This window comes from Phoca vitulina, unplaced genomic scaffold, assembly GCF_004348235.1.
Source record: "Phoca vitulina isolate PV1807 unplaced genomic scaffold, GSC_HSeal_1.0 scaffold45, whole genome shotgun sequence".
In the NCBI taxonomy this organism is placed as follows: domain Eukaryota; kingdom Metazoa; phylum Chordata; class Mammalia; order Carnivora; family Phocidae; genus Phoca; species Phoca vitulina.
The window spans coordinates 10,922,602-10,983,549 of record NW_022589748.1 but is presented as its reverse complement, the minus strand read 5'-3'; the positions used below and the strand labels follow the sequence as shown (position 1 = coordinate 10,983,549).

Genomic DNA, 60,948 nt, shown 5'->3' with positions numbered 1-60,948 from the left:
AGCATCTGCCTTCTGGGGGTGCCCGGGTAGCTCAGTCAGTTAAGCGTCTGCCTTCGGCTCAGGTCATGATCTCAGGGTCCTGGAATTGAGCACCACATCAGGCTCCCTGCTCAGCGGGGAGCCTGCTTCTCCCTCTCCCTCTGCCTGCCGCTCCCCCTGCTTGTGCTCTCTCTCTGTGTGTCAAATAAAAAAAAAAAAAAAAAAAAAATGTCTTCCCTCAGCCCCAGGCAAGAACCCCGGGGCCTGGGATCTGGCCCTGCAATGGACCCCCTGCCCGGCGGGGAGCCTGCTTCTCCCTTAAAAAAAAAAAAAAAAAAAAGAAAGAAAAAGAAAAAAAGATTTTATTTATTTCTTTAACAGAGAGAGAGAGAGAGCACAAGCAGGGGGAGTGGCAGGGAGAGGGAGAAGCAGGCTCCCAGCCAAGCAGAGAGCCCGACACAGGGCTCGATCCCAGGACCCTGGGATCATGACCTGAGCCAAAGGCATATGCTTAACGACTGGGCCACCCAGGAACCCCCCCGAGAATTGGGGTTTTAAGCCCCACATGGGGACAGAGGTCAAACTGAGGTCCCAGGAACAGCACAGAACTGAAACTGAGCGCCCTGCACAAAGCTAGGAGCTGAGAATGGGCTGTCTGTTCTGGGCGCAGGAGACAGAGAAAAAAAAATCCATCCACAGGCCCTGGGATGCAGTATGGAAGCAAGCCACCCAACAGGGAGTGCATGGGAAAAGTCACTGCAGGTGAACCCAAGGTTCACCAAAGTATGGGCTCGGATTCCAACCAAACCTCTGGTACGAACACCTGCTCTGAGATACTCACTCATGAATAAAATGGTAAGAAACCTGTGTTGCCTCTAAGACTGTGGCAAGCTGGCCCCCAGGGATGGCAGTGGGGCCCCGGGGACTCCTGTAGGCAGGAGAAACACAAAGAGGTCAAAAAACCTTCCACGATGACACCACCACGGGAAAATCCAACCCGTTGTACAGATAATAGTAACCACACCATGCCCCCTCCCTAATGCTGTTTTATAATTGGGACTACTGAGGGTCATTGAGCTTAAGCAAGTTACCTAAGGTCAGTTAGCAATCGAAGTATTTGATTTCTCTGTGACTCAGTCTTCTCAGCTGTAAAATGAGAATAATTTTAGCGTCCCTCCCTCGTAGGATTGTTGCAAAGATAAAATGAGATGCTACCTGTAAAGCACTTATTAGAACGATGCCAGGCACATAATAATAGTGTTAATACAGAGAAAGTTAAGTTTTAAACATTCAGAGATAAAGAAGGAATAGAGGCTCTAAAAAACGAGACATTATGAAGACAGAACTGGTGCATTAAGAAAAGGAATTCTGGAGGGGCGCCTAGGTGGTTCAGTCGGTTAAGTGACTCTTGATTTCAGGTCAGCTCACGATCTCAGGGTCGTGAGATGGAGCCGGGCATTGGGCTCCGTGCTCAGCGGGGAGTCTGCTTGTCCCTCTGCCCTGAACCCCCCGCCCCGGCTCGTGCTTTCTCAAATAAATAAATAAAATATTTTAAAAAAAAGAAGAAGTAGTAGTTTATCAGAGAGTAGGCACACTGGCTAGGACTGCAGCCAGATTTCTGGGTTCACATCTAGCGCTGCGAAGCGCCAGTCATGTGACCTTAGACATGTCACTTGCCTCTCTGACATTCAGTTTCCCATCTACAAAACTGCAACCAGAAAGGGAGAGTGTCAAGACTGAGTATAGGCTCTGGAATTAGACTGTCTGAGTTCGAGTGCTGACCCCAGCTAGGTGAGCCTTGGGCATGTTCCTCAGCTTCTCTGCCTCAGACTCTCACCTCTGAAATAGGGTTGGTTATGAAAATAAAATGAGCTAATATACATAAACCTATAAATATATATATGTATGTATGTATATATACTATATACGTAAAATAGACATAAATACTTAAGATACAATTCTGGCACCTAAGTGCTCGATGACCTTGTGAGATTATTGTAGAGATGAAATGGGTTGACGGGCGTGGGAACAGAGGAGATGCTCGGTAAAGGCCAGTGATGACCGCGCATTCCTGGCCGGCTTCCTCTTCCCTGGGCCCCCACGGCCGCTGAAGCAACGATCACTGAACAACTGGACGGTGGCCATGGCAGGCAAGTGAGGGAGACAGGGGCAGGCCAAGCCACTGGAGGGAAAAGGCCCCTCCTTTGTACCCAGGATTCAGCTCTCCCTCCTCTGCCGGATTCGAGAGGGGGATGGAGAACACGCATCCTCACCTTCCCTTCCCCTCCCATACAAGGGCATTTACATCAAAGGATCGGAAGAAGTCATTGAGTTTATTGGGGGAGTGCAAGGGAGCCAAAGTTTCATTGGTACACGTACACACACACACACACACACACACATCCGAGGCAACGTCGCTCCAGAGGTTGATGCTGTCTGCTCAGGGTCCCAGATTTCAGAACCAGGTATGGATCTCAGGGGCCTAAGGAGGCCCAGGCTATGGAGAAGAAATGGTGATGGGAAGGTTCCAGAAGCCCGCCCCCCCCTTCCCCGAACACCAGGTCTTGGGAACCCTTTCCTCTCTCCCTCCCTGAGAATCACTTCCACCCCTACTCATCTCCTTCTTTCTCCCCCTTCCTTAGAAGGCAGTTCCCGGCTCACCTGAAGGGAATCATCTAGTGCTCCAGGTGCCCATGTGGCCTCCTCTTCCCCACGCTGGCTCTGGCCCATTGGGATTATCCATGTCCATGTTCTCATAGGAGTCTGCATCTGATTAGCACCAGGAAGGGTAAGATACAGCTAGGCCCAGAAGTAGGCTGGGAGGGGGTGAGACTCAGAGGACAACAGGGGACAGAAGCAGAAGCACCCACCTTCCTCATGGTTGGGACCAGGCTGGGCCCGGATGGAGCGGAGCTGGGGGGCTGCGTACAGGATCCCTCTCATATCCTCGTACGACTGGGAGCCTGCTTGGGCAGGAGAGTTGGAGGCCTAGAGCCACCCTGGACTTGGGGAAGGGAAGTGCAGCCTAAGACACAGAGGGAATGGGACGGGCAGAGGAAGGTGGAGGGCTTGACCCATGCTGTACTAGGAAGGAGAGATTAGGGTCGGTGTCAGATTCAAGACCCTTGTTAAGGGTTTGGTCAGATGTGGGTTAGCTTATGATCACTGTCAAGAACAGAACTGGCAGAAGCCAAAGTCAAAGTCAGAGCCGTGAGGAGGCTGTAGAGACAACTAGGGCCAAAGCTGCGGTTTGTAGGGGGGCTGGCGTGAGGTAGAGGTCAAAATCCAGGCTGGAATCACAGGGGGATCAGAGTTGATGTTCCTAGTTAGGGATGGGGTAAATCCTGGGATCAGGATTGGGGTTGAGGTTAGTGTTAGGAATCGATCCAAGGCCAGAATTACACCTGGGGTCAGAGTCAAGGTCAAGGTTGAGGTTGAGCCTGGAGTCAGAGGTGAGAGCCAGGTCAACCCAATCGGCCCATGGCAGGATGGTTCCTAGCATTTCTCACCAAGAGAGGCTGCTTCCCTGCTGGGGTCCCAGGCTGACCCATGGGGGCTCAGGAAGTCTAGAGAAGAGAAAGGAAGTTATTCCTCCTGGCCTCCAGCTCACACATACACTCCCCCCACCCCACAGCCCACATTAATGTGACGGTCCTCACACATACCTACTGCCCTGGTGACTGGCTGGGCCAGCTCTTCATCCTCATTCTCGTAAGACTCGGCTGCTGCAGGAAAACAGACAACTCCAGGGGCCATTCCTGCCCTGTAGGGGCTCCACGGCCGTCTGGGTCCTGCCAAGCCTCTGAGGCCCCACAAGGACCCCAAATTACCGCTGGAGAAGGAGTCTTCATCCTCAGGACCCAAGGCCCCATTCTCAGGGTTCTCATAGCCGCTGCCATCTGGTGGAGAAGGAGGGGGTCCAGCGAGGGCCCACAGCCCAGCGCTGAGAAGGTGGGGGAGCCGCGGGGGGCGCAGTCTTACCCTGGGAGAGTTGGTCCTGCCCAAGGTTGGAGTCATTCTCGTAGAACTCGGAGTCCTCCTCACTGTCTGGCTCCTCATAGGCCTCCCCTTCTTCTTCTGGGCCTGGGTTTCGGGATGTGAGTGGGAACCGAGTCACAGCCCCCTTCCTCCAGGCCCCAGTCCAGTATTCCAGCCGCAGACCGCTCCAACACCCCTCACGTGAGGAACCCCCCTCCAGCCCCACAATCAATCACCTGCCGGCGGCGGGCTCCGGGACCCCGCGGCTCCGGGCTCCGGGACGTCGCTGCGCGGGCTTCCGTAAGACTGCACGGCGGCCCCCAGGCCTGCAGCCCACCTCAGGGCGCGTCCTGGCGGGAGGAGCGTTGTAGCGGGACAGAAGAGATGGGGGCGGTCAAGGCTAAGGGTCTGCGAGGCTGGCCAGGGGACGGGAAGCTCCCGGCTCCAAAGGGGCCTTCGCCGCTGGGCGCCCCCAACCCTCGCCCTGAGCCGAAGGGGCGGGATCTACACCTGGGGGCGTGGCCTCGGTCTCGGGGGCGGTGCGGCTCTCGGAACGGGACTTCAGGTCCCGCGCCCTGGGGGCGGGGCCATGAACTCTGGGGGCGGGCTCTGGTGCTAGGGGCGGGGCTCGGATCTGGGCGGGACTCCGCGCCCCGGGGCGGGCTCTTTTTTCTGAAGGCGGAGTTCCGAGCTCGGGGAGGCTGGGCGCTCCGGGGATTGGAGTGACGAGGAAAAGGGGTGGGGCTCTAGCTCGGAGTCCGAGACCTGGCGGTGCCTCCTACCCGTGCCAGAGGAGGGCGTGGGAAGGGAGAGCACGTTCCCATACTGATTCTGGGCCCCGCTTCCCGGGGGGGGGCGTGACTTTGAAGAACCTGGCGGAGGAAGGGGGGGTAGCACTGTGAGACCTGGCCCTCAGAGGATAAAACGTAGTCACGTGTATTTAGCTCCTCTGTTCTGCCGCAGCCTACGGAGGGGGTCTGGGGTCACTCCAAGGAGTCTTCACAAGGGGAGGTAGCTTTGGAGCTGGGCTTTGAAGCTGGGGCAGTATTTCAACGGTAGAGGTGGGAAATGACACGCTGAGCCGAGGAAACAGTAAGTGCAAAGCTTTGAGCAAAAGTGCAGGGATGGGAGACTGCGGGGGCTCTCGCGTCATTACCTTCTGGTGGGATCGGTCATTCGCTTTCTTTTCCTCCTGAGGATCAGGGCTGGTGAGAGTTAAGGGGCGTGATCAGAGGAGGCAGGGTGAAGATTGGCGGGGCACTGGGGAGGTCACTTGGGTCAATGGAGGGGAAGGGACTTCAAAGTCCCAGGGGCCCGGTAAGTTTGGAGGGCGGTTAGAGGAGTGGGGAGCAGGACTGGAGGTCCGTGGGGGAGGTATGGGAGGAGAGAAAGGTGGTTGTCAGACTGGCCAGTGTGGGCCATCCTGGGGAAGATGGGATAGGTTGGGCAGATGGGCTGGGGGACATGACTCACCTCTTCGAAGATGAAGAAAACTCACCAGGGAACCCAGGCAGAAGATCAGATAAAGTAATGGCACAACAGGGACTTTCCAGCCACCAGTCTCTAGCAGCCAATACCTTACTGCTGGGGAGAAGCAGCTATGAGACAGGGACCCCAGGCTGGCGTGTTGCTTCCCAGCCTCAAGACCTCAAAGGGCCATAAGTCTGGGGAACATGGACAAGACACAGATCTTCAGAATCACAAGCTACAAGGAGGGCTGGCCTCCCTTCCTCTGAGGTTAGAGACTGCGCCCCAGAGCCTGATCTGGGCCTGGGGCAGTATCTATGCAACAAACCATGACTACAGTCAGATTCTATGTTAGGATTCAGGGGAGCATGATGATAAGCTTCCTGCTGCAATTAAGGACAGTCATGTTCAAAAGTGAAGGTCAGAGTCAAGTTCACAAGGTGAACTTAGAGGTGGGAAGCAGCAGTGTACTGGAGTGAAGTGTGGAGTGAAATTTGAGGTTGAGGTTGAGAACTGTGGTTAGGGTAGCAGGGGACGATTGTATTAAGGGAGACAGAAGGGGCAGAGCACTGTGACCAGTTTGATGCATGGATGGGTGAGGAAAAGGAAGGATATCCAGGTTCCTGGCTTCGGCCCGTGGGCAGGTCCTTCACTGACACAGAGACACCCAAAAGACTACGCTTGGGGAAGATGTTGAGTTTGATTTTGTATATTTTGAGCCTGCGGGGGCATCAAATGACAGGAAATGGCTGGGGGTGAGGTGTACGGAGCCTGGAATTGAGTCACTAAGGCATGCTGGCCTAAGGAGCCATGAGAGTAAAGGAGGTCAAACAGGAAGAGAGTGTGGACAAGGACAAGAGAAAGTGCTGATGAGATAAGACGAGGCCTCAGAGCTCCAACAGTGAGGAGTGGGGGAGGAAGACCCTTCCAAAGCGGATGGGAAGGAGCAACCAGTGGTAGGAGAAGACCCAGAAAAGTAGTGATTTGGAAACAAGGGAGGACAGAGGGAGAGTCAGTGGTCAGTATAGAAGCTGGGATTCAGGATGAGTCTGGTACTAGCTCTCAGTTTGGGGGAGCCAAGGTTGACTGGCTCCCAATTCTTCCCAGTAGCCCCCACACAGATGCCCCACAATTGGGAGAAACTCTACCTGACTGGGCAATGACCTTCAGCTGCATCTGGATGGTCATGTTGCCGTGGTAACAACGATAGATGCCAGCATCTCGAACTGTGGCCTGGGACAGCAACAGAACAGCCCCTCCCCTGAGGGTGCCCAGGACCCACATCTCTCTGCCTGGGTCATCCTCCCTCAGGTTTAAGCTCAGCAAGGAGATGTTATGCTTCTTAGGGCGCACGTGGGTCCAGGAGATGGGGCCTCTGGCCACGGAGGCAGGGGGCACCTCACAGGGCAGCCAGAATGTGGAGCCAGGGGCCACGGTGAGGTCTGGGGCAAGGAGAGCCAAGGCTAGGAAAGTGTAATCCTTGGGTCTCCTCCCTGCAAACCCTCCAGTTCCCAATCACCATCCCCCATCCCTGGAACCCCCACTTCCTGGCATCTCCCCAACACCTTACCTTGGTTGAGGCTCTGGTTCAGACTGCCCCTGGGTGGGGCACATTCAGGGTCTATCTCCCAGATCTCAGGGTGGTCTTTGGCCCACACATACAGCTGGGAGCTTGTGGGGTAACCAGAAGAGGGCTTGGGGCCCTGTGAGGACCTGTTCCCCAGCCCACAGCCTGAGTCATTTAGGGCCGAAGCATTCCACCGGAACAGCTCCCCTAGGAAGAGACCCAGAACCAGATACAGACACGTCCAGGAGAGGCAGAGAGATACAGAGACCCAGAAAAGCAGAGACAGAGACAAAGACCCAGAGAGAGAGACAGAGAGAGAGAAAAATGACAACTCAGAGAGAGAAGAGAGTGAAAGATAGCTCAGTGCTGAAGTCATGAAGCCACCAGAGTTCTGAGGAGCCACCTAGAACTAGCTGCGTGCTTGTCCCTCAGCCCCTCGAGCCCCTTCCTCCAAATCCGTTTTAGCGGCCGGATGTCCTCCCTCTTCTCGTCCACCCCTCCCTGCCCCGGCCCAGACCTCACCACTGCCTTCCACGCTGACTGTCCAGCCAGACTGCCACGCCTGCTCAGAAGGGGGCCCCAGCTGGCACAGGTAGAAGCCCCCCATCTGGTCAGAGACGTTGAAGACGAACAGCTGGACGCCCAGGGACCCCTTCTGGATGCCCAGGCCTTGGGACCTGTGGCCCAGCTCTGACTGAGACCCCTGAAACCAGGCCTGCTGCTCAGGAGGACCATCTGAGGGACGTTTGAGGCATGGCAGCTCAGCTTTGCCTCCCTCTGAGGAGAGAGAGAGAGGGAGAGGAACTCTTCGCCCCCTTCATTCCTCACACTGGGTTATTACCCAACGACCCCACCAGCTGGGAGTGGATGAGCTCTCAGAGTCCTTCCAACCCCTCCCTGAATTTTACAAATAACAAAATGAAGGCCCAGAGAGGGTAAGTGACTTGCCCAAGAGCACCCAGCCAGACCCAGGTTTTCCAGCCCCAACTCTTTCCATCTGCACCCTCTGGACGTACCTTTAGCCTCCACCAGCAGTGTTTTTTGGGGCCTGACTCCCTCGGGTGTGAGGAAGAGGAGGAAGAAGAGAAGGAGAGGAGGTGGCATGGCGGCCAGACTCCCCGGGGCACCCAGCTTGGCCGCGCAGGGGATGCTGGGGCAGGCGGGGGCCTGGGGGGCACTGAACCATGAGCGTCTGTGGGGGCGGGCAGGCGGGTAGGCAGTCCCCCCAGGGAGGAAGGGGTGGTCATGCCTCCAGTCCCCTTCTCCGTGCACCCCTCCAGACCCACAAAACTTGTCTCCTCCCTGCCACACTTTTATTTTCATCCCGACACTTAGCACCGTGTGAAATGACCTTGTTTGTGTGTCTGCTTGTTCACTTTCTGTTCCTCCCACTGGAATGGAAGCCTCTTGAGGCAGAGCCTCGGTCTCGTTCAACACCGCACGCACCGTGCTCTGGGACAGTGCTTGGGGCATCTGGGGCGCCCAATAAATATTTGTTGAATTGAGTGGCTCCAATTTTAAGGGCTCCATCCTTCTCCCCCTCCCTCCTTCAACCCAAGGCTCTAAACCCATTTCTCTTCGCGCACACGCCCCATTCACTCACTCGACCCACATTCCTTGGGCCTTCTTCCCACTCTATACAACCAGCCCATCCCACATCCTTTGAGATCTGGCCGACTTGACTTTGAATCCTCTATGTCCACCCCTTGGCTAAATGGCTTCGTCTTTTTCGGCTTTTGTTTCTTTCTCTGTAAACTGGGGATAATAATAGTGCTTTCAAAATCTCGTTTGTGAAGATTAAACAGGGCAGTATACATATGGCACTTTTAGCCCAGGGCCCAGCACGTAGTAGGCCCTCAGTTAATGAGAGACAGCATCAGCCAACGGCCGAGAGCGCAAGCCAGGTTGCCCCTGAAGTGCGTGTGCAGCAGTCCCGAGAAATGACTGGGGACCAATGCCCCTTCGTGTCCCACTTCTTCCCCAGGAATCCCCTGCTTCAGTTATGGAAGGAACCCATTTAGAAATGGGGACACTGAGGCCCCCAAAGGGCAAGGTGTTGCCTGAGGTCACACAGTGAGCTGGTGACTAATAAGCAGTAGAACTCAGGGGTCCCGACTCTGAAATCTGTGCTTCTGCCCCTCCCCTCTCCGCAGTCTCTCCCCCCCCTTCCTCCTCCTCTAGCTCTCTCTCTCTCTCTCTCTCTCTGCATGTGTGGGTGTATCTCTGTCTTTCCCTCTGTAGTCACTCAGGGAAAGGGTCCAGGGACCCAGGAGACCTGCCCTCTCAGTTGCCAGTTCCCAGGCCCGGGCTCGCTGGGCTGCAGCTTCCTGTTTGCTTTAGGCAAACCCCAGGGGACCCTCCAGCTGTCAGGGCCCCCACTTCCCTTTGGTCGGTTTGGGGTGGCTCGGAGGGGGGGCGTGGGTCATTGGGGAATGCAAAGGGTGAGGTGGCAGGACCCCGTTTGCCTTTCATTCAACAAAATCCCTCCAATCACCTTCGTTAGCTTTCCATCGGTCTCACAGGTGGTTTCCTGACTAGCGCACATCAGTCCCCTGCTCAGAACGCTGTGGTGGCTTTTTTTCTACCTCAAATTTTCTCTACCTTTTTTGCTGCCCTGGCCCTCCTCCAAACAAAGCCTTCACACTTGTGCTCTTCCTCCTGGATCCCTCCTCAGCTCTTCGCTCCCCTGGCTCCTTTTCATCCCCCAGGCCTCCATTCATTTTTATTTATTTATTTTTTTTAAAGATTTTATTTATTTATTTGACAGAGAGAGAGCGAGAGCAGGAACACAAGCAGGGGGAGTGGGAGAGGGAGAAGCCGGCTTCCCGCCGAGCAGGGAGCCCGATGTGGGACTCGATCCCAGGACTCTGGGATCATGACCTGAGCCGAAGGCAGACGCTTAACGATTGAGCCACCCAGGCGCCCCCAGGCCTCCATTCAAATGTTACTTCCTCAGAGAGGCCTTTCCTGACACCCCCCCCATTTTGATTTCACACCCCTGTTTTATTTCCTTCCCAGCATTTGCCCAGTTCCCAAATATGCTTGTTTCTTTGTTAATCTTTCATCTACTTCCTGCCCCAGAACGTTCGCCGGCTCTTCCACAACAGGAATCTTTCCGGTCTAGTTCCCCGGTATCTAGTAGGTGCTCAATAAATATTTGTTGTATCAAGTGTGAAAGTTCATAAAGGGAAACCAGGCCAGAAGGGGGAGCTCTCACGCTGAACCACTACCTCAATTATAGGAAGCCGGGTCAATTACCCAACAGAAGACCCCTCCACAGGAAAGAGTCATCAGTTACAGGCCCCAACAGGAAAAGATGTACATTTGTACATTGCATCTCCTACAAGAAATCGACCACCCCTGCAACTCAGCCAATGAAAAACCATCATCACCCTGAACTCCTGCTTTTCTCCAATGGGCTTTCTTCCAAACAACCCCTCCCAACTTCCTCCTTCTCCCTAAAATAACATTCCTCTCCTTTGTTGGTTGGGCTAGCCTATAGTCTTTGCTGTAGCTTGCTTGTCCTGAATTGCTATTCCCCAGTCAACCCAGTTATTGCTGGTAAAGTACCTTTTATTTTTAAGGTCCACAAAAGGAAGGAAATTCGGAAGAGCAAAAGAAAACTTTCTCTTCACTTCCCTCTCATGCACTCAGTCGCCAAGGCTAGTCCAGTTTTCATCTGAAATATTTCTAGAATCAACTTCCTCCTCTTTTTGGACTCTTCCCTTCCCAACCAGAACCACTTCAACAGCCTCTTTTCTGGGCTGTCTTCTCTTTTGCTTTCTGCCTACACTTTACACAGAAAGAATTTCCTAGGTAATAGTCATGTGCTTCTCATGCTCAACAGCCTTCAAAGGCTCCCAGGGTCTCAGGATAAACTCCAAGCCTGAGAGTTGACTAGAGCCTTATAGTCATTATTTCACCTCCTTCTCCAGAAACTGCCTCACACACAGAAAATCTTAGGGCAGTAAGCTACTGAGGGCAGTAAACTGCTGGGGATTTATAAGCAGGAGTTAACCTGGCCAGATTTTTTTTTTTTTTAAGTTTATTTGTTTTAGTGATCTCTACACCCAAGGTGGGGCTGGAACTCAGGACCCCAAGATGAGGAGTCACATGCTCTTCCAACTGAGCCAGCCAGGTGCCCCAGAAACTATCATACTGTTTCAGAGTGGCTATACCATTTACATTTACCATCAGGAATATAAGAGAAATCCAGTTTTTCCCACACTCCGACCAGCACTTGGTATTATCACTGCCATTCTGGTAGGTGTGCTTTGTGCAGTGGTATCTCCTTGTGGTTTTAATTTGCATTTCCCTAATGGCTGATGATGGTGAACATCTTTTCGTGCACATATTTGTCATCTGTGACATCAGTGCATTGTCTATTCCTGTCCTTTGCCCATTTCCAAATCGGATTGAACTAGAAGATTTTAAGCTGACATATGATCTGTTTCGCAAATATCACTCTAGTTGCTTTGAGAATTAACTAAAGGAGCCAAAAGGGGCCACAGGGGAACAGTTAGGAGATGTTGTAGAAGTTCAGGAGAGAGATGGTGTTACTGCTGCAGAAAAAGAAAAAGGGACACCTTCTGGAATATTCAGTCCTTTGCAGGTAGAGCGTACAGGACTTAAAGACTGCTGGAATGTACTTCACAGAGGGAGAAACGGGTTTGGGAGAACGGGAATCCAGATTCTGGATTTAAGTTTGAGCTGCACGTCACCGTCCAAGGGAAGATGTCAGGTCGCCTGTTGGAAAGTTCACAGATAATGAGACCTCGATTTAGGGCAGTGGCCCAGGGAGGAGAGGAGGGATTTGCGAGGCCCAGGGAGGGGGAGGGGGGATTAGCAGCAAACCCTGACTGGTTGAATATCAAGGTGGGGGTGGGGACGCAGAAGTTTCTGACTTCTCCACCGGACTACGCGGGACTCCTGCGCCCAGAAAAGTGAAGCCGACCCAGCCCTGCCCCGAGGGACGCTCCACCAGGGCGGAGGTGCAGGCAGGCCCGGCCACAATTCGCTGTAATGTGAGCCAGGCCCCGGCGGGAGGGGGCCAGGGGACCACGGAGGAGCTAGCTGCGGGCCTCGGAAGAGACCGCGAGAGCTTCGCCCCCTTTAGGCTGAGGCCGACAGGCGTCCCGGAGGAGGTGTAACTTGAGCAGACCTTCCAAGGTCACGCGGAAACGCCAGAAGGCCTTTGATGAAAGAACTTCTTCAGGGTTTGAAGGACAGGCGCCCTTCTCGAACAGCGCTGCCCAGGAAAGAAGGCGGGGAGGGGCGGGGCGTGGGCCCGCGGCCGGGCTCGGACTCGGACTCGGACTCGGAAATCTTCGGCCCGGGCTCGGCAATCAGTCCCCAACTCCGGCCGGGGCCTCGAGCCCGGGGCCGGTCCGGAAACAGCCGAGCGGATCCGGAAACAGCCGAGGGGACCCGGAAGGGGTGAGCGCCGTCACCAGGGAGTGCTGGAACCCGCCGTTTGCGCGGAGGCGATGGCGGCAGCTGCGCCGGCGGCCGCGGGCGAGGATGGCCGGCGACGGCGGCCGGAGGCCGGTACGTGAAGGCGCGTCCATGCACGCGAGGGGCGGCAGAGCCGGAGGCGGGGCCGAGCTCGGAGCCGGCGGATGGGGGGGGTGGTGAGGGGGAGACTGGAGAAAGGGGCGGGGCCATGCCGTCTGGAGAGAGGGGGCGGGGCCTGCGGCCACCGGGGGAGGGGGCGTGGTCCGGCGGTCGAGGGGTAGGGCCCGTGGCAGGTGAGAGGTGGTCCAGTGAGGGAAGGGGCGGGACCATTGGAAGGGAGGGTCTAGTCTGGGAAAAGATGGGGGAAGGCGGGGCTCCAGGCCGCACGTGGCCTAGCGAGGTGAGAAGGAGGCGGGGCCAGGTGAGCGGGGCGGGGCCAGGTGAAGGTACGAGGATCGTGGCTGCTGTACTAGGTTGCAGGACTTGTAGATTTGATGGTCTCGGGTACAGGGGGCCCGGGAGTGATGGGAAAAGAGGTTGATCCCCGTCCCCCACAGCCCTGGACCCCCAGCCCCAGGAAGGGGCGAAGGGTGAGGCCGAGTCAGAGGAGCTCGGCCAGCTGCGGGCTGAGCTGGCAGGCGCCCTGGCAGAAATGGAGACCATGAAGGCCGTGGCGGAGGTGAGCGAGAGCACGAAGGCCGAGGCCGTGGCTGCAGTGCAGCGGCAGTGCCAAGAGGAGGTGGCTTCGCTGCAGGCCATCCTGAAAGGTGAGGCAGAGACTCTTCCCAGACTCCCCGGCGGCCCCATAAGAGGGAAGTGCATGACAAGCAAGGGGTCGGGGGGCACAGATAGGCTGTGCGCTAGGTTAGCAGGGCCCCTAGCTCAGGGTCCAGAGGAAGGGGTGCCCTTTTCTGATTTGCATAGAGGTGCTTCCCGTGCTCGAAGCAGCTCTGTGAGTTCCAGCTAAGTTTAGCTCCGAGCTTCGACCTGTTCCCTTGCCCGGTGTCATTTCTTGTCCCTCACTGATGACTGGTCAACCCTGAAAGATGAGTAACTTTTCAGTTCCTGGAACCAGCCTCATGTAAGCCTCAATCTCCGTGAGTCTAACCCTCTGGTTTCCTTCCTTCCCCAAGCACCCCGACATTGGCACTGCCCCATACATGTTCAGATCTCCCTTCCATCCTCGGTCCTTGAGATGCACCAGCTCCCCGCCGCCCAGATCTCCCAGGCTCTGCTCTTATTTCCCCCTTCTCCAGTCAGAGGCCAGAGTCTCTGAAGTAGCTTCCAGCCCTGTCCTAACCCTCTGCTTCCGTGGCCCCTGCTAGAGTGACAACTCCCCTGGACTGTGCCCCAGGCTTCTCGCAGGTCTGGCCCTGTAGCCTGGCCTTGACATTGGCTTCCAGAGTGAACGTCCTAAAATTCCCATCTCACTGTGTCATTTCCTTTTCTAACAACCACTGCTGGCTCCAGATTTGTCTGGGGCTGTATTTCCCACATTTCAGGCATCCACACACCACCTGTGCACCCTGGTTTTCTCCTCGTACAATTTACTCTGTTATCTACTTAGTATTTGTTATTTAAATAGACCCAATTTGGGGGGGAGGAGCGCCTGGATGGCTCAGTCAGTTAAGCGTCCGACTCTTGATTTCGGCTCAGGTCATGATCTCAGGGTCGTAAGATCGAGCCCCACATTGGGCACCACGCTGGGTATGGAGCCTGCTTAAGATTCTCTCTCCCCCTCCCCCCTTAAAAATAAATCAATAAATAGATCCATTTTTTAAAAACTCATAAACATTTATTTTAGAAGGAACTTCGGGGCGCTTGCCTGGCTCAGTTGGTAGAACATGCAACTCTTGATCTCAGGGTTGTGAGTTTGAGCCCCATGCTGGGTGTAGAGACTACTTAAATAAATAAACTTTAAAAAATAATAATAAAGAAAAGAAACTTCCGGGCGCCTGGGTGGCTCAGTCGTTGAACGTCTGCCTTCCGCTCAGGTCATGATCCCAGGGTCCTGGGATCGAGTCCCGCATCGGGCTCCCTGCTCCGCGGGAGGCCTGCTTCTCCCTCTCCCACTCCCCCTGCTTGTGTTCCCTCTCTTGCTGTCTCTCTCTCTGTCAAATAAATAAATAAATAAATAAATAAATAAATAAAAGAAAAGAAACTTCCTATCATCTAAGAGAAACTTGAGTGTGTCCTAAATAACAATAGGTTTCCCCCATCATCCAAAAGTCGAGCATTCCTGTGAAAATTTTCTAAACCAAAAAAGCATGTAAAATGGAGGCACAATTACCATTAATTTATATGGAAAAATTTTTATTTAAAAAATTTTTTTAAAGATTTTATTCATTTGAGAGAGAGAGAGAGAGAGAACATGAGGGGGGGAGGGTCAGAGGGAGAAGCAGGCTTCCCGCCGAGCAGGGAGCCCGATGCGGGACTCGATCCCGGGACTCCAGGATCACGACCTGAGCCGAAGGCAGTCGCTTAATGACTGAGGCACCCAGGCGGCCTATATGAAAAAAATTTTGACTGTTCCCAGACCCAAAAACTAACCCCTCTTAGGCTTTTCTGATACCTTACGACACGTTTTGCTAACGTGTGCACAAGGTGCACAGAGATCACGCACAGATGCTCGCACAGTCCAGCTCTGGGATGCCGAGCGGCTGCGTGTAGTGCGCTCCGAGGAGGAGCTGGCGGGGCCCCTGCGGCTGCTCAGGGTGCGCGCTGCCTCTCTGAGGGCTCTCTTCAAAACAAGCGCCCAGCACTGTTTTCACTTCTTGCCATTTTTTTGGTAAAAGTGAAAAATACTCTTTGGTTTCTTTTAGTTAATAAAAACACGTACCAATGTCAGATTTTTGTAAACGCGAAGTGGTGAGGGCGCCTGGGTGGGCTCAGTCCTTAAGCGTCTGCCTTCGGCTCAGGTCATGGTCCCAGGATCCTGGGTTCGAGCCCCGCATCGGGCTCCCTGCTCAGCGGGAAGCCTGCTTCTCCCTCTCCCGCTCCCCCTGCTTGTGTTCCCTCTCTCGCTGTCTCTCTCTCTCTGTCAAATAAATAAATAAAATCTTAAAAAAAAAAAAAAGGAAAGAAAAAATACATTAAAAAATAATAATAAATAAATAAAAGTGAAGTGGTGTAATGTGAACTTTCGAAATGCAGAGCATACCTGTAGTCATAATAAGAGTCAACATTTATTTATTTATTTATCTTAAGATTTTATTTATTTGAGAGAGCGAGAGCAAGAGAGAGCACAGAGGGACAGGGAGAAGCAGACTCCCTGCTGAGCAGGGAGCCCGATGTGGGGCTCGATCCCAGGATCCTGGGATCATGACCTGAGCCGAAGGCAGATACTTAACCAACTCGGCCACCCAGGCGCCCCTCAATGTTTATTTTTATTTATTTATTTGAGAGAGAGAGCAGGGGGTGGGGGCAGGGCAGAAGGAGAATCTCAAGCAGACTCTGTGCTGAGCTCGGAGCCCCACACAGTGCTTGACCTCACGACCCTGAGATCATGACCTGAGCTGAAACCAAAAGCCGGATGCTCAACCAGCTGTGCCACCCAGGCGCCCCAGTAGTTAACATTTATTGAGCACTTACTTTGTGCCAGGCTCTGAGTTAAATTCAGAGTTAAATAAATTATGAGTATTTATTTAAGTTTTATTCATTTAAGTAATCTCTACACCCAACATAGGACTCAAACTCACAACCCCGAGATCAAGAGCTGCATGTTTTTCCGACAGAGCCAGCCAGGCACCCCAGTTTATGAGTATTTAATCTTCATAACAGTCTCCGTGAGGTAGGAATTAGGATCTGTTTACATTTTGCAGGGGAAGCTCTGAGGCCCAGAGAGGTTAGATAACTTGCCCGAGGTCATGCAGCTAGAAAGCAGAAGATTGAACCCAGGCCGTCTAGAAAGAGAACCTTTAGTTCTAATGTTAGTACGTGTTAAAATAAATAACTATGCAAATAAAAACTGGTGGGGAGCCTACAAGTCTCAGTTGGTAGAGCATGTGACTCTTGATCTCGGGGTTGTGAGTTTGAGCCCCACGTTGGGTGTAGAGATTACTTAAAACCTTAAAATTAAAAAAAAAAAATATTTGGGGCGCCTGGGTGGCTCAGTCGTTAAACGTCTGCCTTCAGCTCGGGTCATGATCCCAGGGTCCTGGGATCGAGCCCCACATTGGGCTCCCTGCTCAGCGGGAAGCCTGCTTCTCCCTCTCCCACTCCCCCTACTCGTGTTCCCTCTCTTGCTGTGTCTCTCTCTGTCAAATAAATAAAATCTTTAAAAAAAAAAAAACTTTAAGGGGCGCCTGGGTGGCTTACTCAGTTAAGCGTCTGACTCTTGACTTCAGCTAGGTCATGATCTCAGGACTGTGAGATTGAGCCCTGTGTCAAGCCCCTTGTCAGGCTCTGTGCTGGGCGTAGAGCCTGCTTAAGACTGTCTCTCTCCCTCTCCACCACCCCTGACTTGCACATGCACACTCTCTCTCTCTCTCTCAAAAACAAAAAAAATCTTTAAGAAAAAAGTGGCCCTGTTCCACCCAGCATTCCCTCCACCTCCCACTGACCTGTAGGATAAATTCCAAACTCCTTGGTGTGGCATTCTCTGCCTCGGGAGGCGTCCACTGCCACTGTGTGCCCCCTTTGCAGCATCTGTCCTCGGGCACCTTCACTCCAGCCCTTGCAGCGCGTGCCCACCCTGCCCCAGATACAGCGGCCGCTTTCCCACCTCTGAGCCTTTCCTCGTGCTGGTCCCGTGACTCCGTCTGTCCTTTGTCTCCTCCCTCACCTCGCGGCGTCCTCTCGCGACCAGGCGGGCAGAGCGAAGAGCTCCTTCCTCTGGGACCCACAAGCCCAGGAATGGTCCTCTTGGGGCTCTTCTCCCGCGGCTTTGTAACTGTTTCCACAGCTGCCTTCCCCATCAGAATGTGGGCTTCTGGTGTCAGCGTTGGTGTTTGATTCATTCTCTATTTCCGGAGCCCAGCTCGGACTCTGATCCAGAGTAAAAATTTACTGTATTATCGGAGGCTGCTTGTTCCTGGTACATATCAGTGGGAATAGAGATCGTACCTTCAGCGTTTATTACGTACCGGCTGGAAGGCTGAACACCTTGCAGATGTCGTCTCGTTTGCCAACAACCCAGTGGGGTCGTCGTTAGTGTCCCCGCTTTGCAGCCCAGGGCCATCTCCCCACAGAGCCCGCTGTCTCCGTCGCTCTGGTCAGCTGCCTCACCGAGAGCGGCGACGGTAGCGAGCCCCCCTCCACGCCCACGTAGGGCCAACGCCTGACCCTCCCCCTCCTCGGCCCTTCCTGCCTCCGCAGACTCCATCAGCAGCTACGAGGCCCAGATCACTTCCCTGAAGCAGGAGCGGCTGCAGCAGCAGCGGGACTTCGAGGAGAAGGAGCGGGAGCTGGGGCGCCTGAAGCAGCTGCTGTCCCGGGCTCACCCCCTGGACTCCTTGGAGAAGCAGATGGAAAAGGTTGGGGTTTGGAAAGATGTTGAGGCAGCCAGGGTGGCCGTGGGGCAGAGGGAGTGTTGGCGTCCCATTCCCAGATCACTGGGAGCAGGGCACCCGGCGATAATGCTAGGTGTGGCTCGTACTAGCTCTGTACGCGGCCGGGTCCCGGCTCTGTCACTTACTGGTAGGATGGCTGGGTTTGTTTGCCTCCAAAACGAAGGAGATGATGCGGGGGGAAGGGAGAGCTAACCCTTGAGGACAGCACTCATGCACTAGGCACAGAGAACACTGCTTGACGGATTCTGGCTCTCCAGTCTTTCCCCATCAGACCCATTTCACAGATGAGTAAGGTGAGGTTCCGAGAAGTTCAGGAAATCTCCCCAGGTTATTGCACAGAAAAAAGCAGAGTAGGGATTAAAACATCTAGGTAGCCTGGTTCTGAAATTCTTGTTCCTAATGTCTATGTCTTATCGCCCCCTTTATTATTGGTGTCCCCGACAGTGGTAGGGAGCTGATTTGCCAAACTCCATCTTTCAAAGCAAGTTCACGTCATTACCTCATTTGATCCTCACAGCAGCCCTGTGAGGTAGGGTAGGTGCTTCCCGCATTGCACGCAGGAGGAAACTGAGGCTCGGGAAGACAGCCTGGGTAGAGAGACAAAGATCAAAATAGGAGCCCAAGAAAGGAGGCTTGCAACCCACGGCTTCCCAGCAGAGGCTGATGCTTGCATTCCCAGCAATCCTAGGGAGCAGTTCCATGGGGGGGGCGGGGGGGGGGGGGGTGAGGGAGAGGGCCCTCCCGAGCAGGAGCCCGGTGCAGCGAGCAGAAGGACGGCAAGCCTAGAGTCAGGCAGTTCAGTCCTGGCCCACCCCCTGCGTTCGGCCATCGGCCACCCAGGGCATGGGCATCCACAGCATGTGTCTTTCAGGGCTTCAGATGGGACCAGAGGTGTTTTGTTTCTTTTGTTTGGGCCATGCAGACTCACCCTGCCTGTTGCAGCTGTTCACATAGGGATTTGGAGGGTTACACTGAGCTTGCTTCAGACAGGTTTTTGAGTGATTCAAGAGGTAGAAATGGCATGGATTGGAAGAGGCTGGGTGACTGGCAGATTGTGGCCTTGGACAGCTGGGTGGGTGACCTAACGCCCATAGGAGGAGAAACGGTCTTGTGAGTGGCCGTACCTGGGATAGAGGAGTAAGTGTGACCCCCGGGTGGAGATGGCCAGAGGCCATTGACTGTGCGGGTTCAGCAGGATCCCAGACCTGAAAACAGACCAAAAAGAAATGGCCAGCAATGTGGGGCGGATGGGGGTAAAGGACATATTAGTTAGAATGAGATTTAAAAACCCGAACCAACAGTAGCTTAAATAAGATAGAAGTTTATTTTTCTTAAAGTCCACACAGATAGACGTTCCGGGACTGATGTCAGCTCAGCAAGTCATCAGGAACCCGGGTTCCTCTTATGGCACTGTTTTTCCATAGGCAGCTTATTGCCGCATGGTCCAGGATGACTGCCACAGTCCCAGCCATCACATCCACAGTCTAACCATCAAAGAGGAAGAGGAGTAAAGAAAAGCACACCTTCTCCCTTAAGGAGTTGCCCTGGAAGTTTGCGTTAACATCTCATTAGCTGGGACTTAGTCATGTGGCCGTGCTTAGTTACAGGGAAGCTGAGAAATGTAGATGGTGTTGTAGAATTTAGGGCATGTGAGCATCTGTGATAAAAGAAGTAAAACTGGATGTTGGGGAAGGAAAGGGTGAGGAGCAAGTGTGGGCACCAGGCAGGTCGTCGTGACTTCGGCCCCTTTGCGTGCTGGGGGACCTGGGCAAGTCGTGTAAGCGCTCAGAGCTTCTGTGTTCTTATCTTTAAAATGGGGATGGACAGCATTTCTTGGGAGGATTGGAAGGGCCGGCGTGCTTAGAGGGGAGGCTCAGAACAGACCTGAGGGGTCCAGCTGTCGGGGTGGGGGGGGGCTGCGGCTGCCTAACCCCCTCCCTCCAGGCCCATGAGGACTCGGAGAAGCTTCGGGAGATCGTGCTGCCCATGGAGCAGGAGATTGAGGAGCTGAAGGCAAAACTGCTCAGAGCAGAGGAGCTGATTCAAGAGATCCAGGTGAGGGGGCGGCCGGGGGGTGCTGCGCGAAGAGGGGGCACTGCAGGACCCTGGCCCCCCAGCCTCTTCCCTGCCCGTTCCCCTAGAGACGGCCCCGGCACCCCCCTTCCTTGCACGGCTCCACGGAGTTGCTGCCCCTGTCCCGGGACCCGTGGCCCCCGCTGGAGCCCCCGGAGGAGCCGAGCGGAGACGGAGGCGCGGCGGCCGAAGCCTTCGCCCACAACTGTGATGACAGCGCCTCCATCTCCTCCTTCTCCCTCGGCGGCGGGGCTGGCAGCACCACCCTGCCCCGCAGCCGCCAGGGCCTGAGCCCCGAGCAGGAAGAGACGGCCTCTCTGGTGTCCACGGGCACCCTGGTCCCCGAGGGCATCTACCTGCCCCCTCCCGGCTACCAGCTTGTCCCGGACACCCAGTGGGAGCAGCTGCAAGTGGAGGTGAGCGGAGGGGGCGGAGCAGCCTGCCAGGGCGCGGGCCCCCCCCCCCCCCGGGCTCCCTGAGCCCCTGCTGTGCGCACGCCCAGAGCTAGAGCCGGGGTTCAGGCGACAGAAGCAGGGCGGCCGGTTGGGAGCCGCCCTCCCACCCCACCCCCCGCCCCCCGCCGAGGTGCAGGAGGCAGGCCTCCACTTGGAGGCCGAGACTGAGGCCGGCGTCTGTGGTAGGGGCGGCAGCTGCAGAAGGACCTGGAGAACGTCAGCCGGGAGCGGGACGAGCTGCAGGAGGGTCTGAGACGGAGCAACGAGGACTGTGCCAAGCAGGTGGGGCCCCGCTGTGTCGCCACCGCCCCGGCAGGGCCCCTGGCTGCCTGCCTCCTGGCCCCGACCTCACCGTCACCTCCTTCCACCCACAGATGCAAGTGCTCCTGGCCCAGGTCCAGAACTCAGAGCAGCTGCTGCGGACCCTGCAGGGGACCGTGAGCCAGGCCCAGGAGCGGGTTCAGCTGCAGATGGTGAGGGCTGGGGGCCGGGGCACGAGGGACAGGAGTGTGACGGGAACTGGCTGAGAGGGGCACGCGAAAAGGTCAAGGCACCTGTCCTGCCCAACCCCCACCCCACCCCGCGCCCCCAGCCACTCTGGCTGCACCCCGGAGTCGGCGCGGGGTGCATAGAAGGTTTCCAGGGCCCCGGGCGCTGTCGTCGGAGCAGGGGTTCTGTGTTCCCACCATGCATCAGCTCGGAGCCCCTGCCTTGCCTCCTTGAAATCCAGATGGTGGGACCTAGCTTGCAGAGTCGTGAGTGAGGCTTAAAAGCGAGGCTTGCAAAATCGGATGCTCCCCAAGCCCGGACGGGAAGTGTAAATGATTCAGTCGGGCCAGGTGTAGACGGCAAAGAGCAGTGTGGCGAGCTGGGAGGCCCCCTCGGCTCTGTGACGGGAGCCACGTGGGAATGTGAGCTCGATGCTGCCGCATTTTCTGATTTGTCCAGAGAAGCCAGAAACCCGGGTACTTCTGTATGTCACCCTGTTTTTATTTTTATTTATTTATTTTTTTTTTAAAGATTTTTATTTATTTGAGAGAGAGAGAGAGATGAGAGGAGAGAGAGAGCATGAGAGGGGGGAGGGTCAGGGGGAGAAGCAGACTCCCCGCTGAGCAGGGAGCCCGATGTGGGACTCGATCCCAGGACTCCAGGATCATGACCTGAGCCGAAGGCAGATGCGTAAGCGACTGAGCCACCCAGGCGCCCCTCCCCTGTTTTTAAAGTTGGTAACTAATTGCAGCTGTTAAAAAAACCCGTATGGACCCAATAAAACATTCGAGGTGGCCTGCCCCTTGTGACCTCCGAGCCGTTGAGAAGAGTGTATGAAGAGCTTGGGGGTCAGGGGCGCCTGACTGGCTAGTTGGTGGAGCATGCGACTCTTGATCTCGGTGTCGTGAGTTCGAGCCCCACATTGGGCGTAGAGCCTACTTAAAAAAAAAAAAAGAGCTTGGGGGTCAAAGGCACTCAATAAAGGGTGCTTCTTCCTTTCTCAGCAGAGGAGGGCGTGGGCTTTCTGGCCATCAGCGGTGTCGGGAGGAGGGTTCAGGCTTTGGCCTCACAGGCCACTGGCGACACCCTGTCCCCCCTCATCCCCTCCTACTAACTGTCCGTCCCCAGGCGGAGCTGGCCACGTCACACAAGGGCCTGAGCCACGAGGTGAAGCGGCTGACTGAGGAAAACCAGGGGCTCCGGGCCGAGCAGCCGCCGTCTTCAGCCCCCCAGGGTCTGGAGCAGGAGGGGGGCCACGAGGAGTCGCTGCCCAGCTCGGTGCCGGTAAGGGGAGCGTGGGTGCTGAGAGCCTGGGGCCGCCCCACTGGCCCTTGCCCTGCACACACGGCAAAGGCAATGGCCTGCGACCAGGGCGCTTGGGGACAGACCCGGGATGCTGTGTATTTGCTGCGTCACCTTGGCCCACCCCCTCGACTCCTCGTCTGAGAAACGGGAGCACGCCCCCTTCCCAGCCTTGGCGTGAAGAGAAAATGAGTTAGCGGAACGCGTGACATGAAGGAAGCCGTAATAGGGTTGGTTTGTTATTTTTAAGTGAGACCCACAAAATTGATCATCGTCTTGGTTATAAGAAGCTGTCCCCACTGATCTGTGCGCGGCCTTTGTCAACTGAGTTCATTAGGAGCGCGCAGAGCAGCCGGACCCCTTGCCCGCCCCGGAGCCGCGACGGCTGCCTCCTAACGCGCCATCCCGTGCTCCGTGCTTCTGCGGCTGCGCGCCTGCCCTTGGTCGCCCTGCCCTTGGTCGCCCTGGCGTTGGTCGTTCTTCCCTTGGTCGCCCTGGCCTTGGTCGTTCTTTCCTTGGTCATTCTTCCCTTGGTCGCCCTGCCTTGGTCGCCCTGCCCTTGGTCGTTCTTCCCTTGGTCGCCCTGCCCTTGGTCGTTCTTCCCTTGGTCGCCCTGCTCTTGGTCGCCCTGCCCTTGGTTGCCCTGCCCTTGGTCGTTCTTCCCTTGGTCGCCCTGCCCTTGGTCATCCTGCCCTTGGTCGCCCTGCCCTTGGTCGCCCTGCCCTTGGTCGCCCTGCCCTTGGTCGTTCTGCCCTTGTTCGCCCTGCCCTTGGTCGTTCTGCCCTTGGTCGCCCTGCCTTGGTCGCCCTGCCCTTGGTCGTCCTGCTCTTGGTCGTCCTGCCCGTGGTCGCGCCCTTGCTCTGTTTTGGTTTCTATTACACAGACACGCCTGCCTCAGCAGCGGGGTGCTAACTTCGGTGGTTTGAGCATTACAAGGGTGTCCTGCTCGGGGGATGGGGGGACCCTCCCTCGGCCCCGTGCGCGGGGGTCCTCCGGGCCTGGCGGTGTGGCTGCTATAAACCTTCACCTCCTCGTGCTGGGCGCTTAGGTTGTTCCCCTTTTAAGTTTCCTCCCTTGGCCCGCACTCCCGGGACGGTGGCCCCTGTGGCCCCCCCCCCCCGCCCCCCGGCAGTGACCGGCCTCCCCTCCAGGAGCTGCAGCGGCTGGTACGCCTCACGAGGCAGGAGGCGCGCGCCCAGCAGCAGGCCCGGGAGCACGAGGCCGAGCGCCTCCGGATCGAGATCGTGACGCTCCGCGAGGCGCTGGAGGAGGAGACGGCGGCCAGGGCCAGCCTGGAGGGGCAGCTGAGGGTGCAGCGGGAGGAGACAGGTGAGGGACGGGGAGCGGGGCCACCCCGGCCTCGCTCCCGGGGAGGCCAGGAGCGGGCAGCGAGGAGCCGGTGTGTAAGAAGGAGGAGCCTTGACCTCTCTTTTTTCCTTTCCGCACAGAGGTGTTAGAGGGTGAGTAGGGGCCGGAGCGCGGCCGGGCGGGGCGGGAAGGAGGGGGGCCGCGGGCCTGACGGCTGGGCCCTGCCTGACTCCCCAGCCTCCCTGTGCAGCCTGAGGACGGAGATGGAGCGGGTCGAGCAGGAACAGAGCAAGGTGAGGCTGGCCTCCGCGGCCGGACTCGGGGACGGCGGGAGACCCTCCCCGGCCCCTCCTGCCCTTTCTGTGCCCGTGAGGCCCCACGGAAGACGTCCGAGTCGGGTGGTGCGGAAGGGGCTCCCCTGTGCAGAGCCCGCGTGTCCCCAGCCGTGCGTCCTGCCCCCCGTCCAGAGCCCGCGTGTCCCCAGCCCTGCGTCCTGCCCCCCGTCCAGAGCCCACGTGTCCCCAGCCCTGCGTCCTGCCCCCCGTCCAGAGCCCGCGTGTCCCCAGCCGTGCGTCCTGCCCCGTCCAGAGCCCACGTGTCCCCAGCCGTGCGTCCTGCCCCCTGTCCAGAGCCCGCGTGTCCCCAGCCGTGTGTCCCGCCCCCCCAGGCCCAGCTCACAGACCTGCTCTCAGAGCAGAGGGCGAAGGTTCTGCGGCTGCAGGCGGAGCTCGACACCAGCGAACAGGTGCAGAGGGATTTTGTACGACTGTCCCAGGCCCTGCAGGTACGGGGGGGCCCCTTCCCGTCAGGCGGCCGGGATCCAGGCGGCTCGCCCTAGGTCCTCCAAGGACAGCCTTCCAGTTAGGGGCGTCCTCGTCCTCCTCCCGAGGCTGGCACCGTCCTTCCCTCTGGGCTGCTGCTCAGAGGCAGCGAAGACCTCGCGCGCCCGTCTCTGCGGGCCGTGTGAAGCCCGCGGCCCGAGCCTGGCGTGCGGCGCCTGCCCCTGCCCACACCTGTCAGGCCGCTCCTTAGGGCCCGTTTCTTCCCTTGAATCCCGGTTTCACCGTGGGCTGGGGAAGGCGGGGCCCCTGGGGGGGGGCGGGCGGGGCGGGGGCTGCATTTCCCCACCAAGGGCCCTCTTCCTCCCTCACTGGGCCCCACAGGTGCGCCTGGAACAGGTCCGCCAGGCGGAAAGTCTGGAACAAGTGCGCAGCATCATGGATGAGGCGCCCCTCAGGGACATCAGGGACATCAAGGACACCTGAGGGGCTAGAAGCCACCCACCCTGGGGGAGACTGCCTTTCCCCGCTCCTGAACCCAGAGGCCTGGGCTTTGGTGGGGGGAGTCTCAGGATAGAGTCTTCATCCCCTCCAAGCCTGGGGTTGGGGTGCTGGGGCCACCACTGCCCTCTCTCCGGCACCTCCCCCCAGGGGTGGCTGGCCTCCTGCTCCCAAGGACGACACCTGGGCCGGAGTCCCAGCCCCCCTCCAGGAACCAAAGGTGTAGGCTTAGCCCTGCGGCCTTCTGGCTGCTATGCTGCCTCCTGGGTCCCAGCCCTCCTGCCCCCCCCCCCCCCCCCCCGCCCCAGCCAGACCAGCAGCTGGGCCCCGGGTGGTGGCTGGGAGCCTCTGGCCCACGGCAGCCGGTCCCTCCACACGCGCACCCCGGGACAGGCAGCTGCTTTCTGGACTGCATGACACTAAGATGCTTGTCCCCAGGGGCCCGACCCAGGCCCCAAGACGTGCACAGAGGCAAGACCAGACTTTTCTGTCATTTATTTTCAATAAATAAGCAGCTCAGCTCAATCCGTCGCCTTGTCCCTGCAAGCCCCATGGGGTTGGGGAGGGGAGGTTTTACAAGAGCAGAAGGGAAGGTGTGCTGTCGAGGAGGGTGGAAAAGTGAAAGGGACCCTCGTGTTTATAAACAGAAAACTGTCAGGGAGAGGAGGGGACGTGGGCGTCTGTGCCACAGCTCTGGCCGAAGATGCGTCACTATCAGGGTGGGGAAGAAGGGGCAGAAGGAGTGGTTACTTCCTTCTTTCATCTTCTGGATCTGGAAGGAGAGAGGGAAGGATGAGGCAGGGGGCAGGAGGGGAGAGGAAGAGTCCGTCCCAGGCTCTGTGGCCCCTCTCCCCGGCACACTCACCTGGAGGGTCGCCCCGGACTCACCTGTGTCCCAGCCCCCACTCCTCCCCGGCACGGCAGCCCCGGCAGCGGACAGCTCAGCCCCAGCCCCGCAGCCCCCGACCCCCAGCCCTGCAGCTGAGCTGGCCCAGCCGACCGCACGGCCCAGGCCGCAGCTCGCCCCGCCGGGAAGCCTGGCCGCGGCAGCAGGGGCTCCAGGGGGAGCAGCGAGCGCAAGTGACCTCGAGGAGAGAGGGGGGCGCGCGGGGGGCACAGCAGCTGGGGGCGAGGGCGAGAAGGGGGCGATACCTGTGACACGGTTCAAAGAGGTGGAGGAGGGGGGGGGACGGGTTATCCTAAGGCCAGAGAGGACAGAGAGACAGAGTTACGGAGGGAGAGGCGGGAGCGGAGGGCCAAGGAGGGCTGAGGAGGCTGCGGGCGCCCGCACGGGTGCAGGGGTGTGGGGGCCCGGGCAAGGGATGCCGGTCCTCTCAGGGCCAGAGCACCCCGCTGAAAAGGAAGGGGGGGCGGGCGCCTTCGCAGCGCAGAGGGAGGGCCTGGGGCGAACAGGGCTCGGAGGAGGGCCGCGGCTTACCCTCCAGGTAGTTCCGAGCAACGAACTTGAGGAGCTCATCGAGCACAATGACTGGAAATGAGATCTTGAGGACCATGAGCCAGTGGGCGAGATCCAGGGCCTGGAGCTTGAAGATCATCTGGGAGGGCGGGTGGAGGTGGTGAGGACCAGTGTCCCTCTTGGGAGGGGCCGGGCAGGGGCCAGGGTTCCGGCACCGCCCCAGCCTGACTCCCTCCTCCCTCTGTGCGCGGGCCCCCCCCCCGAGAGGGCTCACCGGCAGAGGGTCGACGTAGAGGATGAGAAAGTGGAGGGACATGGAGAGGCAGATGGAGCCCAGCAGCCAGATGTTCACCCAGGGGGGCATCCGCAGGAGGGACTGGTTCTCAGACAGGCTGTGACGGGGAGGCCAGGCGGAGCCCAGGGTGGGGGACAGCAGAAGAGAGCAGTGGTGAGCAGAGAGAGGAAGGGGGAGGACACAGCGGCCTCTGGAAGGCGGCCGGGGCGGGCGGGCAGGCCCCACCTGTTGAGGGCGTTGCACATCTCGATGGTCACCAGCACGGACAAGGCCATGGTCATGGGCTCGGAGGCCTCAAAGACCTCACAGTCCAGGCCCTCAAAGTCAGGGTTTTCCTCGTTGCACTTCATGAAATGAGTCTGCAGGGAGGAGTGAGGAGCTGGGATCCCACAGAAGCTTCCGCGCCTCCCTCCTGCTTCCCGCCCTCCTCCTTCCTGTGTCCCCCTACCAGCTGGCTGTAGGTGACATGAGGCCCGTCATCTGCGTACAGAAACCACCAGGCTGCTGCTCCCACAGTGGCCGCGCCCACGTAGCCTGCGGTAGAGAGATGGGAGTTGGGGTCCCGGCTGGGGGGACGGGAGGTGTTGAGGGCTCGCGGCCGCCAACGGCTCGTTGAGGAAGAGGGCCCATCGGGGTGGCTGCCCCAAGGGAGCAGGTGTGCCAGAGAGGGGGTTAGTCCCAAGGGTGGGGAAGGAGTGCGGGGTCCCCCTCTGTCCTGCTCACTCCCAATCGCCATGTAGCGGAAGAAGAGCCAGCCACTGATGAGGGGCTCCTTGGGGCTCCGGGGGGGGCCGGTCCATGATGTCCAGGTCTGGTGGGTTGAAGCCCAGCGCCGTGGCTGGGAGCCCGTCGGTCACCAAGTTCACCCACAGCAGCTGCACGGGGATCAGGGCCTCGGGCAGTCCTAAGGCGGCGGTCAGGAAGATGCTGCCAGAAGGAGGCAGTCCCGTGTCCGCCCTGCCTCCGGGCCTGTGGCCGCCCCCCCCCCCCCCCCGCCCCGCCAGCCCACCCCGCCGCCCCAGGTTCCTGCCGGGCGCCCGCCCACCCAGGCCGCTCACCAGACCACCTCGCCCACGTTGGAGGAGATGAGGTAGCGGATGAACTGCTTCATGTTGTTGTAGATGGCGCGGCCCTCCTCCACCGCGGCCACAATGGTGGAGAAGTTGTCGTCGGCCAGGACCATCTCGGAGGCCGTCTTGGCTACAGCGGTGCCGGATCCCATGGCGATGCCGATCTCGGCCTTCTTCAGGGCGGGCGCGTCGTTGACCCCGTCACCTGTCTGAGGGCAGAACGAGAAGGTGGGACGCAAACCCTCCTTGGGGGCTCATCCTCCCCCGGGCATCTCAGTCCCCCCCGGGCCCCACCCCCATGCGCCCCCCAGCCCTGTGCAGCCCCGCCGTCCGCTCACCATGGCCGTGATCTCATCATAGGACTGCAGATACTCCACGATCTTCGACTTATGGGATGGCTCCACGCGGGCAAAGCAGCAGGCTCGACGGCAGGCCTCCCGCTGCTCAGCCAGGGGCAGGTCGTCGAACTCCCGGCCGGTGTAGGCTCGGTCGGCCACCTCCTCGTTCTCCCCGAAGATGCCGATTCGCCGGCAGATGGCAATGGCTGTGCCCTTGTTGTCCCCGGTGATCATGATGACTCGGATTCCGGCGTCCCGGCACAGCTGAATAGAGCCTGTGACCTCCTTGCGGGGTGGGTCCAGCATGCCCACCACGCCGATGAATGTCATGTCCGTCTGGGGAGACGGCCGAGAGCGACAGGGTCAGGGAAGGACTCGGAAGATGAGCCAGGGAGGAAGCTCAGGGGTCAGGGGGATGGTGGGAGATGGGGCCTGGTGTGCAAATCTCAGTGGGGCCTCGTAAGCCCAGGGGCAGGAGACGTTCCTTGTTCACATGCATGCCTGCAGGCCTGGCGCTGCCTGGCCCAGCGGAGGTGGCTGCCCGTGGATATTTCAAGGAAAGAACTAGAACTGGGAGTTAGGGCAGTGGTTTCTGCCTTTGGTGGGGCCACTCACTGGTCTACAGCCCTCAGCCAATCCAGGCTACCTGCCGGGCCACCGGGTCCCGACGAGAAAACGAAGGGGTGGACTCTAGTGCTCTATGGAGAGCCGGTCCCCTGCAAGGTAAGGCCCGGGCACCAGAGCGCAGGTCTAGCCCCGCTCTTGCATCGGGAGGATCTCACTATGGAACCACGCGCAGAACCGAGAACGCCCAGGGACCACGTGGGTCTCTGCTCTGGCGGCAAGTGCCTCACCTCATCCCGGACAGGCCCATGGCCACCGGCAGAGTAACCCTGGACCAACTAGATGGTTCCTATAGTCCTTCCAGATTCTAGGTTCTTTCCTGTGATTTGAGGGGATGTGACGCAGCAGGACCCGACACGGGTGGAGCCAGGGGAGGCGGATGACTTGGGGGTGAGGGGAGGCTTCCATCTGCTCACCTCGTACTCCACGAACTTGGCAGAATCCTCCAGCATCATCTCCTCTCGCTTCGGGGGGGTGTCCCGGGTGGCCAGGGCCAGGCAGCGCAGCGTGTCCCGGCCAGTGCCCCACTCCTTGATCACCGACAAGATCTTGTCCTTCACCGGTCCCGTCATGGGCACCCGGGTGGTGCCAACTCGCACGTAGTTACAGCGGTCAATGACCCCTTCGGGGGCGCCCTAGGAGACCAGGAGAGCTTTCAGAGACCATTGTCTCTCTTCCAGGGTACAGTGATGGGGAGCAGGGATAGGAGAGGGCTCCGGGATTAGGAAGAAGAGGGGGACTGAGGCCCATTCTGATTTCTGACCTTGACAAACATCTTGTTGCCCACAGCAGCCCGGGATTTGGCTGGGGAGCAGTAGACAGACATGGACTTCCTGTCCCGGGAGAACTCCAGGGTGAATTCCTTCTTCATTAGCTGTCGGATCACCTGAGAAAGAGGAGACGGAGAGGGAGAGGCCAGACATGAAATTGGTGGGATGAGAATGACGATGCTGTGCTAGAAGGGCAGAGTCCCAGACCCCTTAAAACATAGTCAAAAAGAATCTGGAGGTCAGAGCAGACCACAAGCCAAGTCTCAGACTGGAGCTCAGTCTGGTGCAAACAGAGAGAACTTCAAGACTGGTGCTGCCGCTTTCTTACAGTGTCTAGTTTAAAGCATGACTGAAACAGGATGGCACGATATGGTACCGTCTAGAACTTTCAGTGATGGTGGGAATGTTCCCTAATCAGAACCATCCAATACGATGCCACTGAGCACGGTTATTCAGCATGGAAAATGTGTCTGGTGCAGCCAAAGAAGTGAGTTTTTACTTTTATCTCATTTTAATTAATTTAAATTGAAGTAACTACACGTGGGCTCCTAGAGACGTGTTATGGGACAATGCAGACCTACTGCCTGGCATGCAGTAATAAACACGCTACAAAAATGAACGCGAGCCTTTTTCACCAAATGCATCATAGAGATTTCAAAAGAAAACAAGAATAAGAGTAACAATAAATAAAAAATCAGGTGATGTTTATATTAGCATTCATAAATTTCTTCCACACGCTCTCTACTGATAGATATATCTATTGTTTTCATTATTCCTGTCCTATAAGGTCAAGCAGCAATGGGCGTCTTACGTATATAAAAAAGAGAAAACAAAAGAATGAGGAATGTGAAAAACATAATATACAAGAGGAGCACAATATACACATTAAGGAAATATTAACAGCAAAATTTTAGGAACAGAGTGGGGTTTGTTCACGTGGACAAGGGAAGCACCGTGATGGGTGGCCAGTCTCTGTGCCCGGCGCCATTCCTTCCAGCTAGGGACACAACAGGAGGAAGGGTCATCGAGGGGGGCTGCAGCGAGGTGGTGGTGAGGGCGCATCGGTCCAGGGGCAGGAGGGCCTACCCAACGTTGGCCTGGCCAAGAACAGCTGTGGAGAGGCCGGCTGCCCGTGCCGGCTGCAGTCCCCGCACGGGGCACAGGGCCCTGCCCAGCCGGACTGGCGGCCTCTGCCCCCTGAGGGTCCCTGGGTCCTGGCCTGTGTGACCCGGGACCAACAAGGACCCCGTGGGAGGGAGCGCCCAGACTCACCGAGTTGCAGGCATTGGCCCTCTCCACCTTCGAGAGGTTTCTCACGTCGGTGTTGAATACATTCATCTTCTCCACCAGGGTGGTGAGCGCGGTCTCGGTGGCCTCGCCCACTTTTTCATAAACACCTTTGGTCTGAGAGGACAGAGGAGGAAGAAGCAGTAAGTGCCCTGCACTCCCGGCCCCTTGCTCCCACCTTCCCCCTAGAACGGGAAGGGGGCCAGCCACTCCCTCTGCCTTCCACCCAGGAGAGGCCTTGGTACAGAGCGTCCCCTTCCCATGTGGCCTGGTGCGGAGGCCTGGCCTCAGCCAGCTGGAAGGGGACAGAGGGGCTGCGTCAGGGAGCGAAGAGGTTACCTCATTGAAGTCCAAGGAAGAGTCATTGCAGAGGGCACAGATGGTAGCCAGCTCCACCAGCCCATCGTACTGCCCTGAGCGGACTGGCTTATCGTTCTTCAAGCTGGCAGCGGGGCGGGGAGGAAGGAAGGCAAAGAGACAGGTAGAGGAGAATAGGGACCGAGACGCAGAGAGAACATGGGGAAAGTGGCGAGGGACAGTCGGGGACGTGGTCACCGAGGTGGAGGCCACTCAAGCGGGAGAGAGAACAAGGTCGGGGAAGGAAGAGGAGAGAGAAAGGAAGATAAAACTAGAGGGAGGGCCCCGGGGAAAGAAGTGGGGGGTGCTGTCTGCGGGGGCCACGGGGAGCTGAGGGGAGGACTTCCGGGGACTTACACCTCTCCTTCCGGAGCGTAAGTGGAACCGGTGATGGAGAACTCGTTCAGGACACACATGTTTCCGTCCACCTTGTCGATGATAAACATCTGCAGGGAGAGGGGCATGGGCACAGGTGTCTAGCTGTCACCATCCCCGAAGGTGGTCGGCAGCGAGGGGAGGCCGCTGCCCCGTCCCTCTCCCGGCCACCCCTGCAGACTCAGCGAGCCGCCCCGTCACTCCCTGGCCATCGTCCTGCATGTCTGGTGCTCGTGGCCTCCAAACAAAGGGCCCTAGTTTCTGCAGGGCCACACTGGGGGCTCCTGTGGACGAGTCAATAAAAGGAGGCGTGCGCAACAAGGGACGCGAGAGACTGTGGCCCCGCTGTCGCTCCAGCCGCTCGCGGCCAGAGCTTTCCTGTTCTGCAGGAAGAGCCTGCAAAATTCAGGGTTTTTTCCTGTGAAATCTCTTGACTTTCAAGTGAGGGCAATCAATTCATTTTTAGGAAACAGGGCAGGAGCCCAGCTGCAGGGGCCTGCGGTCTGGCTTTGAAGCCTGGGCTTTGGAAGGTCCCGGAGAAGAGCAGCCCGCCTGGAACTCCGGCCCGCGGTGGGAGGGATGGGGCTTCAGACGGGCTCGAAGAGACAACGGTTCTGTGGTCAAGTAAGTGTGCAAAATGCTGGGTGAAACGAAGTGGAATCCCCCCTCTCTTGATGATCATCCTTCTCTGAGGCTTTCAAGTGCGAGCGAGCACGGGGGTCTCCTCAAGGAGCACACGGTACAGCCCTTCTCGCCCTGCTCTGACCGCACAGCCCTCGAGTCTCAGAACGACAATGTATGCTTCATGGACATGCTCTCTCACAGAACCCTGTTTAGGGCAGGGGCTCTTTGCCCGGGTCCCTGAATGATCCCCCCTCTCCCCAACCCCGACCCCCTGCCAAGAGGTGTGGGAACTTCTTGGATGGCAGGGGAGAAAAATGACCCCTCTTATTTTCTCTCTGACATTGAGCATTTCCTCCCAATCACGAATGCGAGCAGCGGACCACATCGATATCCTCAGCGCCTGTGACTGCCAGCGACAGGCCCACAGCTCCTTTCCTAACACATCGCACTGTTGCAGGGCCCTCAAAACAGCTCACTGCTTGAGCACCGCTGGACCTGCTACGGAATGCATTAGCCCCAAAGCAGAGGGGTGACCGCAGCACAAACGTGTTTTTAAAATATTTTGATAACTGTATTTCAATCGCTGGTTTCCTCCATAACCCAGTGCATTTTTTAAACGAGAGTCCTGTGTATTTTATTTTATACATTTAAACTATCATCCTGACAGGAGGTCCAGACTGCCGAAGAGTCTGGGGCGCAGAAGAAGTTAAGAGCCCTGGCTTAGGAAATGCTATTCAAGATCAGTGGGGCTGGGCTGCCCAGGCCCTGCCACGGAGGACCAGTCTTGGGGCTAGGGGGCAGAGGGGCCCCCCCCCGCTCATCCTTTTCACAGCTGGTAGGGTGGCAATCTACGCCTGCCCTCTGCCCTCTACACCTTCCCCAGCCAGAAGGAGAGGCTGCCAGGGATGAAGGGCTGACCCCATCTTTGGAGGGCTCATGTCACCCCAAAGGCCGTCTTGGGAGTGGGAGTCGCCCACCCCTCCCTGACCTTGCACACAGACATCTGGTTGGTGGTGAGGGTGCCCGTCTTGTCAGAACAGATGACAGAGGTGCAGCCCAGAGTCTCTACGGAGGGCAAGCTCCTCACGATGGCATTTTTCTTTGCCATCCGCCGGGTGCCCAGGGCCAGGCAGGTGGTGATGACTGCAGGAAGGCCTGTGGGGAGGAAGGGGAGGGCGTGAGGGACAGCCCCTTACCCTACTTGGAAAGGGGGCCTCTGCGGGTTCGATTAGCCCATAGCAGGATAAAGGGAGCTTGCCATACCTTCTGGGATTGCGGCCACAGCCAGGGCCACGGCGATCTTAAAGTAGTAGATGGCCCCCCCGGAACCAGGAGCCCCCATGGACAGGATCGTTGAAGTGGCCGATGTTGATGAGCCAGACGGCCACGCAGATGAGGGAGATGACTTTGGAGAGCTGCTCCCCAAACTCATCCAGCTTCTGCTGCAGGGGGGTTTTGTCCTGTTCTGTGGCGGCCATTTGGTCACGGATCTTGCCAATCTCGGTGCTCACACCAGTGGTGGCCACGATGCCCAAGGCCTTGCCAGCGGCAATGTTGGTACCCTGAAGGGCGGACGGGAGGCGAGGAGTCGGGCGAGAGGCGACCCTCCTGCTGACCCTCCCAATGGTGGGCCTCATCTCTCCTCATGCCGCCAGGTCTCTGCCCCACCGGGGCCTCTGGCTTGAGCGCATGACAGCTGGCCCCACGTGGCTCACCGAGAAAAGCATGTTCTTCTTATCCTGGTTGACAGCTCGGGGGTCAGGAACAGGGTCTGTGTGCTTGATGACAGATACGGACTCGCCTGCGGAGAAGGAGCCAAGAGGTTTTCAGATGACATCATGTCCTCCTCCCATCCTTCCCAGCCCTGACTCCGGCCCTGCTTGGCAGGACAGGGCCTGGTGGGGACCAAGCAACAGTTCTGGAGGGAGGCTGAACTCTGGCACAAGCACATGGGAAATCCATCACACTTGGAGTAAAAAGACCTTGACCCAAGCCCCAGCTTGACCACTTACAAGCTGCATAATTGGGGATCACTTAACCTCTGTTCTCTGTAAAATGGGGACTATAATATATAGACTTCAGAACCAGGTCTTGGCGAAAGTCAAAGAAGCTTTTTTACGGGATGGGGCATGGTCAATGACAGAGCACGTTCCCGGGAAGGAGACGCCCCCCCTCACTCCATTGGGCAGGGGCTCAGGAGCCACCTCAGGCCAGCCCAGCCTTGCCTCCTTGGACCACAGGGAAGGCTCGCTGGCTCTTCACCCTCTCTCTCCCAGTGGAGAAACAGAAGCAGCTGTGGTTTTAAGTGCATTTGGACCCTCCATCTTGTCCTGGAATCTATGGTTCCTCACTTGGGGCTGGGGGGGGCGGGGCGGGGCGGTGCTTTTGAGGCAACAAGACAGCTCTCTGGATGTCTGAATGTCCATGAGGAAGGATGGGGTCGATGACCATCTGGAGAATGGGCACAAACACCCTACCCTCTCCCATGACCCCTTGTGTTTCAGGCTCGTGATGGTGAACAAAGCTGAGCCATGCTGATGTCACTGGCGTGCTAGGGAGCCAGGAGGGGGCTGGCTGTTCTCTTTCATCCACCTGGAGTTTCATCCCTGTGTGTCCACTCAGCTCCCCACCTCATCCCCACGCCCCCTTGAAGCATCCTCCCACCCGGCCCACCGGACCTGTCAGGATGGACTGGTCAACCCGGAGCGTGGTGGATTTGATGGTTAGGATGCGGATATCTGCGGGGACTTTGTCCCCCACTGTGGAGAGAGTAGACGAGAGTGAAATCAGTTGAGAAAGGAGTTTTCTTCCTTCCCAAGAAAAGCCCGATCTTTGTCTGACTACCTCACCTCGTCCTTCAGGTCGCTGGGGCTGGGTGCCCACCCCGGGCTTGAGTCGGGCCCTTGGCGTGGGCTCCTGTCGCCCCAGCAAGCATCCCCCTCTCAACACTCATTCCAACTGCCCCCTTGTTTCTTTTCTCCCCTCCGGGGGCTGTGAGCCCGCGAGAGGGCCCGGCGCACGGCCTGGCACATAGTACGTGTTCAATAAACATCTACACTGAGTGGCTGAAGGGAGAATTAGGAACGATCCAGTTGTGTAATGAGACAGCAAAACAGAGAGGGAAACAAGAGGGAGAAAGGTGGGGAGAGAAGGGCAAGAAAAGAACTAAAAGAAACGGGGTGAATTTGAGAGATGCGCCTCAGAGGGGACAGGAGGTCGTGGAATCACAGGGGGGACATGGTGGAACAGGAAGAACCAGGAGAAAATACGAGAATTGAGGAAAACTGTGTCGAGCAGGACAAAAGGTGGAGCCAAGGGAAGGGTGAGAAGAGCAGGAGCTACGGGAGAGGGAGGAACCGAAGGGGTGGATGGGAGAGGTCCCACAGGGCCTGGTGGAGACCACCCAGCAGAAACCTGCCGGGCCCTGGTCTGCACACCTGAGGGAAGGCAGGAAGCCACATGGGTGAGGTGAGTGAGCCGGGGAGATGGGCAGGAGAGACGGAATGGCGGGGCAGGAGGGAGCCGAGCAAGAGTGGGGGGGGCAGGCCACAGCAGATGCACGGGAGGGGGTCACCCCAGGAAACCACCTTGCAGGTAGGCTGACAAGGCGGATGATGCCCCCCCCCTGGGACTTCAGGGCCTTTGAGGAGGCTAATCGCCTCCCAGGGCCTCTGCCTCACCCGCCTAGTCCCACCGATGGTACTGGGGACGGGGTTCGTTGGGCCACTTTCCTTTCCCTGTTTCTAAGGTTCCTCCTCCTGGGCCAGAGGAAGCTGACGGAGGAGGGAGGAGGTCTGCCACGGAGTTGGGCGGGACACCCTGTCACCCAAGCCCAAGCGATATTTATAGACATTCATGGCGCTGTGACTCCAAACTGTCACCAGGGCAGGACGGCCCTGTGATGGTGCCCCGGGGTCTTCAGCCCGCCCTCCCTCCCTCTCCCTAGGCCTCCCGTGGTGGCAACTGGGGAGTCTAGTGGAGGCAAGCAGGCCTAGATACTTTCCCCTCTGCCAGGGGCCTGGAGAGGTGGGAAGGCCTGTGCAGGGCAAATATAAAAAACGCTGAAGGGGGCAGAATCCCAGTAATCTTAGCCACCCGGCCCCCACCCCTCCCTGGTCAGGCATTAAGTGTCCCTCACCGGAGAGGCGGGGCCCTTCCTTGAGCTCCCCTCCTCCCAGGTCCCGTGCTCCCTGCTGGGGCCTGAGTTTCCCTTACATGGTTGGGGGCTTGAGCCTTCGGCGCCCCTCCTCCCTTCTACCCTTACTCCTTCCCCTTCAAGAGGCCTCAAGGGCACCGAGAGGTCAAGATTTAAAGCTGACCAAGCTTGGGGGTGGGTGGAAGGAGAGAGAAGCCAGGCCTCAGGAGGGGGGTGGAGACAGGACCATTGGCAGGGACTGGGTTCCACCTGTTGCTTGCAAGTGCAGGGGGAGAGGAGGGGGAGCAGGGGGTCCGCCTGAAGCGTCAGGGACAGGACTGGCTGTTCCTGCTGAGACTCTGACAGGGAGGGTGCTATGGCCATGGTGCCCTGGGATGACCTCCTGAGGAGTCTGAGAAGGAGAAGCAAAGACTCTGCCATCCCGGCTACCTCCCAGACAGCAGAATCTCCCCCCACCCCCCCGGCCTCACCATACGCATCCTCTCGGCCTCGAAGTCAAGGTCTCCCTTCCTGGACTACTCACTCCCATCACTCACCAGCCACCTCCACGATGTCCCCAGGGACAATGTCCCGAGCCTTGATCCTTTGCACTGACTTGCGGTCAGCCCGGTAGACTTTCCCCATCTCGGGTTCATATTCCTTCAAAGCCTCGATGGCATTCTCTGCATTACGCTCCTAGGGGGACAGGGTGGAGGAGATGAGGGTCATCAGAGGGAAGAAGGTTGTGGAATGGGAGGGGACTGGCTGGGCAGGATTAGGAGGGCAGGGGCCAGAGTCCTGGGGGAAACAGGGACATGACAGAGGAAGAGGCAGGTCATGGAGTCCTGGCTCCTGGCATCGGGGAGTAGACAAATCCTGCATGAGGGTAGGTGTGTGTGTTGAGGAAACTGTCATTTATGGCCTAAGACAGGTAAGGAGGTTCAGAGGAGAGAAGAAAAGAGAATCAAAGGAAATCAGCAAGCAAAGGACAGGAAAAGTAGAAGGTGATAAGGGAAGAGAAGGAAAACCAAGCTAGCATTTATTGACCTGCTACTCTATGCCAGGCACAGGGCTGGGCACTCCACAAGCATCATCCTGTTCCATCTCAGCACAGCTCAGGGGCAGGATTATTAGCCCCATTTTACCAGTGAGGACACTGAGGCTGAGAGAGGTGAAGGAACTTGCCTGGGTTATGGAGCCAGCTAGTGACAGTGGGAAAGCCGGCCTCCCGTCGGCCTCCCGTCTCTTTCCCGCACTCTATCCCCTTTCCAAACTGGGCATTGGGAACGGAGAACACTTCCCAGAGGAAGTGACGGAGGAGGAGGAGACTGGGAGGGAGGCTGGCTTTGTGTTTAGTGTCAGGATGTGAAGGAGTGAGGCGGGGTCACGGCTAACCTGCCAAACCCCCACGATGGCGTTGGCAATGAGGATCAAGAGGATGACAAAGGGTTCCACAAAGGCAGTGATGGTCTCTTCGCCTTCCTCAAACCAGGCCAGCACCTGGGGAGCAGGGGAGGGAGACTAACGGTAATAAAGCCCCTCCAACACATAAAGAAGGGTAACGAGGGCACAAACGTGCGCAGGAGCAAACGGGGCTGGGCATCGCAGGGATACGGCAGCCCCTCATCGGATTGAGGTCCCACACACTCCAAAGTGCAGACTCACACGAGCGCTGCCGCCGCTCTCATGCAGTGGGAACCGGCAGGTGTAGACATGCACAACTCGGGGTTTAACTGGGCATGCTTTCGGGTTTCCCTGGCCAGGTTGTTGCAAACAAAGCTCACAGGACACCCAGGCCAACGAACCCCCGCAGCCACATCCATCCCACGGGAGCCAAAACTCCATAGGGAAAACCCTGTGGTCCTTGCAGACGCCGGGGGGGGGGGGGCACAGCCCTCCCCAACAGCCCAAGGCAGGGAAGCTCCAATTTCATGAGGGAGCAGGAGGGGGGATAGTGTTACGGGGCCTCCTGTACACACCCCACCCCAGCTGTTGCCACTGCCAGGCAACAGCCACAGGCAAATGTCAAGGAGCAAATCTGAGAAGGGAGAAGGGAGAAGGGAGAAGGGAGGCCCTGCCAGCTAGTACTCAGGGGCCCCCAGGGCCTCCATGAAGGAGACCCGGGGACAGGGAGACTTCTTTGCCCCCAGTCTTGTCTTCCGGCAGGACTAAGATGTTAAGGAAGAAACTCCAGGAGGCAGGCAGGCTGCTGGGGGGGGGGGGTGCTGGGGGGGGGGGGGGCGCGGGGGCCAGAGGGGGGGGGGCCCGGCGCCGGCGGGGGGCCCCCCGGGGAGGGCGGGCAAGGTCAGGCTGGGCGGGTGAGGAGGGGGTCCCAGGAGTTCCAGCCCTCATGGGCGGCGGGCAGCGGAGCCCGGGGACAGGTGAGGGGGTCTGGCTGGGCCTTCGGGCGCACTCGGAGGCACCCTCACGCCAGCCGCTCTTTCCCGCCTCTGGGAGGAAGTCTTTGCCGCGACCAATCGGCGCCAGGAGGGCGGGGCGGGGGCGCCAGGAGGCTCGGGGATTGGTGGAGCGGCTGAGCGCCCCGGGGCATGCCGGGAGCAGTGGTGGCCGGAGCGCAGGCGAGTCTGAGTCTGAGCCTGAGCCGGGGAGCCCGGCGCTTGGGGGGTAACCCGAGCCCTCGAAGCCCTTGAAGCTGCGGGGGTGGCTTAGCTTCAGTGTTTTGGCTGAGAACACCCTTAAAGCTTAAAATAAAACCTGCCTGTGGGGTGTGGAGGAGGACAGAGGCGTACGCGCATCAGCGCCCCCCGCCCCCCTCAGTCTGGAAGAGGATGCTGAGGGCTTGGACCAGAGGAGCTGAGGAGGCGGAGCCCCCCGCGCGTAGATGCTCCAGACCCCCGACCGACACCCCAGCCGGCCCCCAGATGCCTGCCCACACTTACGAAGGAAATGCAGGCGGCCAGGAGAAGGATCCGCACCAGGAGGTCTTCAAACTGCTCTACCACCAACTCCCACAGGGACTTCCCTGGGGGCAGAGGCAGGGGAGGGGGCCCCTCCGGGTTAAGGTCTGGCGGATGAATGGCTGGGACTCTAAGTGCGGGCTGGGATCCAGGGCCTGAGAGTGGCCTGACTTCCAGCCCCGGCCTCTTGGTACTGAGAGGGGACTGAGGGAGCTCAGTAGGAGTCCAGAAACAGGCTCCTCAAAGTGGTACTGGGCAGTTAGTTGCTCAAGGGCTGGAGGCCTCGTGGAGAAAGTGCTTGGAAACTCCTGTCCCCAGCCAGACTCTAACCTCTGGGGAGGGTATTTGCCTCAGGAGTCAGTAGGGAGAAGGTGGGGAGAAGGGAGTGGGGCACGGTTGGCAGGGAGGGGGGGTCATTAAGAGAGCTTAGGGATTGCAGTAACTTACCTTCTTCAGTAGGGAGCTCTACCCAGGGAAAAAAGAAGAAAAGGACATATTCATTTGGGGTTCAGTCTAATGCCTCCCACACCCAGGATTCTGGCTAAGGTAAGAGAATCAGGCCACCAAAAGGGCATCTGAGGTTCACCAAGGTCATCCCATAAACCTCCCAAAACTCTGAGTCTCAGGGACCTTGTCTTGTCAGTATCCTCTTACCCCCTGCAGTCACTGGACCATGGCCCAGCTCTTCCCTAAGGTACTCTGGAGGGAGAGACTCCAGTGTGTGTGTGTGAGTGTATGTGTTTGTGTTGTGGGGGAGCAAGAGGGCGTTACTGGCCTCTCCTCCAAGAGACACTTACCATTGGGGCCGTATTTCTCCAGATGCCGCTTCACTTGGTCCGGGCTAAGGCCTGTAGTCTCGCTCACCCCAAAATAGGCCAAACATTCTTCTGTGGTCTTGGAGTGTGCAGCCTCCATTGTGCTCCCTTCCTGGGGGCCGGGGGGTGGTGCGCTCCTTCTGGGGGGCTTCTCACGCTTCGGGGGCCTTCCTCAGTGTACACCTGCCTGTTTGTCTGGGGTTCTTGCTTTTCTCTCCTGCCCCCCCCCCCACGTTTTGCTTCCTTCCACGAAACTCTGACCCCCGTCCCACTTGCAGCAGCCGGCCACCCCCCCCAACTCCCAGCTGATCCTTATGAGGGAGTAGGGGGGGCCAGGCTCCCCCCCCCCAGATCAGGGATTGGCTGGCTAAGACTCCGGCAGGAGGGGTCAGAAGAAAGATATTTCTGCTGACAGAGGGGGAACAGTGGGGCTGCAGCCTGAGATGTCACTCATGAGGGAAGCTAAGGTGGCCCCAGCCCCAGGGAAGGGGGGGGCAGGGAGAGACTTCACTGTCTGGGTTTTGCTCACCCCTCCCTCAGTTGCCTGGACTTCCTCAGTTGTACCGAATTTCCTGTTCCAAAGGCATCCCTGCAGTTCTTCACCCTCCTACTCCCGGGCCTCCACCTTTCTCTTTCCCCTACTCCCTCCCATCGCACCCACTCTCAACCTGTTTCTATTGCCACAGTCTCCTTCCTCACCCAGTTTGCTGAAAGGGCAGCAGATACTCCAACCTTCAGGAGACGGGAGAGGGGGACAACATCCTTTGGGGGCCAGAGGAAATGGCTCTAGAGGGACAAGGGGAAGTAGGGAGGGGAGAGGGTCAAGGGAACAGGGCAGAAGACGGTAACCCTACCCTCGGGAGGGGTTGCTGCAGCCATCAACAAGGGATTTAGTGTCCAAGCCCTGGTGAGCAAAGCCAGGACTGCCTGTCTCTCCCCCAAACTACCCCCCCCCATCTCTCTAACTCGGCCTCTGGAAACATAGCCTTTGGGGGCCCCCCATCCCTGGCAGGGAATCCCCCCAAGAAAATGGGGTACCCCGGCAGCCAGGTAATCCAAGAGGCTACAGAATGTGCTGATGGCAGAGGGGGAAAGATCAATGTTTCACGATGGGGGCGGGAGTCACCCCAAGTCCTGGAATGAGGGTCCCCTAATCCCCCACTGTGTTAACTCAAGGGGTTCACATGGCAGACCCCAGATGGTGTGTAGTCCACACTCCGCCCTGGCCCTGACATATCTCCTCCAGGGGAGAGAGGATCAGAGGCTGTGTGCTCAGGGGCTGGGCATACCCCAGGGGAAGAGGCGTAAGGGAAGAAGGGGTGTCAAGGAAAGGGGGCTGGGAAGCTGGATAGAGTGGAGGCTCCAGGCCAAAGGAATGGGGCGGGGGCAGATTGATGGGGACAGGTCTAGGGGAAATAAGGACAGAACAGAGCTGGGGAAAGAGAGACAGGGCTGCCAGGGTCAGAGGGAAGTCTGGGGAGCAGTGGGGAAAAGGGACAGCAGGGGGCTGGCATGCAGCAGCCAGGTGGGTGGGGGCCCAGGGCTGGGTGCAAAGCCACAAGTTGTTGCTGAGTGGCTGGCCTTGGTGTCAGCTTCCTCGTCGAAGCAGCTGCTCTGAGCCCCCCACCCCCACCCCTGCTCCTGGATGGGGGCATCTTTTGGTTACTGTCAGGGCAGCTGCTGGAGGAGCAGACCCAGGGTAGCCTGGGCTGTGGGCAGGGGAGGAAAGCGGGGCAGAGAGAGGAGAGAGTTTCAATGAGAGTTAACAGTGAAAGGTCAGGGAGGGGAAGAAGGAGCCTCAAGTCCTTCCTGCGTCCAGGCCTCCAGCTTGCTGAGATGGACAGTCAGAGGAGTGTGGGCCACTGAAAGGGCTCTCCAGGCGCTCAAGTTCCTGAGCAGATGATGGCAGAGGAGACAGCGGGAGAAGGAAAGGGAAGCCTCACTTTGGGGAACAGGCAGGTCAGCAGGGGTGGATGGCACTTAAGGAACTAGCCCCCCATATTTATCCCTTCCTCTGCCTGGACTTGGGCGGGGGGAGCCTCCCGGGTGAGTTGAGGACATGGTGCTCCTTCCCTCCTCCTTTTCATGGTTCCCACAAACCCCTCCCTTGAGCCGTGACCTGAGGAGGGGGGCTCAGACAGTGGGGTCACATCCGCAGGCACTTCCATCGGCCCAGCACCCACCTTCTTAGGCCAGAGTCAGGCTCAGCATCTGCCAGGCCTTTTGGTGCTCTCTGGCTTCTCCCTGCCACCACCTGGAGGAGTGACCGGGCACTGTCTGAAAGGAACAGGAATGCCCAAACGTGGAGAAGGGGGAGAAGACTGGAGGGATTGAGGCTTCAGGGGAGCTGAGAGCAGGAGGCTGAGGACAGGAGGCAGGCTTTACAGCACGCTGCCGCTAGCGGGGGCCCTTTAAGGTGACCCCTCCTACCTCCCCCAACTTCCCAGGGGGGAAGCTGAAGCCGGAGAGGGACAGCCACCCGACTGGAGCTGCAGAAGGTGGAGCTGCAGAAGGCGGCCATCAGAGGGGAGGACGGGGAGGCTGGGGGTGTGGACGGGGATGGAGGAAGGCACTGGTTCTCTTGGACGCTCCCCCGGGGGTCTCCAAGGTGTTCCTCCCCTCCTAGGAGGGCTGCAGCTGGGAATGGGAGAAGCCTGGTTCTGGACAGGGACATAGAGCCTGGCCGGTCCCTGGCCGATCCCGAACTTCAGCTCAACCATCCTTAAAGGGAGACTTAGAGGGAAACAGTCTCTTAGGCTCCTCCAGCCAAGGCATGCAAATCTTGGGGTGGGGGGGATGCTCCTTGGCCCCCTCCCCCACCCCTCTTCAGTAGGCAAGTCCCTGAGGTTGGCAGGGTTTTGGGGGAGGGGGAGCATCGCAGCACCAGCTGCTGCTAGATTAGGAGGGGATCAGGTCCTGCTTACCCTGGGGCATCAGAGCCTTCACTCACCACCTCCTTTTCCAGAACACAGCACCCAGCTCCCCAAACCATCCCCTCCTTTGCAAGGCCAGTTCTATCCCCAGTCTCCTGAGGTCAAGGTTTGGGGGAGCCCCAGGGATTAGACAAAACTGGGAGAGCCAGCAGGCTTCCCCCGGCTAGCCCCCAGCCTGGGTGGCCTGTGAGCCCAGCTGTCTCCTGTCCATCTCCCAACAGGACGCAAGGCCCAGAATAGCAAGGTCATAAGCATGGCTAGGGCCTCCTGGAGGTGGGGACAGTGGCTGAGGGGCGCGAGAATATAGGGCCCATGCTGCCTGGGAAGGAAGGTGAGAGGCAGCACTGGGTGGTGAGGAAGGGAGCGGGCCAAGCAAAACAGGTGGGATTCCTCAGAACCTGGGCCCTCCTTGTGAGCACCCACCACCTGCAGAGCTGGAAAACCCAAGGGTGCGCTCCACTGGAGGGCACGGCTGCAGTTCAGTTCAGAGAGCAGAGCGTGGGCTGAATGGGGGTGCTGCAAGGAGGGAGAGATGCTGCAAACTCATCCCCACGGGGCTGGGAAGGTCACATGAGTGCAGTGGGCCAGTGGGGATGGAGCAGATGTAGAAGGTGGAAGGTGGAGCACATGAGGCTGGATCTTCGCATTTTCAGGAGAAGCCGGTAATCTGAACTTCTGGGTGAAATCCCAACGGAAACGCTATCCAGGCCAAGCAGATCATGTCAGCAGCGCCAACCCAGATAAAACTTCCCACTTGACAGATGAGAACACTGAGGCCTAGAGAGGCTAACACCTTGCCGAGGCCAAACAGGAAAGGAGAGGAAAAGCCAGGAGTGAAAGCCAGTGTTCTTTGTTATCTACCCTCCAGCTTCCCAGCTTGGCCCCTGGAAGGGGGGCAGCCGGCCTGCCCTCGGGCCCCTCTGCAGCCAGGCTCTGTGGCTGCCACATCTCTCCCAACACAGCCATCGTGCCCCAGCCCCGGCCCGACGGTCTCTGCCTGCTTTCTCCCTAGGGTGGGAAGCCTTCACTCAGGAATTTGGAGCAGGATGGGTCCTCAGAGATTGCCGATCCTGCTGCTCACTGTCCTGTCCCAGTAAGAGAACTTGGCTGGGAACCCCGGGAAGCACCGTTTGGCTCTGCCAACAGCACAGCCCACAGGGGAGCGATGGGCCCGAAAGCATGGGGCTGGAGGGCAGGGGCACTTGACCTGACCCAGCCTTCCGGCCTCTCAGCTCCAGAGTGGGCTGCCTTCCCGACCCGCCTGTCCCAGCCCCCACTGCAAACACTGGCCACAACCATCGCGATGGAACTGAGATAAACCCTTTTATTTATTTATGCTTCTCCATTTTGTTTAAAACAACAACAACAACCACCTTAATATAACTGACAGCCCTTCCCCCTCACCCCTCCCCGGGCTGGGGGGTGGTTAATGTGGAAATGGCCCCCAGGGGTGGGGCTGACCATAAGAGCCCCTCAGGGAGGTAATGGAGCCCAAATCCCCTGCCCAGGGGACGGGGCACCTGTAGTGTATGAACTGGGGAGTTAACAGGGCTCTCGAACCTCTTCTTGTACCAACATAGATGCCCTTGGCCGTCAAGGGTCAGGAAGCACGTGGGGAGGGGATTCCTACCGCTCCTCTCCGTCCCTGCCCAGCCCCAATCTCACCAACTAAGGGCTGGGGAGCAAGAAGAGTGGAGAAAGCGCAGGGTAGGGTGTCTCACACGAAGGAGTACTGGTTATTGATGGCTCTGGGATGGCCCCCTTCTTCTCCATCGCCCCCTAGTGGTAACTGCTGGAGCTGCACCATCGCAGTGGCCCCCGCCGCCCCACCAGATCCGGCGCCTCCCTGGGCCTCCGCGCCTGGGGCTACGGCCTCTTCCAATTCAACCACGGGGACCAGCTCAACCACGGGGACCAGCTCTTCCTGGACCCCTCCACTGCCCGCTTTCTCTTTCTCTTGCCTCTCTTTGGCTGCTGCGGCTGCTGCTGCCGCCACTTCTGGCGCCCCCGACGCCTCTTCTGCCCCAGGATGTGGGGGATCTGTCCATGAAGGGGGCTCAGGGGGCTGGGATGGGTCATGGGAGGTGTTCGGTTCTGGATAGGAACGGTAAGAAGACAGACTGTGGAGGGAGGCCAGCTCTGGCGGGGCCCTCCCCTGCACTTGTCCCCCCAGGAGCCATGTGCTATCTCCCCCACACCCCGTCTCCTGAGCAACCCCCCCGGCCATGGAAGATGGATCATGGGCGGCGGTGAGAGGGGGACCACACTTACACACAGTCACTCGCTCCGAAGGGCATGAGGGTGGAGGAGGCATCGGGGTAGCATCGATCTCCCTCGCACACCCCTGCATGGCTCCCGGCCTGCTCCCGGCCTGGGGGGGGGGGAGGGGTAACGTGGGGACAGATGGGACGTTGGGGTGGGGAAAAGGAGAGATCAGACAGGGACATCAGACACCAAGGGAGGAGGGGGTGGGGGATCAGACCAAGCATCCCCAAGAAGGACAGGCCCAAGGCAAGACCGACAAGGGGCAAAGACGAGGCCGAGGAGGATGGATCCAGGAGACACACAGGTGATGGAACACAGGGGTCTGATGGAATGGGAATGCACCAACCCGACTTCCACTTCCTCCCGGCTCCGGCACGGAGCCCTCTGCCTCCCTACGTCCTCAGTGTCCTGCTCCCCCTTCCAAAGCCCCGCACCCAGGGACCTTCGCTACCCTACTCTCCCTCACGAAGCTGCTCCTCCTCACAGCCCCCCGCCCCGTCTTTCTGGCACACACACCTCCTCACTTCTTGGGTGCACGGGCACCTCCTCCCCTGCAGACCTGCTCTGCTCACCCTGCTGTCGCTGGGAGGACACGACATAGCTGACAAGAACAACGTCACTGGAGCCTCCAGACTCCAGTGGGATGGGGTGCACCCGGAAATGCTCGAGCATATCGAAAATGGACTGGAACCACAAGTGCTGGACCCGGCACTGACCCTCCTCGTTCAGCGACAGGCGCAGGTGCTGAGGGCAGGGTGGGCAAGGTGAGGCAGGAGCCCATGCCCCTGCCCGCTCCAGAAGCCCCCGCCCCCCCCACCCCCCTGCAAGCTCCCTGCGGGGAACACAGCCTTTTCCTCACTCACCTTGGCCTTGCCCTGGAAGTTGAAAGTGAGCACGTATTCGCCCCGCCTCGTCTCACTCTGCCGAACCAGGAAGACACCGTGGGAGCCGGCGCCTCCGGCCAGCACTAGCTGCGCGGCCTTGAGTCGAGAGAGCATCCCGTGGAACCAAGGGTACCCTGAGAGGGGCTGCTCCCCTTCGCCTCCCTCTGACTCCCCCTGGAACAGGAATGATCCTTCAGGAAGGAGAGAGGGAGGGAAACCAGGCTGTCAGGGAAGCCTCCCCCATCCTGGGAGAAGACAAGCCTTGCTTTCCCTCCACCTGTCGCTCCCCCCCACCTGCCACCCCCGTCTGATCCCTCAGGATCCCGAGACAAGAGTTTCAGGAAGGCGGGCAACCAGGCCTGGAGGCAGACGCACGCTCTCACCTCTGGTACCTGTGGCCGCTTCCGGAGTGTCCAGGGGTGGGTAGGGGGCTGCGAGTGGATGAACTGTGCCCGCTGGGGGCCCCTCTTCAATGGGGATGCGGGGGGGCAACTCTGGGGGAAGCAGTTCCATTGAGTCAAAATGGGAAGCAGCAATGGAAGCGGAACTGGGGGAGATGGATGCCGAGGGGCGGTCTGAAAGGCCCCCATAGGCCCCTGGAAAAAAAGGGAGGAGGATGGAGTTGAGAACTGGAGAAACTACCCCGCGTGTGCCGGCGGTCAGCGGGCTGAGGTGCCCGCCCCTTCCTCGGGCACTGGCCCGTCGGTCGGACCCACGACTCCTGAGGCTCCAGGCACTGCTAAGGGGCCGCAGCGTTACTGCAAGGACGTCCTGGGATCCAAACGTGCCCATTTTTTCTGAATCAACAGCTGAAATGACAGCAACTGTTACGGGGGAGAATCCCTGAAGTATTCTCGCATTAAAGAGCATCCTTTTTTGGCCTACAGGACCAAGTCCCCAACTCTCAGAGGCATCAAAGATCCTCCCTCTATTAATTTGCCCAACCCAACCACCCTTTCACGTTAGTTTGTATTCCCGGAGCCTCTGCGTGAGGCTGATCATCCTGTCTGATTCTCCCAAAGCTCCAGGGCTCTCCCTACCTCACGGCTGTGCTCTGGCCATCTGCTTCCTTCCTCCAAGCCCTGTTCTTTTCTGTCACCTCCCCTGTGTGGTATCCTGTCTATTCCACCTTCCCCAATTCTCTTCCTCCTCTGAGCTCCCAAGGCACTTCCCACTTGTGCTGCTCAGAGGACACGAAGCACAGGCTCTCCACTTCGGAGTCCTGCTTTCCCCAGGGAGTGATAGCTTGTCAACTCAGCTAGACTGGGAGCCCGCAGAGAGGACAGGAAGCACGTCTCAGGCATCTCTGGGTTTCCCCATCCTGCCCCAGAGCCTAGCACAGGGTCCGGTATGTACTCGGGCAGGCCCGAACCTACGGGAATGTCATAGCTGTGTGTGGGGTCCGGAGAGCAGGGGGGCAGGGAGCAGACTGGCACAGCCCCGGTCTTTGTCAGGGCCTCTCAGGTGACCTCCGAAAAGCCATTTCCCCCTCCCTGGTCTTAGCTGCCTGAGGGGAATGGAAACGAGGGGACTTGGGAGGTCCATCCTAGCTCCAAGATTCTTCAATCCATCCGTTTACTCAGTGAGCACAGCCAGGGTGCCTGGCGCCACGAAACCTAAACTAGAACAGAGGAGCAGGACAAAGGGGATACTGGCATCTGGAAAGGTGAGCTGGGCCAGGCGGACGCATGTCTCTGGGCGTGTATGGTTGGGCCTGTGTACGTCCGGCCAAGAAGTAGAGAGTCAAGATCTGGTAGCATCGACATACGTACAGAGACGCAGAGTAAAAGCAAAACAAATACGTGAACGAAGTGTTCCAGAAGCTTGGGGAAGAGAGCTGTTCTCGCCAGCCAGAGCGGAGGTCTGCACGAGGCTTATGGCAAAGGAGGAAAGGCCAGGCACAGGAGGCTGGAAGGGAGTTGGCGTGGGGCTCGTGCAAAGCGGGATGGGGATGGTTCTGAGTGGCCGTCTGTGGCGTGGCACGTCCTGGGACAAGTGAGACATTCGGTGGGAAGGGGTGGGCAGCTGAGGGGCAGGAATGGGGTGCACGGTCGAGTCGGGAGAGAGGGCCCGGGCCTGGTGTGGGGGGCTCCGAAGTCCACAGCCCTCTGAAGTTCCGCCCTTACCCTGCGACAGGCGGTCGTTGCTCTCGCTGGCTCCCAGCAGCAGATCCTGGCTGGGCAGACTCTCTGAGTGATTGAGGCAGGGCAGCTCCAGGCTGTCTGTGTTCTCCCTTGTAAGGAATGAGGTCCCAGGGGCCAGGGGGAGGGTCATGGGGCGGGGACTGGTGGCAGGGCAGGGTCTGCGGAGACAGAGACAGGGAACATGGTGCTGTGAGGACACCCAGCGGGTGAGAGGCCCCAGGCTGCTCCCCCGCCCCACCTGGGCCCCTCGGTGACAGCAGGCAGGCTCCTCACCCCGGGCTCAGGCACTCCTGGATCTCAGACACCCAGGCCTTCACATGCAGAGCATCGGCTGTCTCCAGGATGTACTCCGAGGGGCCTTCCACCTGTGAGGACAAGAGCAGGCCCACAGGCCACTTCCAGGTCCAGGGGCCGTAAGCCAACCCTAAGGAGAACGAGAACATCCTCCCCCTCTTCCCTCCTCCCGGGGAAGCTACAGCCCCAGGGACACGCTCTCCAGGCCCTGGACACACAGGCACCTCTTTCCACGAAGCCCCTGGCTTCAACCTGCTACGCAAGCTTGCTCCCCAGTACGAGCGCTCCACAAGGGCAGGAGCCCAGAGCTCCTACCTTAACCACAAACGTGTTCTCCCGGTCGGGCATCTCCAGGGCTGTGGTCGTCCGCACGTCCGTGATGGTAGAGCAGGGAATGCTGAGTCGAGGCCGAGATGCCTGGGCGGGGAAAGAGAACAAGATCCAAACTGTTGGTGTGCGGGGACCACCTCTCACTTCCCTCCAGAGATCCGTCCTCTTTCCTTCTCTGTCCTAAGGGAGTTAGACAAAGGGTCCTAGCACTACTTTTCCAGTCCTGCCCACAGCTACTACCCCGGAGTCAAGAGCTAGCTTTAAAAACCAAAGTGAGCAATAAAACAAAACTAAACCGAACCAAACCCAAGCGAGCAAAGCTAAGCACGTGGGCTGTTCCACTCTGGTGGCTCAGTCGCCCGCTCCCAGTCACCCACCCTCCTCGGGGCCTCACCTTGGGCGGTACAAAGAACTCCAGACGACTTCCTCCTCCTCCTTCTCCTTCGCTTCGGAGCAGTAAGCGACACTTCTGCCACTGAGGCTGCCCTCCTCCCCCCGAGGTAGGCCCAGCTGCCCCTCCTCCTCCCCGGCCCACTCCAGCTGGGTCAGGGGCTGCCTCTTCAGCCCCCATGAAACTCAGCAGCTCTTCCCTCTGCACCATCCCTGCTCCATCCTTCAAGGCCCCCCCCTCCCCGACTGAGTCTCAGCCTCTCAAATCGGTGAGTCCATCGGTCCCCAGGGGATGTTCCATCACTAACCAGTCCCCTGCCAATGGTCCCGGCCCCGCCAGAGGAGTTGGAGTTGCTGTTTCCACCCAGGACCGGGGGGCCTGATGAGGTCTCAAGGGGCCCGGCCGGGGAGGGAGGGTCAACCGTCCCCCGCCACTGCAGGATGCCACGGACTGAACCGCGGACGGAGCGACCCACTGAGCGGAGGGAGAAGCGTTTCTTTAGCTTCGGCTTCGAGGAGGTCGTAGAAGAGGAAGAGACTGAGGAAGGGAGGGGGCCGGCCAGGTCCTCAGATGATCGAGAAGGGCCCAGCACAGCCAGGGGCCCGCCCACCCTGCAGCTCTCAAGGGACAGGTCATGTGGCGGGATCTCCGCAGCAGGACTCAGGGGTGCCAGGATGGGTGGCGAGAGGGAGCCGGAGGCCCGGGCCACCTCAGCTTCAAAGTGCTGCAGGAAGAGTTCGGCAAAACGGCGGGAGAAGGCAGCCTCAGCCCCGGGCCCTGCGTACTGGGGGTGGGAGGCCAGGTAGAGGCGAAAACGGCGGGCAAAATCCAGGGCAGCAGCCCGGGCATGGGACTCGCAGAACTCCCGCCAACTAGGAGGAGGGGGTGGTGGCAAAGGCGGAGGAGAGGGGGAGGCCCCATCCTCCGGGGAAGGGGCACCATTCATGACGGTCCCCAGGAGGCGGAGAGGGGGAGCCTGTGGGGAGGGGCAGCAAAGAGGGAAGCGGCCAGAAGACACGGGGTGAGCGGCAGCAGCTGCAGAAGGAAGAGAGGCACATACACCGAGTCACCGCTGAGGGGGGACTGGGGGCCGAGCCCCGCCCCCAGCCGGACTCCCCACTCTGGCCAGGACTCCTTGGAGAGCCATGGGGAACACCACACCGCCCCCCCCTTCCCTTTCCCAGATCCTCACACTGGCTGGCTCCCCGGGGTCCAGCCCCACACCTTCCCTGCTGCCTTCCCCACCCCACTCCCCCTGGCTCGGGTTCCAGGAGTGACAGATGGCCGTGGAGCACCTTCCTCTAAAAAGGAATCTTTATCACTCATGCCACCTCCCTTCTCTAAAACAGGTCCTTCAAGATTTATCACATGCTTCCCATGTGCTGTTCTTACCTTTCCCTGCAACAGGCTTTAATAACCTTGACAACAGATGAGGAAACCAAAGCTCAGAAAAGTTTCAGAACTCCAAGCCTACGGCTTTGCCCACTGCACAGTGCTCGTCCCCAGGGACCGGCTGCCCCGGCCTCAGGCACGGCCCCTCACTGCCCCAGCTCTCAGGGGAGCTAGGTCTGTATCACTTACAGACCCTGCCTCAGGGCTCCTGAGGTCCAGCTCTGAGGAGGGAGGCTGCTCAGGAAGGAGGACGGATGGATGACGGATTGAAACCGCACTTGTCCTGAAGGCGGACCCCAGCGCCCAGCACCCCGGCACCCCAGCACGGTGTGACCGAGGCTCGGAATGGTCACAGCCCGCTTCTTTGGTGCCCCTTCAGCCTGGGGCCCAGAGGCAGCAGCACCAGGCAAGGAAAGACTGTGGGTTGGGTCAGAGCAAGTCTCTGTTGGCCACAAAGTAAATAAAACATAACAGGGAGCTGGGGCCCTAGGCTTTTTCACTTCCTCTTCTTTCACTGGGGAGTGTGCCCTAAAGGCTGGTTAGCCTGGTGGTTAAGGCTATGGGATCTGGAGTCGGACTTGGGATGAAATCCCAGCTCTGCCACCTATTAGCTGGGTGATCTGGAACAGACTGTATGTCCTCTCTGAAGTGCAGATTTATAGCTATAAAGCAGAGCTAATGATCCCTAACCCATAGAATCGTTGGGAGAATTAAATGGAACATGTCAGGGCTCGACACAAAGTAAGCACACAATAAACCACCGCTATCATGACTATCTTTATGGGTTCCAATTCTTCTAAAAGAGAAATGAAAAAAGAAGAGGCCTCCCAAGATCTTACAACTAGCAAGTGGCAGAGCTGGGCATGGCATTTATAACCCATGGCTCTTTGTTAATGTTCCTCCCCCATATTATACTGGAAGATGACTGGCACCAGGACTGGGGGGGGGGGTGGGAAGCTCAGGAAAGTCTCCCCAAACCTCAGACTCCTGCTCAGACCGACAATCAGCGACCCCTCCCCTTCCTCCTTGGCCTAGACCCTACACATTCAGATGGCTCCAACCGCAGGGACAATTCCAAACCAACGAGAAGAAGCCAAGAGATGCAAGAGTCATGGAGCACAGGGGAACCGAGCCAAGAAGTGCAGACACAGCAGGGAGACCAATCTCCAGGCAGAGGCCACCTCAGCTCACACAGGCCCACCCAACCCTCTGCACCACAGGCAGACCCAGCCCCCTTCAGGCCCGCTGACCCTGCGGCTCCTGAGCTGGTGACTCAGTTTCTCTTCTGCCAAGCAGAACTCAGACACATTTTCCCGGTGCACCTGCCTCTTGGCTCAGTTCTCAAATTTCCCGAAGGGCGGGTGGTGGAGGGTGCAGGCTCCGCTCCCGGCTCGGACCCTCTGGGCCCGGTGGTCAGTGCACTCCGACCCGCTCCTACTCCCTGGATACCCTCGACCCACCCATTCCCCGGAGCCGCAGCCGCCTCGGGACCAGCCCCGTCCGCTGCACTCTGCGGAGCCGAGCACCCCTCCCGCCTCTGGCCCCCCCTACGCCCGCCCCCACCCAGGGCTCCTCTCAGGCGCCGGGGCCGGGTCGCGGAGAGGGAAGAGGTACTTGAAGAGGGGGGTTCCGGTTCCGGTCCCACCTGCATCTCGGTCCCCGCGGTTTGCTCCGGCGGCGGCGGCAGCTCCCGCTCCCTGCCCCTCCCCCCGCACTCCGCGACTAGCTCCCAGGCCGCCTCTGCGCAGGCGCGGGGACCCCTTTTCCCGTCACCGAAGGAAGCGACCATAGAGAAGAGCGGCGAGAGGGAAGGGCACCTAAACACTCACTTCCGCCATCCTCCTATTCCGCGCAAACCCTTCGAGGCCTGAGAGGAGGGGATTCTCTGGAGGGTCAGGGGCTTCTCCGGTTGCACCTAAAAGGGACCGCAAAAGCCACCGTGGGAAGGGGTTCGCAGCAGGTGCCCTCCCGGAGGAAACTCGGCACAAAGGAGAGGTGTCAGCCGTAGAGAAGCCAGCTTAGGGGATAGAGTCCCGAGGCCCTGTTGTAGGCTAGAGTAGCCACCGGCTACCGGAAACCAGCGAGATGAGGCGGCTCTTTGCAGGGCCCGCCGCCGCCTAGAGCGCCTGGCCCTGCGGCTGAGGGGTTCGCGGACACCGCCCCCAACGAGCCCCGCGAGGGAAGACGCGGGTGACCTTGGTTGAGGCCCCGCGAAGAGGCGGAGCCTGAACTTACGACCTTGGCTTCGCTGAGCAAAGGGACTGGAGGTCTAGTAGGTTCCATCTGAGACGGGAAATAAAGATAGAGGGCAGAAATAAGGAGATCACTTTGGGCGTGCCTGTGGGACGTCAGGGGGCAGGTGGACATACGGTCTGGAGCTCAGTAAACACATCAAGGCCAGATACAGACATTGGGAATCGTTAAGGTGTAGAGAGTCGTTGAAATCATGAGCAGGGACAATTCCAAACCAACGAGAAGAAGCCAAGAGATGCAAGAGTAAGGTCTGTCACTGACCCAGCTCCAACTGGCCTAAGGAGTAGGGGAATCTTGGCTGAAGCAATTGAAAAAAACGGATTGAGCTTCTTCAGGAACAGCTGGGAAAAAAAAAGCCAAAAGCTATGAGGAACCTGTGGTTCACCTTCTCTAGCCTCTGCTTTCCCCATGCATTTGGCTTCACTCGCAGGTAGGCCTACCTCAGTGGCAAAATGGCTTTACATGGCTCCAAACTGAAGTCCCAATAGCTTCACAACTCAAGTAGAAGGAACCTGCATTTCTGAGATTTGCAATAAAATTTCCAGACCTGCCCCCCCCCCCTCCCCGCTCCGCAGCTGATTGGCTTCGATCAGATACTCATCCTGGAACACAAGAGACTGGACATGGATAAAGGCCCTAATTCACACAAGAACGTTTATTCAAGGCTGAGGCTGGGTGGAGTTGGAAAACTTCATTGTGGAGGGCGAGTTCTGGCCTAGCCGGCCCTCGTCCCCCAGCTCTCCTCCCATTCTAACCAATCTAAGATCACCTCAGAGATGGCCTTTGTTAAGGTCTTCATCACCATCTTTGCCCATCCATCTTCCCAGTTCAGAGGAAGATATCAATGGAAAAGACTCGTCCTGTGGTCCCCTCCCTCCCCCCTGAAGCCCTTATGCACCCTTTCTGTGTAGTTTCTAGTTTCTGTAGTTTCTGCCCACCGTTTCTAGGAGAGAGACACAGTTGAGGAATATAGAAAGGCAAGGGTCTGGTGATGATAAGTTGGGTTTGGAAATGTGTCTAAGCTGTCCAATAAAACTTTCTGCCATGACAGATGTTCTATGTCGACACTATCCAGTGCGGTAGCCACTAGCCATATGTAGCTCTTGAGCACTTGAAATGTGGCTGGTGGGACTAGGGAACGGAATTTAAATTTTAATTAATTAAAATAGCCACATGGCTAGTGACTACAGCATTAGCGCAGGGTGGGGGTGGTCTGCGGACAGCTAGGTGGAGCTGTCCAGCAGACAGGGAGCTGCAGTCCAGCTGCATAAAGGAGTTTGGGGATGATCAGAGTGAGTCGTGGTTGAAGCCATGGACATGAGTGAGCTTGTCCAAGCAATATCTGTAGAGAGAATAGGGCCCAGGACCTAATTCTGGAAAACAAGCCACATTTATCAGGTAGGCAGCAAAAGCGGAGTAGAAAGTGCTGAGATGGTGTCTTGGGTCAGGTTTCTCAGAAGCAGACCTTGAGATGAGGATTTGTGTGCAAGTGATTTCGTCAGACAGTGCTACTAAGAGAGTGAGAGAAGCAGGAGAGGGAAGGAAAGGAAACCAAACAAACGTGTGCTCTCAGGCAGAGTAGTTCAACTTGATCCTGCAGGGGAGCTCTGGATGAAAGTTATGTGTCAGATCTGTCCAGAAACAAGGGAATGGGGCCTCTCATATACCTACATGCCTCAGCTGTTGACCAAGCGACACTCTCGGAGACGTCGGTTCATCAAGGCAAAGCCTCCAGTAGCCTGAGGGCATTCCTCCAAAACAGAAGAAAAATCTGGACGTTCTAACTGTTGGAAGAGGAACCACACAACAAAGACCGGGGGTGGGGGTAGGAGTAGAGAATGTGTGCATGTGTGGGGGCACTTGGTCAGACACATCACAGGCAAATGATTAAAAAGGGATCCGGGGCACTGCCATTGTCTCCTGCAGAAAACATCAATGACTAATGATATGGGGCCGCGAGTGGACATTCAAAAAAGAATTCTTGAGATGTTTTTGTGCAAAAGTGTTTTTATTGTAGCATGGGGACAAGACACGTGGGCAGAAAGAGTGGCACCTTTGCTGTATGAAGCTGGTGGTTATATGCTTAGTGTTCAAAGGGGGAGGAGATGTGCAGGGAATATTAGATCATACATGTTTTCTTCGAGTTTCTACTCGTAAAACTACTTTCGCAAGATTTCTCTGGTGCTTATCATTCAGTTGGATATTAACTATCGGTGACACGTACAGACAGTCATGAGACTCTTTAGAATGTAGCAGCCAGCACGTATTTGATCCTTATCGAAGGTATGCAGGCTTTAGGTCAGCTTTCCGGGCTAAAGGTGAATATTTTTCTGCTTCTATCCCTCATCAGCTAATACTGTTTACGGACTTTGGTGAGAGTAATTTTAAGGAAGGGGTAGAAGCAGAAGCCAAATGGTAGTGGACTGAGGAATGAATGGAAGATGAAGAAACGGGAGGAGGAGTATGGAGAGCTGTCCTGAGGGAGACCTGATCATATGGAAAGTCTAAAGGGAAAGGAGCCAGTAGAGAGGATAGTAATTGGAGGAGTGAGGTTTGGGGAAGGTGGGAATGGTAGGATCCAGGGCCCACATTAAGCCAAGGTATTAATGTAAAAGGGAGAAACACGTGTTCCTCAGGAACAGAGTATGTGATAGGATGCTTTTAGCTACCAGTAATGGAACCCCCCCATCCACTCCCAATTTAAGGTAGCTTAAACATGAAAAGAGGCTCACAGAATTGAAAAATCAGAGGTAGAATGACTTCAGGTGTGGCTGAAGCCCGAGGCTCAAATAATGTCCATTTGAACTTGGTCTCAGTCTCTTAGCTCTGCTTTCCTCTGGACTGTCTTAATCTTAGGCAGATTGTCCCCTCGTAGGTAGCAAAATGGCAACCAGCAGCTCCAAGCATACATCCTACTAGCTTAACATTCGCAGTGGAGAAAGATCATAGCTTTCTCAATGGCTCCAGCAAACGCAACAGGATTGAGTCTCATCAGCTCCGCCTGGATCACCAGGTATAATGAAGAATGTGGTTTTTGTCCCAGCTTCCTGGCACATAACTTTAAAAGTACTTGGAATTTACCAAGTAACAGAAGTGTGCCTTAGATCACACCCGAGTTTTAGCTAATGAGGTAACTAATGGCAAGCTCCTAGATAGCTTCAGGATAAGGGCTGGTCACCAGAAAGACTATCCTGGTGATTAGAGGGTTGGCATTTTTTAAAAGATAGATTTATGTATGTATGTATGTATTTATTTATTTATATAAGTAATCTCTACACCTATTGTGGGGCTTGAACTCACAACCCGAGATCAAAAGTCACCTGTTCTTCTGACTGAGCCAGTCAGGTGTCCCATAGGGTTGGGGTTTTGAGGCAGCTGGACCTCCAGGGAGGGGAAGGGGACCTAGAGATTGAGTTCAGTCACATGGCAATGATTTAATCAATCGTGCCTAAGAAATGAAACCAGGTCTCTCAGACCCCACTCTATGTCTTTCTTCATTTGGCTGTTCCTGGCTCGTATTCTCTACTCTAAAACTGTAATCTTAAGTATAGTGTTTTCCTGCATTCTGTGAGTTGTTCTAGCAAATTATCACACCTGAGGGGGAGGGGGGTCGTGGGAAACTCCAGATCTGTAGCAAGTTGGTCAGAAGTGAAGATGACTGGGGGACTCCACTTGCAGCTCACATCTGAAATGGGGGCAGTCTGGGGAGGACCGAGCCCTTAATTTGTGGAGTCTGAATTAACTCTGGGCACTTAGAATACTAACCCTGAACCAACATTTGTGATCACAAGGGATAGATTATGCCCACTGGTAAACACTGGATCAGACGCCCATCATCTGAGATTGGGATGGGCTGAGCACAGCAGAGGTGGCTCTTCAGAGGATAACCAGGGTCTCTGACAGAAGGGGAAGTGGTTGCTTGTGGGCTTCTTCTGGAGGGTGACCCTACCTCACCTCAAGAGATGGGGATTTCTCCTATTTTGTCATCTATTGTGGGATGTCAAATTCAGCTTTGGTGCTTTGGTCAGGACCTCCTGCCCCCTCCAAATCATACTCTGCTCACCCAGGACATTTTGACAGCCTAAAATACTCCAGCTTCACTTAGGCTCTGCCTCTGAACCTCCATATACCCGTTCCCCCCACTTCTGCCAGTCTTCCTCCCTCTGGTTTCAGGCTTCGAAGTGCGGCCTCCTCTAGGAAGCCATGGATGGTCGGCCCACCTACACCACCTCTAAAGTGCCTTCTACTCAGTAGCTTTTGTGTGACATTCACGAAGTGTTTCCAATTGGAATGTCTTCAGTCACATCTGAGCGACAGGGGGTGATCAGATTTCTGTGTTTGGAAGGAAATCCAGGGCCGGTATGGGGGCGGGTGGGAACCAGAAGCAGAGAGGAGACGGGTGCTGTGGTCCAGGAGGGGCTGACGCTGACCTGGCCAGGGCAGTTCAGTGGGGTTAGTACCAAGGACAATAGCCAGTGAGATTTCTAAGGAGGCACGGCCAAGGCTGGCTGGTGGGGAAGACTGAAGAATGCCCTGAGCTTCCAATAAGTCTGCTGAGGGGCACTGAGGACAAAGCTCTGGGCCCTAGTGCCCCATTTGCCACTAAGTTGCTGACCAGCCTAGTACTCATTTCAGTGACACCAGACCCCATCCTCCCTTTAGAGGTTAGAGCTGCAAGAAATCTTAGAGATCATAAAGTTGAACTTCCTCACTCCATCCCCACTTTATGGATAATAAAGCAGAGACTTCAAAAGTTACAGTGGTTCACCTTTATTTTTAACGTGAATGTGAATACAAAATTTGCTTTTCATCAAAAACATCAGGACACTTAATAAGCCCAACACACATGCTCAACTGAAATAATTCAACACATAATTCCTTCAACAAATACTTCTTCACCTGACTGTTAGTTGGGCACTGTTCATAGAGTTAAAAAAAAAAAAGCTCTTACTGTCATGACCTGGTAAGACAGGGAACAGCAACAATCCCACAAACCAACCAACAAGTGAACTAATAAGATAATTTTAGACATTTAGGTGCTATGAAGAAAACCAAAATGGACCATTGAGAAGAGGGTGGGCCTGGGGGGGGGCTACTTTAGATAGGTGACATCTGAGGTGGAGCTGGAAGGACACTCCAGGGAGAAGGAAGAAGATCTGCAAAGAGCCCGAGGTAGAAACAATTGTGGGATATTCACAGAACAGAATGGCCAGTGTGGCTGGGAGCGAGTGAGAGGAAAATCATCCTAGTTCGGGTCAAACAGGTGGGCCACAGGGAGGAGTTTGGATTTTTATATAACAGTTTTATTGAGATATAATTCATCTGCCATACAGTTTGCCCATTTAAAGAAGGAGTTGGGGTTTTATTCTAAGTGTAGTAAGGAGTCATGGGGGGGGTAATTTCTGATCCACGCTTAATTAATTAAAATTTGAAAGGGAATCTTTATTTTATTTAATTAATTAATCTCTACACCCAACGTGGGCCTCGATTTCACAACCCTAAGATCAAGAGTCGCATGCTCAGGGTGTCTGGGTGGCTCAGCTGGTTAAGCATTTGCCTTTGGCTCAGGTCATGATCCCAGAGTCCTGGGATCGAGCGAGGAGCCTGCTTCTCCCTCTCCTTCTGCCCCTTCCTCCCCCCAATCCCTAGCTCATGCTCTCTCTCTCAAATAAATAAAAATCTTAAAAAAAAAAAAAAAGTCGCATGCTCTACCAACTGAGCCAGCCAAGTGCCCCTTCTGATCCACATTTTAAAGGCTGACGTAACTACTGTGTGGGGATGGATTTGCCAGGTATCGAGAAGAACAGGAGCTCGGAGACCCATTGTAGAGGCTGTGAGCTAACCTAGGTGACAGATGATCCCAGATTGAACCACAGGGTCAGCAGTGTAGACAGACAAATGGTCACATCCGAGATATATTTCGGAGAGAGAACCAGCAGGACTGGGTAATTGGGGTTGAGGGGAAGGGAGAAAGGTGGCATTGTTTATTCAGAGGTGGAAGCAGAGCCTGGGAGAGAATGAAGGGTCCTGTTTTGGACATGTTAGGTCTGTCGCACCACTTGATGGCACCCTTCAGTTTGGAAGGCTCATTAATAGGTCAGGTGCAATCATGCGGAGCCCTACAGTGGCCAGGCAGAGGATACAGACATAAAGGAAGTCCAGTCCTGGCCCTCCTCAGGCCACTCGGTCTCAGACAAATGAAACCAAGAAATATGTCCCAGGGTATCAAGTGCTGTAAGACAGGTTATCTGTTAGGAGGTATCTGAATGCAAACAGGCAACTGTGACATAGTCTGGCTTAAATAGTAAGGACACTCGTCATCACACCACAAGGAGTCCAGTCTTCTAAAATCCTCTGTTTTGCCCTCTTCTGGATTTTGGCTTCATCACTGACCGGAAATAAGATGGGCAGAGTAGTTCCAGGCTTTGCATCCAGACCCAAGAACACCCAGAGTCAGAAGGCAGTCCATCCCTTTCATGTCTCCTTGAGGGTGAGGGACCCTTTCCTGGAAGCCCCCCAAAGTAGATCTCCTCTTACCAATCACGGGCCCCAAAGAAGTCACACACCCAACCCTAAACAAAGCCCTGGCAAGGAGAATAGGACCATCCGAAGTAGACGTGGCCTGTCAGGATTTATTCCCGGAACTGGGGAAAGGACCACCGTGAACAAAATCAGGGCCCCGTCTGTAGGAAGATGGAAAAATGGCTGTTAAGCAGGAGCTCAAAGGCACAGACCGCTGGGGGGACCCAAAAGGCCATTTGATTTCAAGAGCATCTTTTTAAAGAGTTCAAGATTCTGCACAAAGAACGTGTCTTTAACTCTAATCACTCAAAATACATGTCTGAAAGAGAAAAATCTTTCTCCAAGCAAATTCACAGCCTCCTAAAGCCCTGATTGTTCTCCACTTCCTTTTGTCGTCCGCCCGCCTGTCCCACCAACCCCCACCTGCTATGTTTCTACAGCAGCCAGCCTTCCTTCTTCATCTGGCACTGCTCACAAGCATTTGCCCACGTGGTTGGCTCCCCTGGTCTCCGCAACTCTGAGCCCACTCTATTACTACCTCATCTAGTGGCCATGCCAAACTGACAGCCCCAGAGCCACCTGCTGGACGTGTGTTCCCTGTGCTGGGGGTCCCAGGCATGGCTGGGCATCTGGGGAGAGTCCCGCCAGCACTCCTGCTCTCCAACATCCAAGTTAGGCGGCTTGTCCCAGGCTCCTCTGTACAAGACACGGACACAGGACGATCTAGGCTTCTCCAATCAGACGCGTTCAAGGGAGGCTTTGGATTTGGCTGACTTTGGGGGCAGGAGGGTTGGGAGGGAGGCAAGGCCACTTTCTTGAGGCAGAAGTGGCTTTGGTGCCATGAGCAGGAGGTGTCGCGGACGAGTCTAAGTCCTGGCCGTTAATGTTTGGTGGCGGTGGCGGTGGCGGGAGCAGCGCTCTTCTTCCCACGTCAGATCAGTTCTAAGGCTTGGGAGCTGTTTCTCCAGCCCGTCCCACAGTTCTGTAAGCTGACTCAAACCCTTAAACAAATCCTTCTTCTGTGTAAACCAGCCAATGTAAATTCTGCTGTCTGTAAATCAAGACTTCCAACTATTACACAGGATGCTACAGTCAACAGCTCTACAAAAAATCCTCTCCCTCTGGACTCTTTTCCGAGTGCTGTGTTTCTCAAATTTCAGTCGTTCATGTACCACCTGCCCCCAAATCTGCCATATGTTTATACTACCCATAATATCACCTACCACATGCTGTTTTTTCAATTGACTCATTTTTTCATCTCAGTATTTGCCACCCCAGTTTTTTTTTCAAACTAATACACATTCAAATAAATATAGCACCACTAAAACAAAAAGCATTCAAGTACCACACCCCAAAAATCTTACATTTTGATAATGGCCAATAGTGTCTTAGAAGAAATTCCCAGGAATGAGTGACTGAGGTACAGGATAAAGCCAAAGAAAACCTTTAGTTGTGGCACCAGCCCTTCCTAAGCGGAGCTGATGGGCTGGAGGGCCAGGAGGACAGAAGCCTTAGCAGGTTCTTCATTTTATCTGAGCAGTAAATTGAAGCTGCATGACAGTACCGGGCGGTGGTTAAGTGCACACTTTTTTGGAGTTCACTTGGATTGGGTTCCTAAATCACCCTGATGCTCCGTTTTCTCACCTGTAAAAT

The 60,948-nt window shown here is 57.2% G+C and overlaps 4 protein-coding genes across 5 annotated transcripts; 1 reads left to right on the top strand and 3 right to left on the bottom strand.

Moving 5' to 3' along the window:
- Positions 1-2,298: 2,298 nt before the first annotated feature.
- On the bottom strand, positions 2,299-8,100 carry CD19 (CD19 molecule). The gene is given in 16 exon segments (XM_032430848.1): positions 2,299-2,476; positions 2,641-2,748; positions 2,850-2,942; positions 3,489-3,545; positions 3,645-3,701; positions 3,810-3,878; positions 3,961-4,062; positions 4,194-4,307; positions 4,740-4,812; positions 4,814-4,829; positions 5,114-5,162; positions 5,431-5,541; positions 6,573-6,866; positions 6,995-7,198; positions 7,514-7,768; positions 8,008-8,100. Coding segments are annotated over 15 exon segments (1,680 nt in total). The 5' UTR covers positions 8,096-8,100; the 3' UTR covers positions 2,299-2,476; positions 2,641-2,650.
- Positions 8,101-12,439: 4,339 nt separating this feature from the next.
- Positions 12,440-25,158, top strand: RABEP2 (rabaptin, RAB GTPase binding effector protein 2). Of its 2 annotated transcripts, none has more exons than XM_032431049.1 (13): positions 12,440-12,538; positions 13,003-13,212; positions 17,762-17,919; positions 19,900-20,010; positions 20,097-20,444; positions 20,670-20,765; positions 20,858-20,956; positions 22,101-22,256; positions 23,426-23,603; positions 23,723-23,734; positions 23,820-23,875; positions 24,250-24,366; positions 24,746-25,158. In XM_032431049.1, exons 1-13 carry the CDS (start codon positions 12,478-12,480, stop codon positions 24,845-24,847), a joined length of 1,704 nt encoding a protein of 567 aa, XP_032286940.1. In that variant the 5' UTR covers positions 12,440-12,477; the 3' UTR covers positions 24,848-25,158. The 2 variants fall into 2 exon arrangements, with proteins under 2 accessions (XP_032286940.1, XP_032286941.1); XM_032431050.1 differs by having other exon boundaries at positions 24,250-24,327; positions 24,746-25,149.
- Positions 25,159-25,422: 264 nt separating this feature from the next.
- ATP2A1 (ATPase sarcoplasmic/endoplasmic reticulum Ca2+ transporting 1) lies at positions 25,423-40,038 on the bottom strand. The gene is given in 24 exon segments (XM_032431048.1): positions 25,423-25,634; positions 26,301-26,418; positions 26,554-26,671; positions 26,800-26,933; positions 27,023-27,108; positions 27,298-27,364; positions 27,366-27,501; positions 27,633-27,853; positions 27,983-28,318; positions 29,023-29,241; positions 29,370-29,492; positions 30,649-30,780; positions 31,003-31,105; positions 31,378-31,466; positions 33,008-33,174; positions 33,283-33,340; positions 33,342-33,581; positions 33,735-33,820; positions 34,698-34,778; positions 36,712-36,850; positions 37,550-37,654; positions 39,055-39,137; positions 39,520-39,537; positions 39,870-40,038. Coding segments are annotated over 24 exon segments (3,003 nt in total). The 5' UTR covers positions 39,988-40,038; the 3' UTR covers positions 25,423-25,608.
- A 4,089-nt stretch (positions 40,039-44,127) lies between these two features.
- Positions 44,128-52,247, bottom strand: SH2B1 (SH2B adaptor protein 1). Its single transcript, XM_032431093.1, is given in 10 exon segments — positions 44,128-44,914; positions 45,658-45,829; positions 45,949-46,160; positions 46,353-46,565; positions 48,096-48,271; positions 48,387-48,478; positions 48,723-48,824; positions 49,132-49,365; positions 49,367-50,163; positions 52,166-52,247. Coding segments are annotated over 9 exon segments (2,286 nt in total). The 5' UTR covers positions 50,075-50,163; positions 52,166-52,247; the 3' UTR covers positions 44,128-44,537.
- Positions 52,248-60,948: the final 8,701 nt, after the last annotated feature.

Bases quoted from the DNA above. Each gene is read 5' to 3' on its own strand.
- RABEP2 (XM_032431049.1), top strand. From the start codon at position 12,478: ATGGCGGCAGCTGCGCCGGCGGCCGCGGGCGAGGATGGCCGGCGACGG. The intron at 13,213-17,761 runs GTGAGGCAGAGA...CTGCCTCCGCAG, and splicing joins GCTGCAGGCCATCCTGAAAG to ACTCCATCAGCAGCTACGAG. The intron at 17,920-19,899 runs GTTGGGGTTTGG...CCCTCCCTCCAG, and splicing joins TGGAGAAGCAGATGGAAAAG to GCCCATGAGGACTCGGAGAA.